Here is a 70,106-nt window from a genome sequence, read left to right as displayed (position 1 = left end):
AGCGCTCCCGGCACATAGCCACAGCGGGGAGATCATCCAGCTTTGAAGTGGCGCAGCCCATGTGGAAATCGCTCAATCCAACATAAATGAAATCTTGCTACAAAAGGAGGGATGAGAAATGGGATACGGCGGTGGAGGAGAGAAGTGGTTTGCAGCAAGGAATTTTGAGAAGAAAAAGGAATCTTCTTTGATAATTGATGGCAGGTGGGGGGGAGAGAGATGGTGATGGGAGATGTATCGTGGACCGCCGTGATCTGTTGGAGATAAGCAATGGAAACACGCACACACTGCTTTTCCAATTTACCAAATGGGAAATTCTTGGAATAATTGCTATTTGATTTAGTATCAATGATCCAGGTATTTCTACAATCGATGGTTTTGATTCTCATCTATTTGTGAGATTGATCTTACTAAATTTAACATTTGAAAAAAGCTATGATTCTACGCAAATCCAAACCTAGGGACGGATCCAGAAATTAAAGTTGAGTTGGCTTAACTTAATAAAATAAGTTAATATATATATATATCAAATATGATATATTAATATGAAAATAGTTAGCAAAATGACCTTCATATTTTTTTAAAAAAAAAAAACTTATTGTTCCTAGCGTATTGAAATAGGAAAGTTGATTTTCAAAAGAAAAAAATTTAATCAATATCATTTTTCAAAATTTATATATTATTTAAATTAATATGTAATCTGTGTAATATAAGACAAGTTTCACTTAGATTGAAAATTTACATTTTAAAACTATTTTTAATATATTTTAAATGTACTTTTAAAATTAAATTCTATTGAATAAAAGAGTTGATAAAATAAATTTATCATTTTTATGAGTTATTTGCACCAAACTCCTTTTGAAATATCGAAAATCTACATTTATTCAATGTGAAAGTTAAATAGGTATTCTAGATATTAACTTTTATGAGTTATTTGCACCGTGATATCTTTTAAAAAAATTAGAGTGTACTTAAATCTCTATATATATTTATCAAAAAAAATTTAGAATTGGCTTGAATCTCTATAACTCCTTGTAAAAAAAATTGGGTTGGGCTACAGTCCTAGGACGGGCCAAGCACAGGTTCGTCCATGTCCAAACCCAAAATCCTGAGTTTCGATACATTGGAGATGACTCTAATTTCGATTCATGACTCGGAAGAGTATCAAGTGGAATCTCACCTTTTCGTTTTGGTTATTTTAGAACTCTTAGCCACTTTATCCGAGAAAATATTGATAAGAAAAATCGAATATAATTTCGATTCATGACTCGGAAGAGTATCACGTGAAACCTCAATCTTTTTGTTTTTGTTATTTTAGAAATCTCAAAAGAAATATTATATTTTTGGATTCGGACAATGCTTCGATTGCACCTGACTCAATCAAAAGGCACATAAATGTTTTGTTGAAACTCGCAAATATTTTTTGACCATTTTATTGTAATTTGATTTTATATGTAAGCAAGTGTATATAATGCGTTGTTCACGTGATTTTTGAACTTTTTCAATGAGTGATATATCCATTGCTTCGTTTTGATTGATTGTTGAGAAAATATATTCTTTTTTTAAAATTAAAAAATAATAATAATGGTGATCAGCGTACCAAAATCACTACAAAATAATTGTTGTCACCTTTTTCGTCAAAAAATACATTCCAATAAAGAATAACTAGAGGTAGAACACACGACTCATATGCGAAAAGAACACGTCTCTTGTGAGACGATATCAAGAATCTTTATCTGTGAGATGGGTCAGCTCTATCGATATTCACAATAAAAAGTAATACTCTTAGCATAAAAAGTAATATTCTTTCATGGATGACCCAAATAAGAGATCAGTCTCACAGAATATGACTCGTGAGTGTGAAATCGAAATAGTTGTGATAGTTTAATTTGAATGAAAAATAGAAAAAGAAGTGGAAGGAGATTTGATTAAAGGCAAAAACTCGTGTGAGACGGTCTCACGGGTCGTATTTGTGAGACAGATCTTTTATTTGGGTCATCCATTAAAAAGTATTATTTTTTATGCCAAGAGTATTACTTTTTATTTTGAATATGGGTATAGTTGATCCAGTCTCACAGATTAAGATCCGTGAGACAGTCTCACATGAGACACACTTTTGATTAAATCTGATTTTTAAAATCTTTTCTTAAAAAAATTTATTTAAATTTAAAAAACAATTACCTATTTTATCTCCTTAATAATAAGTATGAAAGATTAAAAAAATATTTAAAGAAATTAACTCAAAAAATGATATAATGATGGTTATATATGTAAATTTAATTTGATATCATAAAGTCAACTTAAATTCTATTAGTAAAAAATTATCTCACTTATTAATAATAATAAAAAATTCATGTGACACATATTAATCAATTTCATGATACATATAATCTATTTGATCACTAATAAAAAAAATTACTTTTTATTCTTAAAATATTATTTTTTATTATAAATATAACCAGAATTGATCCGTCTCACCGTAATCTTATTCAATAATAATTCAATTGGAGTAACTTAAACATAAATAATTATTGAATCGATGTGAAAAAAGGAAAAATAAAAGCATTAAATAGTGCAACACTTTTAATCAATGCACGATAAGCGTATATTCCACTTTTGGGTGAAATTCGAGTATCGAGTAAACCTCCGCTCACTCCCTCTTCAAAACAATACATACACACAATCAATTACATAGTACTAGCTGCCTGTTTTATGTCGTAAATCTGACATTCTTTAATTACCTCGTTACCTCATTAATTTTTTCAACATTTTTGTTTCAAAGTTTACATGCTAAGATTTTAGCTTTCCTCCAAAATGAATAATATCATATTCTTGATTTATTTTTTTGCGAAAAACTTTCGAGCGTGCGTCGATCTTTTGTTTCGACGACTCTTGTTTACTTTCTATCATTTGAATTACTCTTGAATTAAAAATGTAACTCTTGTTATACATGTAGTATGACCCTAAAATAATATTATAGACTCCCAAAATTTAGATTCTTATCATACTTTATTAATGTGGTAGTGAAGCTTCAATTTGGTAATTCACACAATATTACACATTGGGTATGAATTCCGTTGGTGTAATACTAACACGATATCACATATCGTTGATATGTTTAACAGTGTATCAATATTTCGGGTAAATCATATTAGTTATGAGACGTGATGATATTTTTCTCTTCCAGCAATTTTATAATTTTCGGTTTCAGTCTACTAACTTTTTAGTTTTTTATTATTACATTATCTTTTAATATTAGCTATTTTGGTTTACTATATTCTCAAGTGGTCAATTTTCGTCAAAAAAACTGACTGAACATGGATGATAAATGGCATCCTAAGTGGAAATACATATGAAATAAACCAAGAATGTTCAATTTTTTTGCTGCATCATCTTCAACCACCTCATTGTCAAAAATTGACCGCTCTAAGAGAAAATGAACTAAAATAGCCAAATATAAAAAGGTAAGAGTATGTTCTTGTGAGACGGTCTCGCGAATTTTTATGTCTGAGACGGGTCAACTCTACCGATATTCACAATAAAAAGTAATGCTCTTAACATAAAAAGTAATACTTTTTCATGGATGATACAAATAAGATATATGTCTCACAAAATACGACCCGTGAGATCGTAACACACAAGTTTTTGCCAAAAAATAATGTATCAAGACCAAAAATTGAAAAATTAATTAACTAAAACCCAAAAATTAGAAATTTACAGGTCAAAAAATGTTAGTCCGCTATGAAAATAATTATCCGAGTAAAGATCAAAACTTGATTTGTTAAATATAAAAAAGTCATATGTTTAAACATTTATTATATTATATTTTATTTAAATTTATTTGCTACTATTATTTTTACTTTTACTTTAGGATCCATCCATCCATCCGTCAACTCAACATATGCACGGCATCCTCAGGGGGCGGTGGATTTGTCTGCCTCCTTTCCGGTCCACTATATAAATTATAATTTTTTAAAATATGTTAAAAATATATATATATTTTAAAAAGATAAATTTAATCTTTTTTAAAAATTTTTTTTTAAAAAAAGATAAATTTAATCTATTGAGTTTACTTTTGGTCGTTTCTTTCGAATAGTAAACGCTTTAAAACTCACGATTTCAATTTTAGATTGAATATGTTTTCTGTTTGATGAAAATTTTAGTTTCAATATTTTTATTTAGGCAAATAATTAATGAAAAATAAGTTGGGGCTTCATAGTCAAGCTCAATTACAGATGAATATTTTAAAAAATAATTAATATTTTAAAATTTTAATATAATATATGTGGATTTTGTTTCTTTTTAATTAAATTATTCAAACATTTTATTATATTTCTTTTTTGTTTTGGTGCCTCGAACGCGTTTGAGTTGTTATTTATCTCTGTGTTTTTTAAGTGGGAGAATGTCATACATATAAGCTGCAAATTTATATTGATTCGACTCGATAAAAAGCTCGTTTGAGTTCGTTTTTCAATCATATCAAGATTAGCTCAAGCTCGATTTCGAGCTCTAAAATTTAATCAAATCAAGCTCAAGTCTAAGGATATTCGGCTCGTGAGCTCGCAAACATGTTCGATAATAAACTTTTGAGCTCGAGCTCGAGCTCGGCTTGTTTAGGTGGCTAGGAAGCTCGAACTCGAGCTCGACTCGTTTAGGTGGTTCGAAGCTCGAACTTGGCTCATTTGTTGAGTTGACAAATAAAAATATTAGTATTAATGTCAATGGAAGGAATTGAACACAAAACATAGTTGGAAACAAGATGAATTTACATCACATAGTCACAATTACATTCTTAATTTTAATGGCATATCATTATACTACAATGTTCTTTAAAACACAATAAATTAACATAAATACACCAACTTATTATTTTTCCCCAAAAAATTTACATCACCTAGTCATATACACGTTGAGTAACTTCACAAATTATTATTTATATGGTGATATCAGTGTATGACGAATATTTGTTATCTGGTTGCTAGATGTATTATTTTGGGATGTTCAATAATATACTGAGTTTATATTTTTTTAGGTATTATTTTTGTCATTTTGGTTATTTATAAATGAATTTACATTTTTATGCCTGATTTAAAATTAGTTCATAGATATATTTAATTTTTAACAAGCTCAAACTCGAGTTCAATTCTATGATTTACAAGCTCGAAAACGAGTCGAGCTCAAGACAGGCTTGTTAAACATGATAAACGAGCTATTAATGAATCAAGCTCGAGCCTGACTTGATTAACATGATAAACAAACTTTTAATGAGCCGAGCTCGAGCTTAGTAATTTCAATAGAAGAAGCTCGAATCGAGATCGAGCCGAGATCGAGCCTCAAACAATCTTAAACGAGCTAAATTCAAGCATGATACTGTTTTGTTTTTCAGTTTTACTTTTTTTTTCCCGATATAACACCAATGCAATGGTGGCGCGCGGCGTCAACATTCTCGCTTTTAAAGAAAACTAAAATTGTCAAAAATCAGATGCAAGATTTAAACTAAAATGGGAATAAGCAATCCCGATTGAAATGTCTAAAATTTAAAAAAAAATCAGAATATGCTTATATGATTAAAGTAACAAAGTGACAAAATTAAATGACCAAAAATATAATTTTTCAAAAACAAAAAAAAATAAAAAAAATAAAATAACGGACAGGATGAGGAGAAGAAAACCCTCGATCTTTATCAGTTCCCCGGTCTTTAGTGGCAAAGTGAAATCGAAAGTGGAGTAGAAAAAGCAAGATCCCTCTTCCCCATCGAACAAAACAATTAAGGCGCCACATATCACATGCATAAATACGTTTATATATAATATATATATATATATATCAATTTTGACAACTTTTAATTCTGCTTTCCCAAAATTTAATGACTGCTTGACAGAACTAAGCCCCCGCTGCTCTCTACAGGCAACACGTACTGCGACTACAACAACAACTACAACTACAAATACAGTTACATCTTGTTATATATACACACATGTGATGTTTATCTACGGTGTTTACTTTCGTGCTCACCAATAAAATGATGTTCATTTATTAGATGTAACGAGACATATCAAAATTGTACGTTTAATAGACGAGTATCACCTTATATATATATATATTGTTAGATGGTATATGTGGGACTATCGATTGAAGGATATATATGTACATATATCCCTTGCAGCCTTAATAAAGGCACTAAATATGTTAAGGTCCTTCAATCCATTACTCACATATCCCATCTAGCGTGTAGACTTGTCAAATTGGGTTAGGCCCGTCGGGCTGGTCCGTCCCACTATAAAAATTGAACGGGTTGAGTTGATAAAATAGTAATCCGTTTGGAGGCGGGTCAAATAGGTTGAGCCCGTTTGGGTTGCGGGCCTAGACGGGTTGAGCCCAAAAAGGAATGGGCTGGCCCGCCAAAGTAGGATAAAATTTTATATTTTTAAGTTTAAAATTTTATATAAAAATTGGAATAAGTTTCATGTGTCTCCATGTCTTAGAACAAATATATTGATAATTTACTCTCAGAACAAATTTATTCATAACTTACTCTTACAACAAATATAAATAAAGAAAATAAAAAAAGAGAAATTTACAGATATACATAAAGAAAACAAAAGGGAAGAAATTCCTGTAAATTTTATTCATGAATCTTAAAATAATTTTTAAGCACAACAGTAATTTGTGAACCCAAGAGTGGTTTCGTTTGAAGTCCGACGAGTTGCAGTGAAATTTTGTGGACCCGACGGAGGTTTGCAAATTATGTGTATTGTTGAAGACATAATATTTTTTAAAATTTACAACCGTCTCTTTCCTCGACTTTATGTTCTCTTTCATATCTATATCTTCATGTTTGGTTTAAACACTTTACTTTTTATGGATTATGTTGTATGTTTTCTTAATTTCTTATTTCAATGTTTTTAATTATTTTATGAAACTATTTGACTAAAATATAATTAGAATTCTTTTCTTGAAAAAATAAGCGGGTCGGTCCGCCTAATCCGCGGCCCAAGGTGGGTTGGGCTGGGTTGACCATTTAGAGGCCCGCCAAAATGGCGGGCTGGTCCCCCGCCCCGTCTAATGGCGGGTTGCAGTGGGTGGCGGGCTGGTCCCCCGCCTCGTCTAATGGCGGGTTGCAGTGGGTGGCGGGCTGGCCCGCCCCGCCAACCCATTTTGACATGTCTACTAGCGTGTGTGTATATATATTTATACTATATCATTAAAGTGTAAGACTATTAGAGTAACTATCTTAGAGGACACCAAAATATTTAATTACATATATAATTACCTTTCTTATCCTATTAAAAACCTCCTCGAGTCACTCCATATTTTACATACAACAAAACTTAAACAAAACTTTCATTTTATATCGAACAACTCTTTTAAATTGAAAATAATTTCGTGTTAATTGTTTAGTATTATTTGATCAAATTCAAAATAATAATAACACATACAACGCGTGTGCATATTTTACTACTATATATTATATATGAACAAAAAAGGAGTGAAGATTGATGGATCTCAATATTATAAAAAGTGGAGTTGGAGTTTGACATATTTGTTGACATGATCCACTCACACCCCATTTTCAACTTGTTTCTCCATACTATATATACGTCTTGTGGTGTCAAATTAAAGATACATATGGGGGTAGCTTTTCACACCAAAAGTCGTAAAAAGAGAAAAGGTATGTTATACAGATGCGACACGAATTTCATTCTCAAAGTAACCACAATATAATTATGAATTCATGATCAATTAATCTCTACGTACGTAGAACAAATTAAAATTTTCCACTCATGAAATTCTCCAAGGTACGGACTATATGATTTGTGTGTCAATTAATGGAAACCGGAACCTAACGGTAAGCCCTCGGTTCCAATACTGATTTTGGAAGCTAGTCCGATCCGACTTATGGAAAAATACATTTGGTTTTGATTCTTCACAGAATATATGACATTTTAATTATTGTGAAACTTAGTATCAGTGTTATCTTGACCAATCTGAAAGAAGATGATAATTAACCTCTCCCCCACCCATTACATTTGTGAAACTTTTAATTATGATGCTTTCATAGGAACGTGGGAAACTTGATTCAAAAGGACATATATCGATCTAGATACCCTAAAATTTATGAGGTAAAAACTTGTGTAAGACGGTCTTACGGGTCGTATTTTGTGAGACGGATATCTTATTTGGAATCATCCATGAAAAAATATTACTTTTTATTGTGAATATCGATAGGGTTTACACATCTCACAAATAAAGATTCGTGAGACCGTCTCACAAGAGATCTATTCAATTTATGAATTCATTTTTATTACATACTACACACTTCTTACCAATAATATTTCATTCATTGCTTAGTTTGCTGCATTTTTTTAATGAGGAGATCCATATATATATATAGCAAAAACTTGTGTGAGACGGTCTCACAGGTCGTATTTTGTGAGACAAATATCTTATTTGGGTCATCCATGAAAAAATATTATTTTTTATGTCATTCCAACCGCAAGAGTTTGAATTACGAAGAGAAGATTATGTCATTTCAACCACAAGAATGGTTGTTGACAAATCATCGCCCTTCCTCTGCTTTCTAGCAGCATTTTCTGGACATCGGGTTAAAATTAAAATCATTCACAAATGTTGAATTTCTTGTGCATCATATGCACAATCTTCCACCTTTCTCTTTTATTTTTGAGAGAAAATTTTGCATCACGTGATCTTCTATCCAATAAATTATGGTTTCGCTATAGTAAATTATTATTATTTTATATAAAAAATATTAAACATTTAGTCTGATTTTTTAAGAAAATATTGACATGATATGAGACAAATAATCAACGTCCCACGTCGACATGTGATTTCAATATGACGAATTTTCTGGATCCGGATCGCCTACTGTGCACAGCATGATGTTGTGCACACATTGAATTTTTTTTATTTTTAATTTTTAATTTTTCTTTTTTTTTCCTCTCTTATTCTCTTTTGTTTTCCTTCTATTTTCCTCCATTTTTTTCCATCTTCCACGAACATTGGACAATTTTATATGAAATAATATAAACATTTTAATTCTTTTATGTTAAATTAATAATTTTGCAATTAAAAATTACTATATTAAATTTTTACATGTGAAAAATCGTATCATTTTTTTCGAACTTGATGAGTATTATTAATTTTTTTCCAATAAACAAAATTTTTAACAATATAAAACTATTAACATGTTAATGCTTAAATTAAAATTTAGAACATTTCCATCATGCAATATCAAAAACTAAAATTCAACACCACATTTCCATAAAAAATAAATAATTCATACATTTTGAAACTTCATTTCAACTAACAATGTTAATCGGCTATTCTTTAAATAAAAAACTACTCAAGAGCATTATTGGATATATCTCCATTGAAATCCATGGCTTCAAGAGAATGGTGAGGATGATCAAATTGTGCCTATATTAAATAAGAATAAATATTATAAAATCAATTTTACCATATAAGAATTAATATTTTTTTGGCTTAAAATTTTTACCAACTAAAAAATTTCTAAATATCATTAAAGTTCATACCATTAATAATTCAGTGAAATTGAATTGACTTCCAGTTGTTTGAAGACATGCATGAGGTACCGGAGGTGCTGAACAACATACGAATAATTCATCATGTGTTCCGATGTCCTACAATGATTGTAAAAATAAGAAATCTAGATAATTTTTATTTCAAAAAAGTATTAATATTAGTTAATTTACCTCGATTCTCAAATTTGTTTTTCTTCGTTTTGCTTGAAGTTCTACCAAACTCTTGAACCTTCTTGACTTTTTCACACCATTTCTTTTCTTGAATCCTTTTGCTTGTATCATAGAAGGTCCTATCGATGATGTCCTGACACCACTATTGTTGTCTTGGCTCACTTCAGTCAAACGCATTTCCATGACTTGCTTGGTTAGATCACATACCGAATTATGCACCAAAGAGAAAGTTGATGGGTGGATGGAGGCTTCGGTTGCCAGTCTTACGAGCATCATACAAAGTTTTCTATATCGTTCTGTACTTTCTCGTTTGGGATCTTCTTCGACTTCATTGCCCATACAATCGTGTACCACCCCACTCCTAGCTTTTCTCGTCCATCTATTCAAGATATAATGCTCTGGCAGTTTTTTTACGTCCTGCACATCATATACTTTCACAGCATGACAACACAATAATCCAGTCATCTCGAATTTTCGGCAACTAAATGAAATCATCTTTGTGCTAGGATTAAATGTCACCCTCCATTCTCCTTCTTTATCAATTCGCCCGACAACATATTCAAATAATGGTTGAGTTTCATTTTTATATTTTATGTAAGCAGCTGCGAACAAAACAAACTCTACTTGAAATAGATGAAAGATAGTGAGGGTATAAACTTCAGAAATTTGACGCAACATAGGAGAACTCTCTAGCTTTAATCTCGGTAATTGTTGACATGTCTCAAATTCACATCTTAGCTCATTGTACCACTTTTCCTCCAAGACCTGTTCGAAGTGCTTAAAAAATTGCATTATATCTAAGTCGGGTTTCATACAATTCTTGATATCAGAATTGACACTTTCACTGAGTTGTGTGCTTCTCATACCAAGTGTGAAAGCCTTGTTCATGTAACAAGCTGCCCATTTCTCCTTTATATTGTAAGTGGATTGCAGCCATGTGTTTTCTTGAATATTATATTGTACTAGTAGAACACTCCAAGCCTCCTCGAATCGGGTCTCATCATCAATGCCATACATGTTAGAGTAGGTGCACGTCGAGCCAAGTGTTGGCCGAGTGTTCACAATGAAACTCTATGTATAAGCAATCTTTATTTTAATAATATTTGAAATTATTGTTTTGGCAAATCTTTATCTGTATACCCATGCTAATTGCATAGATAAAGCCCTTGAATATACAAATAGTAGAAAGAATATGAGATGCTCATATGATGAGTATCATGAAACTCATATTTGGAATACTGTATATTCTAAACAGTTCCTAGTCAATTCAGCCACCGCTAAGAAGGATATAGGCCGCTAGAGTTCGAGACTAGTATCTGCGATGTGAGTACCATGTTTCATCTGTAGGGGACATTGTGATGTCCGAGCATGCAGATAGGTGCTCCTGGTAGAGTGCACTGAACAACCCTCCATAAAGGACTTTCCAAGTGGTTCTCACTTATCGAGTGGAAACGTCCTAGTTTATGGTTGTACACCATTAGTCCTTATGACCCGGGACAACATTGAGACTCTATGTGCTAGAATTACACTTTGACTTGTTTACCGACTCTTTAGGATCATCAGGTGGCAAGGTTGGGTGTTTTGTCGAAACATATAGGATTCAATGCATTGTAGTCGGGGATTCACCGCTTACCTTCGGGTATGGATATCCTATGTGTATGTAGTATGAAATCTCTGATCAGAGTATGGTGGTAATTATGAAAGGGGTTTCTAGATTACACCATCGATGCAACTACAACATGACACATAGTATCGATTCATTGACAACTCTCGATAAACCAATGGTTGTCGAATCGGTCGGGATATATGAGTTGAAGGAACCGTACTGTACGCTAACCATAATTGAATGGTTCTTGCAGGCACTATCATTTGATACCTAGGGAATCATGTAAACGATGCTGCTAGGCGTTTAACATGATTGGTTGGGTACTATCAGACTTGGGTTCTGACGTTCTTATTATCAAGGAGTTGATAAATAAGAATGGAGCAATTGGGGTATGCTCATATAAGGACATGTTTAGTCCGAATCACATGGAGATGTGAACCCACGGCTAGTTGTATCAATGAACCATTGAGGACCACACAAGTACTAGCTTTCTAGATCCCGTTGAGAAGTAAAATAGTTCAAAGTGTTGAACGGCTTATAAATGAGTTTATAAGCATAAGGAAAAATAGAAGTATGACTTCTATGAGAGAAATGTAACTTTTAATTTATGAATGTGTTCCTAAATTAAAAGTAGGCCAAGTGAATAATGTATTTGAAAATTGTGATTTTCATAAACATTATTATGGACTAAATTAAATTAATTCAAGTGTTGAATTAATTAAACACTAGTGGGCCTAGTAAAGTCTAAATAATTAAATTAATTCAAGTGTTGAATTAATTAAATAACATTGGACCTTGTAGTGCCCAATTTGAAATAATTATTTAACTAGTGGGCTTGAGTAAAATCAAGTAAACTATAAATGGGCTCAAATATGTTTGGGACATTTAAATAAAAGTCCATGGGCCTTGTAATTGTTACAAGCCCACTTGATATGCATGCTTGGAAGATGAAAGATTGGAGAATACTTTTGATTAAAATATTGCATGGCATGCAACTTTTTGGATCAACTTTTTGCACTACCAAGACAACTCATCCTCCCTCATTCCACATGTGTGTTTGCCGAAAATTTGAAGGGCAACTCTCTCAAATTTTCTCTCATTTTTGTGTTCTTCAATTGTTGGAAAAACAAGTCACTTCTCTTTGAAAAAGCCTTACATTTTCTAGTGCAAGTGTGAGGTGGATCTACAAAGTTGGTGGTGGGCCTAATTCTTGAAGGATAGGAGGAGAGCTTGTAGATTGCCATCCCATTCAAGAGCTTTGTTGTTTGACAACAAAGTTGTAGCCATCATCAACCTCAAGAGGTTGATAGGTAACGATTTTCTCAACACCCTATGTGTGATATTTGGTGTTTTATTGTATTTGCTACACAAAATAAGAGGTGGCCGAAATTTCTTGATGAAAAATCAAAATTTTTAACTTCCGTTGCGCTTCCGGTCACCGTAACCGATCCCCTTTCAAGTGGTATCCGAGCTATGGTTACGATTTTGTGTAGCAATTACAAGATATTATATTGAGATTGATTTCTAACCGCATGAGACTAATATTTTGCATCGAATCAAGGCCGGTTTCGGGGGGATTTTGCTGCCCATTTCAAGCAGCTTGGGCTGCCCGAGGGGCTGCCCGAAACGGGGCAGCTAGGGCAGCCCAAGGGGCTGCCCGAACAGCCCCATGTTTTTAATAAAAAAAATTTTTTTTGGTAAGTTGGCCGGAATCCGACGACGGAGCTCCGGTGACGGCGATGACGACTAGGGTTTCCAAAAGTGTTTTGGATAATCAAAGTGTCATGGGCCTTGATGTTGTTGGGCCATTAGTTGGTTAACATATTTGTGAATTTTAAATGGGCCAAAATGTTTTTGGTGAAAAATGAGTTTTTGGACCCTTAAGTTTAAAATTACAAAATTTGCAAATATTTTCACATGAAATAAATATTTTAAGTTGGACTTTAAATATTTATAGTAAATGGTGATTTACAAGAAATTCGGTTATAAATAAATTAATTTGAAAGTAGACAAAGGTGTTTGTATACTTTGTTAATTTAGTTTATAATCGTGGCGGTTAGTGATTGGATCAAGATATATAATATTGGATCAATTAATATTGTGATAATTAATTGATGGTGTATGATAAGTGATATTATGCATGAAGGATGATCAAAAGTCCAAGCCCAATTTGCTAGGTGTATGCTAGGATATTTTGTGTTGAATGATTGTAATAATTATCAATTTATAAAGTGGGCTTGGTTTATGGCCCGTTCCCACCCCCATGAGATGTATCCCTATTTGCCATGGATATTTATTTGTAAATATTAGTATAGTGGATGATCAAGATTGGAAGATGGTGGCCATGATGATTATGAAGATCGAAGACATGTAAATATTGGAAGCTAATGTAATAGTTGCATTTGCATCCCTTGCATTACCCTAGGATTGGACCTAGGCCCGTGTTTAGCTCACACGGGCCATTAGTATTGGGGCGATTGATCATCCTTGTTTTGTTTATTGTATATAATATATGCATGATATGTTATAAATAATGAGTATGTGCGTTATTATTATGATAATAACAAAGTTGCATGAATCCGGCAAACATACGATCAAACATGGCGAGCTTTTAAATAAAATTAATGATGAGACCTTTCAAAATTAAAAACCCTCATTTTGAATAAGATTCAAAATTAATATCAAGCCCGAAAAGGGGAATTATAATTTGTTTATAATTTCCATGTCTTCCATCGACAATGGGTGCATAATGAACGTTACCCGTACTCGAGGCTCCTCATATTATTGGGGGGGCCCTGGGTGCCGGAAAGCTGTGACATCCATTGACATGGTGATGTGAGCTACGTGGAACTCCCATGATTTCGGCTCATATTATTGGGGGAACTCATGGCGACCGTCCATCAAGGTTCAACATCGATGGGTAAGGCTTGACACGTGAAGATGAACGACGTCATATTATTGGGTCCTAATCAAACGTGAGACAAAAGTTTACGTAGAGGGTTGCATTGTGATGCAATTGGAAACTACCTTTTAGGAATTGTGATTGGCTGATATTATTCGGGATCATAATTCGCTAATTGGACCTTACGTACCTACTGAGGAAAGGAGTTTCCCGTTTTCACTAGAGGGTAGTGAAAGATGTCGAAACAGTGGGAGCAAATATTTATGAAGTAAAAGTCCAAACTTCATATCTTACTAAATATTTTAAAATAGTCATCAACATTTATCTGTTTTTACTTTTCAGTACAAATTGACAATGTCTTCGATTCGCAATCCGATATCCGTAATACTCGACAAACACATATTAACTGGACCTAATTACCTCACTTGGCTAAGAAACCTAAAAATCGTCTTGAATTCGGAAGGGTAGCATATACACTGACTGAGTCGCCCCCTGTTGAGGCTCCGACTGACTGCACTCCTGAGGAATTGCAGGCTTACAAGGAATGGTGTGACCATGACTTGATAGCCAGGTGTTATATGCTGACTTCTATGAATGATGAGCTGCAGAGGCGTTTTGAGGATGCAAAGAGTGCTGCTGACATTCATTTGCATCTCAAGGAGCTCTTTGGTGAGCAAACACGGCCTCTTAGGCATGCTACCGTCAAGGAGCTGATCACTTTGCGCATGCGAGATGGGGCCTCGGTCCATGAGCATGGCCTGAAGTTGATTGGGCTCGTGGACAAGCTCGTTGGCATGGATCTGATCTTGCCTTCGGAGTTGACCACCGACGTGTTGCTGTTATCATTGCCTAGCTCATTTGATCCTTTTGTGGTGAACTTCAACATGAACAAGATGGAGCCGACCCTTGAGGAGTTGGTGAATATGCTTGTTACGTTTGAATCAACCATCAAGAAAGAGAAGTTGGTTCTTTATGTGGGTTCTTCATCTGGTACGAAGATTGATCCACATGGGAATGGAAAGAAGCGTTCTTTCCAACGTCCCAAGAAAAACGTGCCCTTGATGAGGCAATCTCCGAATCCCGTTGAGGCAGCCAGACCAGTTAAGGCTGACAAGACTGATGATGTATGTCATCACTGCAAGAAGCCTGGACATTGGAGGCGTAACTGCAGGGAATATCTTGCCCAGAAGAGTTCTGGAAACGGTATGTTCTAAATTGAAGTAAACATCTTAATTAACTCTACTTCTTGGGTATTAGATACCGGTTATGGTTCACATCTCTGTAATGATTTACAGGTGATGGGAAGAAGTAGGAAGCTTAAGGAAGGTGTGACCTTCTAGAGGATGGGCAATGGAGCAAGAGTTGCTGCCAAAGCTATTGGAGATGTTTACTTGCTTATGAACAATGATTTTAAGTTAATTTTAAGAGATGTTTTGTTTGTACCGGATTTGGTGAAAAACATTGTTTCCATCTCTATGTTGATAAAGATGGATATTCTTGTTTATTTAGCAAAAGTGTTTGCAACATTTACAAGAATGAATGTTTGATTGGTACTAGAGAACTTGAAAACGATCTCTATAACTTAAAATTGAAAGATATTCCACTAAATGTCCATTTAAAGGCAGACACCATATGAGATATGGATGGGTAAGCCTCCCAAATATTCTTGTCTTAGAATATGGGGGTGCCCTGCTTATGTAAAGCAGGTAGTGGGAGATAAATTGGATTGTCGATCCATTTTATGTTACTTTGTGTGATATCCAAGGAATTCAGTTGGATATCATTTCTATCATCCCCAAGAAACAAAGGTGTTTGTTTCTAGGAATGCAACTTTTTTGGAAAAGGAATTTCTATTGGATAGAAAAAGGGAGATGATAGAACTCGAAGAGGTTCGAGAGACACCCACAATTATAGAACCCACACCCGAAGATCCAAGAGAGGAGATACAAGCTCCTAGAAGATCCGAGAAAGTCTCGAGACCACCTATGAGGTATGGTCTGCTTCTTGAAGAGGGCCATGATGAGCCTAACCAAGGATCCAAGTACCTTCAAGGAAGCGTTATCTGATGCCGATTCATCCAAGTGGCTTGAAGCAATGGAATCTGAGATGAATTCCATGCATTCGAACCAAGTGTGGAATCTCGTGAATCCACCTGAGGGAATTGTTCCCATAGGGTGTAAATGGATTTACAAGAGGAAACTTGGGGCGGATGGGAAGGTATTGACCTTCAAAGCGCGATTGGTGGCAAAAAGATATACTCAAAGACAAGGAGTTGACTTTGAGGAAACCTTTTCTCCAGTTGCAATGATCAAGTCCATAAGGATTTTGCTAGCCATAGCTGCATGGTATGACTATGAGATATGGCAGATGGATGTCAAGACAACCTTTCTTAATGGGGATATTAAGGAAGAGATTTACATGTCTCAAACCTGAAGGGTTTATATCTATCGGAAGTGAGCATATGGTATGCAAACTTCAAAGATCTATTTATGGTCTAAAGCAGGCATCTAGGAGTTGGAACCTCAGATTCGACAGTACAATCAAAGAGTTTGGTTTTGCTAAGAATCCTGAGGAACCCTGTGTGTATAAGAAGGTCAGTGGGAGTGTTGTGACATTCCTGGTGTTTTATGTTGATGACATTCTAATAATTGGGAATGATGTAGGAATGTTGCAATCAACTAAGATATGATTAGCAAGTACGTTCTCGATACAGGACTTGGGTGAAGCATCTTTTGTATTGGGAATACAGATCTATAGAGATAGATCAAGAAGATTGCTTGGTCTCACCCAATCCACATACATTGATACCATCGTGAAGCGGTTCTCGATGGATGAGTCCAAGAGAGGACATCTACCAATGTGTCATGGCGTGTCCCTATCCAAGTCTATGTCTTCCAAGACTGATGCAGAGATAGCGACGATGACAAGCATTCCTTATGCATCTGCGATTGGTAGCATCATGTATGGGATGATATCTACACGTCCTGACGTGGCTTTCGCACTAAGTGTAGTGAGTAGATATCAATCGAACCCTGGTCTTCCACAATGGAAAGCTGTGAAAGACATCCTCAAGTAGTTGAGAAGGACCAATAAATTGTTCTTGGTCTATGGGGTGGAGAACTGAAATTGAAAGGCTATACCGACTTTAGCTTCCAAAGCGATATCGATGACTCGAAGTCAACCTTTGGGTTTGTATTCATGCTCAATGGTGTTGCTGTCTCTTGGAAGAGTTCCAAGCAAGACAATACTGCAGATTCCAGCACAGAGGCCGAATACATTGTTGCATCAGATGCAGCAAGGGATGCTGTTTGGATAAGGAATTTCGTCTAAGAGTTGGACGTCATTCCTAATGGAGTTGCTCCTCTCCCGGTGTTGTGTGACAACACGGGAGCTTTAGCTCAAGCAAAGGAGCCGAGGTCTCATCAGAAGTCCAAACACGTATTGAGAAAGTACCACATCCTCCGAGAGATTGTGGAAAGAGGAGAAGTGTTGATTGACATAGTCGGCTCCGCAGATAATGTTGCTGATCCACTAGCTAAGCCTTTACCTGGACCATTATTCGAGATGCATCGCGAATCAATGGGTTTGAAGCATATGGGTAGTTGGCTCTAGTGCAAGTGGGAGATTGTTAGAGTAGGTGCCCGTCGAGCCAAGTGTTGGCCGAGTGTTCACAATGAAACTCTATGTATAAGCAATCTTTATTTTAATAATATTTGAAATTATTGTTTTGGCAAATCTTTATCTGTATACCCATGCTAGTTGCATAGATAAAGCCCTTGAATATACAAATAGTAGAAAAAATATGAGATGCTCATATGATGAGTATCATGAAACTCATATTTGGAATACTGTATATTCTAAACAGTTCCTAGTCGATTCAGCCACCGCTAAGAAGGATATAGGCCGCTAGAGTTCGAGACTAGTATCTGCGATGTGAGTACCATGTTTCATCTGTAGGGGACATTGTGATGTCCGAGCATGCAGATAGGTGCTCCTGGTAGAGTGCACTGAACAACCCTCCATAAAGGACTTTCCAAGTGGTTCTCATTTATCGAGTGAAACGTCCTAGTTTATGGTTGTACACCATTAGTCCTTATGACCCGGGACAACATTGAGACTCTATGTGCTAGAATTACACTTTGACTTGTTTACCGACTCTTTAGGGGTCATCAGGTGGCAAGGTTGGGTGTTTTGTCGAAAAATATAGGAGTCGATGCATTGTAGTCGGGGATTCACCGCTTACCTTCGGGTATGGATATCCTATGTGTATGTAGTATGAAATCTCTGATCAGAATATGGTGGTAATTATGAAAGGGGTTTCATAGATTATCAATCTCTCTCTTATCTCATGTACCAAACTATACCTTATATGATTATTATTATTCACCGTAATTTTGATCATTTTACTTTTTAATCTGTTGTATTTGTTTTTGTTGCAATTTTAACATGCCGTTTTACCGTGTTAGCCAGTGGGAATGATGGTGTAACACTAATGTATTCGGCACTATGTTGACATTCACGACTAGAATTATAAAATAAAAAAGTAAGTCTCTTATGAGACTGTCTTACAAATCTTTATATGTGAGACGTGTCAACCCTACCGATATTCACAATAAAAAGTAATACTCTTAGCATAAAAAGTAATATTTTTTCATGGATGACCCAAATAAGATATCCGTCTCATAAAATACGTCTCGTGAGACCGTCTCACATAAATTTTTGCCAAATAAAAAGACTAAATAATTTGTAGAAAAAAAACCCCAAAAAAAATCTTTGATTACGATCCAATTTGAACAATATGGAGGATAGGGACCCCCATGTAATTTCACTAGAATCATTTTTTTAAAAAAAAACAAATTCAACACAAAATCTTTTCCTCTGGCACCAATTTAATTTGCGTCAAGTCCTTGTTGTTTTTTCATCATTGCATATTGCCAATTCAATTTGTCAACTTTTGGTCGTTTCCCTGTACACTGTCAGTTTGTTAGCAACATGGGATCCAACCTATCTGTTTGATGCGATGCACTAACCGAAGTTAAACGACAGAGATATTTGATTTTTTTGTGTGTGTGTTTTTTTTTAGATTTGGACAAAAATATAATATATTTTTATTGCACACATTTTTTGTGATACAGTTCTGCGATATTTATTCGTAAGATATGTCAGTTTTGCTCATATTTATAATAATAAGTATTTTTCATATGTGATCCAAATAAATATATGTATTCACAAAATTGATTCGTGAGACCGTTCACAAAAGTTTTTGTGATTTTTTTATTGTCAATTTTGAACTTTTCCATTTTCTGAAATATTTTTTCCCCGAATATTGTAGATACAAATTTTTTTTTGGGCGTTCTATATAGAATAGACATGGATGTGGTTTTGGTTAACGAAGTTCGTCGAATTCGAATAAAAGATATTTGGTTTCTTTGTTTGTTTTCATTTCTTTGCCGATTCTGTGTGAATCAATAGGAGTTATGAACAACTTATGATTTCATTGAGCACTATTGACATGTAAAATTGTTTGCCTGGTAACAGGCTACATTGGAATGAAATGGAATGCCTTTGAGAAATTTACAAGTTTTGCCATAATTAAAACTAGCACTGTACAGTTCATCCATCGATCATCTTGCCTCAAAACTGTGCCGCTCCTTGAATCTATACATAAATTAATCGACAACCGTTAGGTTATTTTATGAGATCGAGTGTGTGCCGCCGCGTATATCTCCATTTATCTGTCAGAAAATGTATCATCCGAACCTGCATGCATGCCGCCTATGGATGCTCCCAAGAATTTAAGGGAGACCTGGAAGATTTTGCATGATTATTTAGGCCACACTGTGGATCAAAATCCACTGGAATATTCATTATAACTCGTGTCTGGTGAAACTTGCTCATCTTGTGATGGCAATTCATCTTTATCATGTCTACCGTTGTTAGCATTGTCCTTTGCTTCAGAGTACTTTTCACAGATGCAAGTCTGCGGGTTTTCGTGGAATACAGTACCCTTTCCTGGCTTCACCTCATCAGGCTCTCCCATGAAACCAACTTGGGATTTTCTCACCTGCGAGGCGAATCCATACCATCCCATTCGGTGTCGATCATGAAATAATCGATACAGCTTCCTGGCGTTGGGACGAATTGTTGGCTTGTGTCCAAAATATCTCCTGCAATAATTAAAGAAGACGATATTTATCGGAGGAGTTAATTAATGACTGACCATGCATAAAAAAAGAGCACTGACCAATAATTACCTCCTCCCAGCTAGTATTCTTGCCATATTTCCATTGTTATTCGCCACGAAAACATCACTTTCATCGCAAACAATGAAGTCCAATGCAGCCATGCGAGAGGAATACGGTGAAAACTCTGCTAGCTCTTCCTTGCTTGCAAGGCTCTCTTTAGTGTGGAAATTTGGGAAGAGAGCTTTCAGAGGTGCTAGTGTTTCATCACCTCCATATACTTCCCCTGACGCTACGTACATATGCACATCGCTCCCGAATCCTAATGCTCTCAACATCAGCCCAACTTCCTCAGGACTAAGAGGGCACTTTCCATTCTTTCGTTCCTTGTCGGGATTTTTAGTCTGCAATATTTAATTCCAATGGTAATCAATCATATATACAATGATCAAAACTTTTGATGGGGGTATATACATAGGAGGCCCGACTTACAGGTAAACTAGCCCATCTCTTTCGTATCACCCCAAGTTCTTTTATTTCTTTCTCTCCACCGCCATAATAGCATCCAGAGAATGCCAGCATATCGGATTCGTATCTGTCACATTAAAAGCTAGCCAACTCTTAGCACGAATGCGGAATACTCTGTGTATGAATGTTAATCATACATTGCAAATATTGCTCAAGTTTTATGTATACCTTACATGCAGAGCAACAAAATGTTTGCTTTTCATTCTCATTCTATCCGTCAGTTTCCTGCCCATCTCAAGAATAGGATCAGTATACTTCAAAGCATGGTAGTTAACTCTACATCTGAGTTTCTGTAAATCCACGTCCAGCCGATTGGACAGCCTGTAATCAAACTTTGTAAGCCGAACTGCCTGCACCTAAAGAGAGACACAATATATCGAGTGCTTTAGTGCTTAATTGTATCTCCATGAATCAAAGAAGGAAATGACATTGAGCATATACCCACATGCTTTTCGTTAAACTTGGGCAAGATACGAGTCCGGTAGCATTCTGGATCACATTTCCTCGGAACACGCATAGTTACGACATTTCCTGCTTCATGTGGAAGCTCTTGTACAATTTTGACATCTTTTGATAGAGATGTCTTGAACCAGGCTACGTCAAAGATCTCAGAGAAGTTACTGCAGGTAAAACAAATCTGAGAGTTAGCCATATAATGCACCTTAATTTTCACGAATGAATACGTTATGTTGAAAGAGTGAAACAATCGATCAACCTGCTATCCTTCCAGAAAGATTTTTTGTCCAACATAGGAACAACCAGGTGGGCATTCAATATATAGGCTGCGACCACAGCATCAGTTATCTGTGAACTCAAGAGGTAACATTTGAATTATCGAACATATGTAAAACCCAAGAGTTAATATGCATGATTTATGAGACTTACCCCTGTTCTTTGTTGATTTAAACCTCCACTCGCTTCGATCAACAAGTACCTATTAGGTTCTGTGTTCGTTTCAGCTGCTGCAGTAGGTAACATACAGCTGAAATCAGAATGAGCTCTAAGATCTTATTTATAATAAAGTTGTGAATAGACGTAATTCGGAGACAATGGAATCTGATCTATTCGACCGCAATCTAGCTATCCATATCATGAAGATTTAACTATTTTATGGTGTGATTCTTTAATACAGATGAATCTGTTTCGTTCAATTGCAATATGGCTGTCCAAATTTCATCACTTGGCATTGGTACACATTGTTATAATGAACCTCTTCTCTGGATGTATCAAATTAGTCCGATTGAAATCAATCGACTGATCTAATTATAACTATTTATGACTCATTATGGGTGTTGTTCATGTCTTTATGATGTATCTCGACAGATTGCAAAGTAAACTTCTTAAGCTCAATGTGACCTTCGCGATTCGCGTGAGTGCGGCTCGGTCTCTGTCTCAAGTTCTAGCTTGCTTTGATGGTGCTATGCATCATCATGACCACTTGTCAAATTGGCTACTTAATGAAACTTGACTTATTATAACCTTCAAATATCATATCATATCACATAAACCAGAGTTATTAATCTCATATTTTATATATATACTTATATATATAGTGGGATAAAAGACTTTTTCACCTACCTCCCACTTCAAATATTGGCCAAAATTGGGTTAAACCAATTTTCCTACTACTTTCTTATTGTTTAGTTCTTGCTGTACATATGCATGAGTACATATATGATCTGTGTCTCTAATATATAAACGAGTGGAGGGACTGTAACATACTGATAAAATCATGGCTGGCGTTGCTGCATCCGTAAAACAAACCGGATTCTTTTGAACTCCATAACTCACGGCCTATGCTTCCTCCATTCATCTACAATTCACAAACCACAACAACGATCATGCCAGTGTTGCCAACATATATACAATTCTAAAGAAAAAAATATCGTCTTTAGATATTCACCGGAACGCGAAAAACATTTTCGCCCTCCACGTTCATCTCAACGTCAACTATTCCATCATAAACCTTCATAAACAATAAATAAATGAATACAACATCAGATATACAGAAAGTGATCAATAATCAAAGAAACAGAAAATATTATCGTTGACGTACAGAGGTGTTAAGCAAGCTTAGATGGCGAGGACGGCGGTCGGTGAAGAGGGGCGGAGACAGAAACGAAAGGAGGGCAAAAAGAAGCAGTAAACACCCGGTGGCGGCAGATAGAAGAGGAAAAAAGCGGTGGCGGTGATGCCGGCGGCGGCGGATGACAAAAGTGTGCAGAACTTGGAGTCCAATCAATGATTCCTTATGCTTCTTGTTCATCTTCATGCAGGCTAGCTAAGCACTGTTGGCGGAGGAAATTAGAGAATACCCAAAAACAAGATGTCGAGGATTTTTGCCGACGGGCGTTGAAAGATAATCGTATTATGAATATATTGTATATGTTCTACGTGCGCCCGACGACAACATTAGCGAGTAATAATACTGTTCAAACAAGGTAGAGGACTCTGTCTTACAGTTAAATATACGTTCGTAGATATCGAGGAAGGGAGAATTTTTTTTCTTAAATATTCCGAAAAATGGCGTATATATGATAGCATGAAATCTTGGGTTTGAGATATTGAAGTCGCCTTATCCCAAAATTATTTGTAATTTTATTTATAAATCATATATATAAGTTGATTAGGTGTATATATATATATATATATATATCTTGGGTTTGAGATATTGAAGTCGTCTTATCTCAAAATTATTTGTAATTTTATTTATAAATCATATATATAAGTTGATTAGATATATATATAGTTGCCCAAGTTGATTAGGTGTATAATAACGAAGAAACTTGGGTTTTAAGGCAAAAGATTACATGCCGCACGTTACATGATAAATAAAATTATTTAAATTCTATTTCATATTATGAAAATCACAACACAAAAATTTTTGTGAAACGATCTCACAAATCAATTTTGTGAGACATATCTTCCATTCGAATCATCCATAAAAAAATATTATTTTTCTATGTCAAAAATATCACTTTTTTATTGTAAATATAGACATGAATGACATGTCTCACGAATAAAGATCCGTGAGCACGTGTTACAAAAGACATACTCAACTCATAACACTTGCATTTATAAAATATTATATTATTTGTTTCATTTTAAAAAAAAAACTTAGGAGGGTTGCAGCTGAACAAACTGCTGGTGGGTTGATCTGATCATCTGACATACGACATAGTCCAACTCCAACTTTGTTAATTTATTTAATGTTAATAAAAAATGATGAGTTTATAATTATTATGTTCATTCAAAGTACATGTTTGTTTTAGTTTATCATTCTTCATTTTTGACCAATGAATGAGACGTGCAAACCTATAAGTTGACATTACATAAACAAGACTACCAACATTCTTGTTTATCTTTAAAACAAAGAAAAAGAGAGAAACATGTTTATACAATTTGTTTTTGCTTTTGTTTTGAGTAACTATATGATTGATTCTTTTTTTTTTTTTGACAAATATGATTGATTCTTAGTGCATGAATAAATCTAACGTCGAGATAATTACTCGTTTGTCTACTATCAGTATCATATTATACGTGTTGCGTGTCTGTAAATTCATATATTATTTTTAAAAAAATTATGTAGATTTTAGTCAATTTTTCTCTATAATCATTTGATTTACATTGTAAAATAGAGATATTATTATACTTTTGAAATTTTACTTCGGTGAAGAATATAAAAATAATTTTATTTTCGTGTAATTTGGTTTATTGAAATATATAGTATAGATAACCACAGTGGCTGTGCATGTGCACATATACTCGAGTTTTAGTCTGGGTCGTTCAATTTTTTTTTTAATTTATATGTAAATTTTGTACACTTTTGAAATAATATGATATTATTTCGAGTAGATCAATTTTTAAAATATTAAAATATTCTAGAGTTTAAAATTTTAGCCAGAGTAGAGCCATAGTCCTGGCTCCGTCGCTGGATAACCAACAGTCAGATGCATGACTATAATGTACATTTGAATTTTAAAAACGTGTAATGATTAATAGAGGTGATATATAATATCGAAAAATGTATTATCATATATCCTATCGAAATGTCGAGGTGATATATAATATCGAAAAATGTATTATCATATATCCTATCGAAATGTCGAAATTTCGGGCAAAAATTTGTGTGAGACGATCTCACGGATCGTATTTTGCGAGACAGATATCTTATTTGAATAATCCATGAAAAAGTATTACTTTTTATGCTAAGAGTATTAATTTTTATTGTGAATACCGGATGTAAAGATTAGTGAGAACTACTCAAGATTTCGATATATAAAGATTAATCAAATCTTCTTATCACTCTTACCAAGAAATCCTTCATCGTGGATATTTGATGTTCTACTTTTTCCAAATTCGTTTATAATGATTGCATTTACAATATTCTACGAGTCGCGTTTCTCGTGAGTATTATTTTTTGAAATTATTTAAAAAAGAAATTATTTCATTATTTATAAATTAATAATTGAAAATAAACAAAGTCAAAGAGAGAAAAAAAAGTAAGAATAATGAAAAAAAACTGGATTACAAATGCTACTGGATGAGGTTAGCCCACGAATTGTGGCCCAAACATCCCTATTGGGCCCCATCTGAATCGGGCTTTGACCTCATTTCATATTATATTATTATTATTTCGATAATATGCTATTATATTATATTATATAAGAATGAGGTGGTGCAGCAGCAGCAGAGTGAAGGAGAGGGGAGCAGTGCTCATCTCTACGTATGTTCTTATCAAAATCATTGATTATGCTCTGAAGATTGGGAAAATGAGCAAGCTTCGAGCATCGGCTTCCGAATTGGATTTGGATCGCCCCAATATCGATGATTACCTTCCATCTGGATCCATTCAAGAGCCCCACGGGAAACTACGACTGTGATTTCCCCCCCTTTTTTGAATTTCCTTTATCATCTATCATCTGTGTGTGCATCTCACGTTGTTATATGTATTTTTTGGTTTGTTTAGGCGTGATTTGTTGGATATTTCGCCGACATTGTCTGAGGCAGCGGGTGCGATTGTTGATGTGAGTGTTTTTCTTCCCACGAATTTCGAGTTTATTTGTGGATTTCATGTTTTCCCTCTCTTTTATTATCAATATCAGTTTAGAGGTGATGTGGGTTGGATTAGGATTTAGATGATGATCGTTTTGTTTTGATTTCAATACTTGCCCTGCTACATCCGATAAAGGATGCTGGCTGCTCCACTTGTTTCCCAGTGTTCCCTTTTGGAAGTTAACGCGCTGGACTTGGTACTGCTCGCTGCTTTTCATTTAGCAGTTTGTTAAATATTGGACAAACTTGCTGCGATTATACTCGTGTGGAAGCTATTTTTCTTGCACATATGGCTTATTCTATGTTTCCTTTTTTTCCTTTCTGTTCTTTAGTTCCCTGTCTCAGTGTTGAGTCCCTTGAGAAACTGGTGTATTTATGTTTTATCTATGATTTTTACTCCTGGTTAGGATTCTTTCACAAGATGCTTCAAGTCAAATCCACCAGAGCCTTGGAATTGGAACATATATTTGTTTCCTTTGTGGTGTTTGGGAGTTGTAGTCAGATATGGGTTGCTTTTCCCAGTAAGGTGAGTTTGTTCCCCATGCTACTAATACATGTTTAATTTTAGCTTTTCTGAGCATCGATATGTAACGAAGTACCTTCCTCTTTCACTCAGGATCAATCACCTCTTTTCATTTTTAGGGCATTTAGAATTATTTCTGTTTTTTAAAAGTATTTACATTTTATCTGAAAACCCTTTCCTTTGAGTATATTATGCGGCCAATTAAGATTCTAAATTTCTAATGACTAATTTGGGGTTCAAATGAGAATTGGGCCATTTCTTTTGATGATTTTTGGGATCAAGCTTTGTTCACCCTTAAAAGTTGTACGTTGTGATATTTCAGATTATAATTGAATGTGTTGCATCTGTGTGTTGATATTTCTGTTATGTGTGTAGTAAGTCTGATTTGGTGCATACTCGGGTTTGTGGAGCTTCATATGATGAAGCATTGATTAAAATGTGAACATCTGAAACACAAAATCGTCAAGTGTTTTTATTCTTTGTTTGGTGGGTTGTGTGATTCATTTTAATAATTGCAACCAGTCACACTGCATGTAGAAGTCGCATCAAATGTTTTGTCTCAGATTATAATGGTAGGAATTTGCATCTATTATTTTCTAGTGGATCCTAATGTATCGTGATGCTTCATGAATTTCATATCAAATGCAGGGTTATTGTATTGGCAGTTGGATGGATAGTATTTCTATTATGCTATTTTCCTGTCCATTTCCTGTTGAAAGGGCATGACAAGCTAAGGAAAAAGTTAGAGGTGTGACCGATTAATTTTCCTTTTTGACTCATCTTGTTATAATAGTAATGTTATTAATATACTGGGTGTTGTTAACCTTAGACGTTCATACTTTAAAGGACCTGGATTTACAGTTTTATCAGTTTCTTGGGGAATAAACAATGACTGGGTAAAAGAAATGTTTGTTTTATCCAATTTGGGTTTTCTCAAATCATAATATCTGAACTAGGGTAATAGGTAGAAAGACTAGAATTCATATCTCAGGGAAACCAGTGAAAACAAAGAAAAAGGAGAGAGAGAGAAAGAAGGAAATAGATGGCCTTGGGAATAAAGAACGCACCCCATGGCAAACATAATTTTTCGCTATTTGTGAGTTTTGGTCATTATTTAGTTTCTTCTGTGCAGAAGATGTTGCATAGTCCTTAGATTGGACTTCTGTAACTCACTAGTTGGTTATTTTCTGGTCAGAGAGGTCTAGTGGAGCTCATTTGCAGCTTTTTTGTTGCATCATGGACTGGGGTTGTCAAGTATCACGGTCCTCGCCCCAGTATTCGGCCTAAGCAGGTAGAACTTCGAGTAGTAGTTTAAATTGTCTTTCAAGAGATTTGTGTTCAGTCAACCGTTTCAGGTGTTTGTGGCAAACCATACGTCAATGATTGATTTCATTGTTTTGGAACAAATGACCGCATTTGCAGTGATAATGCAGAAGCATCCTGGCTGGGTTGGTAAGTATTAGCATTTAGCATGTCTCTAATCTTTTGATTGTGAAACCTTCTGGATTATTTGTGCGTGAAAAGTTTGAAAAATCCAGATACTTATTTTAGGAATGCCAAATGTGCATTATCTCACTCTTCTGCCTTCTCAAATTTGACCGTTTCATTCTTTGTCAAATTTATATCATAATCATTAGCTGGTAGAAGACTATTGGATATGTGTGTGTGTGTGGTGGACTATTTCATAGTAATATCACTATGGACATTGGAGTTTTTGAATATTGGATTGGGAGTATGAAAATTGATGATGATTGCTTTTGGCAACTCGATTTTTGAACCTTAATGAATCTTAGAAAAGATAGTAATTTTTTCTTTGGAAGTGTTTGTCATCTTGTTTAGGTAACTGGTGGAGATGCATAAGAATCAAGAATTTTGATTACCAGGGTCAGATGCTGGCGATGTAGTGTGCTCTTTTACTTTATTTTCCTTGTTTACATTATAGTGGTTGCTCCTGTATAGGATTGTTGCAGAGCACTATTTTGGAAAGTTTAGGATGCATCTGGTTCAACCGCTCTGAGTCCAAGGATCGTGAAATTGTGGCAAGAAAGTATGTGTTTCATAATGGGGTCAATATGTCAAAAACATCATTTTTCTTGTTCTATTTTGTCCCAGGTTAAGAGAACATGTCAATGGGACTGACAGCAATCCTCTTCTCATATTCCCCGAAGGAACTTGTGTGAATAACCACTATACTGTGATGTTTAAGAAGGTGACAATGTTTTATCTGTCAAATTCGATTTTATTATATAAGCTTGGAACTGATAAATGTCTGCTGTCTTGCTTTCTGTACCTCGACTGACATAAGGATAAATTTTTTGCCTGTGCATGTTCTCGTTTCCCCACACTGTAGCATACTGCTCTCCCCAAACATTATTTGACTTACTGTTCAATGTGGACTTTCTTCTGGTGAAATAGATATAATCGTGTAGAATATAAGTTGGTGATATAAGCACAAGTTGCATATTGTTAAATTATAGTTCAAATGGATGTAGGAGATTTAAAAAATTGGTGTAAAAGATTTTTGTTAATGGTGTTTAGGGTGCATTTGAACTAGGCTGCACTGTCTGTCCAGTCGCAATCAAGTATAACAAGATTTTTGTTGATGCTTTCTGGAACAGTCGAAAGTAAGTGTTTCATTTCTCTTTTCCTTACGCATACAATTCTTTTATAATTGACATGCTGTTGATATTTATAGCATTTTGATTGCTTTATGTTATTTTCTGAAATATATATTATTTAGGTATGAGTTCATGTGTTGATAAACATAGTTTTAGGAGTTAATTAGGTTGCAGGAAATGAGAAAAGACAACCTATCATCTTTCAATGGCTTCTATCGTTTATTTCTACAGCTTGTTCTGTGGGAAATTTTGATAGCATGATATTTGTTAATGATAGCTAGTGATGTCTCCTTTTGATGTGGTTCTACAAAACCATTGCTTCACTAGTTAGAAGGTTTTCTAAAATGTGTTCTAATCTCTATCACAGGCAATCATTCACAACACACTTGCTGCAGCTTATGACATCATGGGCAGTTGTTTGTGATGTATGGTACCTGGAGCCTCAAAATCTGAGACCTGGGGAAACACCTATTGAATTTGCTGAGAGGTAGATATTGATATCATATGATCCATTCTTAAAACTAGTAGATAGGTACATGCTCAGTGTGTGCGTAATGAAATGCTGAATTAATACCTTTTGTTGCAAAATTATTTAAGGATTTATTTGGAAATCAATTTAGGAAATCATAAATAAATAAATTTAACTTCTAATATTTCTTGATCATAGTTGTCAAAGGCGAGGCGACTTGAGGCGAGAGGCGCCACCAGGCGCGGGCGCAACAATTTACACGCCTGGGCTCGCCTTGGAAGGGCTCTCGGGCGTAGGGCGCGCCTGAGATTGCTTTTTTTAAAAAAAAATTCAGTAACAGAGAAGTTGCATTTTGTTTTTTTTAATATTAATTTAAAATGTAAAAGGCCCAGCCCAACCCCAAACCCTAGCAGCCCAGTTAACAAATTAAATAACAGAAGGCGACAAGAGCTGTGCAGACCGCAACAGAATTACAGCCAACAACGTGACGACAGCGTGAATAAGAGAAAGGCCAAGAACCATTTATTGAAGAAGCTCAGGTATCGGTTCATGATGTTGATCAAGAAAGTGGTGAAGATTAAGAAGAATACAAGTCCGAAAGTTCTAGGGACTCTGATGATTTGATTGAAGAAGATGAACTTGATTTGGATGATTGAAGAATTTTTATCGTGATACTTATTATTTTTTTTATAAGAAACAATATTTTATTAATAATAACGTAAGAAAGATTACATCAGTGGACTTATTATTATGAACTTATTAATTATTTGTTGTTTTGTGTGACATTGTGACTTAATTATTTTATATTTTAATATATTATTCTAAGATAAATATATTTTTAAAAAAAATTAAAAACGTGCGCATTTCTTCGGTAAGGCGCGCGCCTCGCCTTGCGCCTTGCGCCTCAGGCTCCAGAGCCCTTGTGCGCCTTGTGCCCTTGACAACTATGTTCTTGATAATATTGATTTATATAATAGCAAGATTGTGACGCCCGGGGCCGAAGAGGGCGGGGGTGATTTCCGGTGCTATGAGGTTGCATGGACAATGAACGGCTCATGACAGGCTTCTAGACGAAGACAACATGAATGAACCAATCTTACACCGGAAGGAAAGGCATTCCAAAACTGTTCAGGTATGAGACTGTGCAGTTGAGAAGAGCTTAAAAGATTTGATAGGTACTATTCATATCAAGAAGGTGCATCTTCTTTTCGGTAGCTCATCACATAAGAACTCCAAATTTAAGCGTGCTTGACTTGAGACAATTCTGGGATGATTGACCTCCTGGAAAGTTTCTTAGGGTGCGTGTGATTGACGACATAAGCACGTTAGAAAGACTCGTTTTGATACAGTGAGGACAGTCGTCGAATATGGGGCATTACAGTTGGTATCAGAGCTGACCTCTCCTAGTACGGTGTGGTTCGGGGACGAATCAAGCGGAAGTTGGTGGGCATGTGAGGCCTGGGGCCGAAGAGGGCGCGAGTGATCGCCGGTGCCATGAGGTTGCACGGACAATGAGCGGCTCTTGGCAGGACTTCTAGGCGAAGGGAACACGAATGAACCGATCTTACACCGTAAGAAGAGGTATTCCAAAACTGTTCAGGTATGGAACAGTGCAGTTGAGGAGGGATTAAAAGATTTGATATGTACTACTCATATCAAGAAGGTGCATCTTCTTCTTTTCGGTAGCTCATCACATAAAAACTCTAAAGTTAAGCGTGCTTGACTTGAGACAATTCTGGGATGGGTGACCCCTGAGAAGTTTCCTAGGGTGCGTGTGAGTGATGACATAAGCACGTTGAAAAGAATCGTCTTGGTACAGTGAAAACAATTTTTGAATTGGGGTGTTACAAAGATGGTGGAAAATAAATAATTATCATTGTCACTAATGTATTACAACCATGATTTTTTATGCATTTGTTATTTTTGTAAATTAACTCCTCATTAACTCGATTAACTCGGTCAGTCTCGTAAGGCCTAACACTAGAAAAATAATTTCTGTAATTTAAATTTTTTTGCAGTTGTGGTAATAGATACTAGATGAATGTTTGAAACTTTGAATATATCGTATGCCCAAAATTACCATTATCTTTTCCTTTTTATTTGAGAGTTATTTTGGCTATATCTATTTTCAGTCCCAAATAAATCCTTATTTCCTTATAAGGCTCTCCCTATCACTATATAGGGAGACATTTTGTGAGCAAATTTAAATTCCCAAGCCATTCTGACTAAGTTGACTTTTACTGTTATTGTTTCGGTGTTTACATCAGGGTGAGGGACATCATTTCTCTTCGAGCAGGTCTTAAAAAGGTGCCATGGGATGGATATTTGAAGTACTCTCTCCCCAGTCCCAAGCATCGAGAGCGCAAGTAAGTTTTGATTAACCTGATCTTTTCTTCTGCAGCATTGGTCCATTGCACAAACGTTATTAAACGCGTTAAAAATTTTCGAACAATGTGGCCATGACTTGGAGATTTGAAATGTATTGTTAAAATTCGTGGATTGCCAATGTCTGGTGGTTGATATATGATATTTTCAAATGTACACTGTTTTTTTATGTGTATCTGTACATTTGCAGGCAGCAGAGCTTTGCAGAATCATTATTACATCGGCTTGAAGATATATAGTTCGAGATTTTTATGTTGCTGTGTTAATGTGTTGCATTTGTTACTGGATAAGTTTTGTAGCTAGTATGTAAGGTAACATAAATCGTAGCTTTTGTCAGGTTTCTTGTGGAACATGATTTTTTAAATTGGTAATAAAAAAAAAACAGAATACCAGTTAAATGGGGGTATCTAGGTGATCATCATAATTTCTAACTAGCTTATGGTATCCCCTGCATACATCTGAAAAATTGTAACTTAATATTTGTATGGCTGCCATGTACTATAAATTATACAAAATATTGCTAAAATCTTCGTTTTCATGAGTCTTGTTTTGCTCCGAAATGTCTTCCTAGTTTTTAACGTTATCTTGGAAAATATGATGCCGAGCAAAAATAATCAATTGATTTGTCGGCAACTCGACACAAAGAACAGGTCTCGTCCACAGTGAATGGAAGCCTATCCTTGCGGGCAACTTGCCGTGAGCTCCTACCCAAAGGGTGAATGCATATTTCAGGAGAATGCAACAAAAATCGTAGCATCGCCTTCGTTTCTCCAGCATTTACTCGAGTGTAAACTACTGTTGCTGGCCTTGCGGCTTGCAGGAACCAAAAATATTTTCAGCAGGTTTTTGTTGCTATCAAATCAGGGGTGTAAAAGAACCGAATTTAATTGAATATGAGAAAGTTCGAATTTGACTCAAATTAGTTCTATTCGAGATCGATTTGAAGCGCTAAAATTTAACTTCAAATTTTATTTTATTTTTTTGCTCAAATTAAGTTTGAATTAAATTTCGAGTTCGGCTCGAAAGATTAAAACATGTTCGTGAACTATTTGAGTTATTTTGAAAGTCTTGAAATCTATTCATTTAATATATAATTATATTATATTAATAAAATACTAAAGTTCGCGAGCGTTTCACAAACTATCGAACAAAATAATTTGAGCTCGAGTTTGCCTCGAAAAAAAGATAAACATATTCAAGTTCGACTCGAATCCAATATGCTTAAATATGAATCAAATATTTTTTAAACTGGCTAGAAAAGCTCGCTAACCAACTCAATTCATTACACCCTTAACCCAAATCATACTCAGACACTACCTAAGTTCATTTGAACTTCAACTAGCTCATTGCTGGGAAAGGGACTTGAGTAACATAGGATCGTGATCATATTGTTTGGCTGAAAATGATCCGTAGCCATTACCCTTCGAGGAGAAACCCTTTCTAAATTTACAACAGAGCAGCGCTACCATATATATATATATATACACATATATATATATATATGTATATATATATACACACACACACACACACAAACGTATACACATTCATCTATCTTTATATCAAATTCACAAGGCTTCTATAAATTGAACCGATCCAAACTTCTTTGGACATAAAAAATGTGGATTATCAGTCAACCCCCCAAAAACATACAATGGCTTTAAATTTTTCTTGATTCTTATTGTGATGTGTGCTTTACTGAAGAAGATTCGTTATCATTATCATTATTCTACCCTGAATATGTGGTGAATGCTTATCATCAAAATCATTACAAGACTTGCAACATGATCAAGGAAAACGGTGAGCGGAATCAAGAAGACTATATTCAGTCCAGATTTGCAATGACAGCATCCACAACTTCTTGGGTCGTACTGGCTCCGCCAAGATCTTTTGTCCGGAACTTACCTTCTGATATCACACGCTTCACCGCAGTCTCCAACCGATCAGCAAATGAAGGAAACTGGAGGTGTCTCAGCAACATAGCTGATGAAAGAAGCAGAGCCACTGGATTTGCCTTCTTTTGCTCTGCTAATTTCTCATTTCCCACATTTCCTGCAGAAGCACCTTGCTCAAAGACCGCGTGATCAGCCCCCACATTCCCTGAACGTCATCAGACCAAGATCCATGACTAAAGAAATGCACAAGATACATCATCCATGTCCAACCAAGTTAAGACATTAACTGTAGGCATAAAGATGAATGATAAGTACCACCATATTTTTTATTTCAGAAAAATGGGATTTGCTCAGTGAAGAAACCACCACCATTGAATTGTAACTCGAAAATAGGGCAACTCACAATCTTCCAGTTTTGAAGAGGGAGATAACTAACTTACCGCCTGGCATGACACCAGTACCCCCAGCTATACCGGCAGCCGTGTTTGCAACAAGATTCCCATACAGATTAGGAGTCACCTACAAAATGTATATTTGTTGGTCGATAAGCAATGAAACCAAAAAGGGGAGTCAGTGACCATGAGAAAAATATAACCAGACTAAGGGGGGGAAGTAAGCTCTACGCCATTCATCATGTCTATTATGTATTGCATCTCTTAACCCAAAAATTGACCCTTTTAGTTGAACTCAAAGGCTACAGCATATGATATCGTCAAACATGTTTTGTTCGTATTTGCATTTTCACCACAACCAGGACCTTATTCCATTTACAACTTAATAGAATAGCACAACATTTTATATTTTAAAATTTACAAATCAAGCTTGGATGATTTGAGAGTTCAACAAAAACAACCATGATATGCTTGCAATTTAAGGTCCCATTCCAGAAAGAAGACCAAAATAAGACTTTTCACATAGTGATTTATACCAACATCAATCACAAATCAATGAGCTACTCCTGAAAACTTTTTCTATGCAAGTTGATACTTTAGCATTCGCGCAGAAGTTCTACAAGGGAAATGCATATGTGTACATCCAACAAACATCTTTCTATTACCAGCCACATAATGATATTGCAAATTGGTGACAAAATGGAGAAATTAAAACTCTCATCAGTTAGTTATATACATGAAAATATAAAGAATCAGAAGAAAAGGATAAAAATGCAAGCAATGCAGAAGAAAAATAGGTATAGCCGATAGGTAAATAAGAAAGGTATGCGTGCAAACGAACACATATATTGTCACTTACCATGACATCAAATTGCTCTGGTTTGGAAACAAGCTGCATTGAGCAATTATCCACTATCATCTCATTGTATTGTATACTAGGGTAAGCGCTAGCAACTTCACGACAGGATTCTAAAAAAAGACCATCTGCAAGTTTCATTATGTTTGCTTTATGCACAGCAGTCACTTTCTTCCTGTTGTTGAGATAGGCATACTCAAATGCGTATTTTGCTATTCGTTCTGAGCAGAACTTTGTAATCACCTTGCAATTTGACTAAATGAGGAACAGGGGGAAAACAGAGAATCTCCAGAGAAAATCTAAGAAAAAATGTACGTGAAACATGCACACCGGTAGCTGTTATTGTGCTGGATTAGGATCAAATGTTGACTTCCATTCCTTCAGATTTTAGAATCAATTTAAAGGTTTCCTTCTAATTCCATTCTGATTGGATTGCTTTAAAAAAATAGTCAGGCCAAGATTAATAGACTACGAGAAATCTCCACGGAACAAGAAACTCATTGTACATACTTGCCGGGTACTTGTATTTCTTAGTTCATGGCCTTTTCACACGTAAATGGCAGACAAAAACTGTAAAGCATGAGACAATCCATATTCAAAACAGAAAAGACCAATGCGTGACCGGACAATTCGTAATTACATGATGCATTGAAACAAACAACACACGGGATAGCACTCAACGCCACCATTCAACAGCATCACAGATGCACAAACACGAACATAAACATGAACCCAAGATTACCTTAAGGCTTTCTACAACTCCAGGAACAACCTCATGCTCGAGGCCAGAATACTCTCCCTCCGTATTCTCCCGGATCACGACAATGTCTACATTATCATGACGCGTAGGCAATCCCTTGAGATTAAAGCAGTGGACGAGTGAAGCGTAGAGATCGAGTTCCTTCCTCAAGATGACATTGAGAGAATTAACACCTCCGCCAACAGGAGTTTTCAACCCTCCCTTGAGACACACCTTGTTCTTCTTGATGGAATCGATCACCTCGGAAGGGACGGTCTTCATGTCCCCGTGTATGTCATATTTCTCAAAGTAGACAGGGGCGTGCATGGCCTCCATAACCTGCTCCACTGCGCCGGTGACGAGGGGCCCAACGCCGTCGCCGGGAATGAGGGTGACGCCGCGTGGCGACCCATCACCGGGTCGGGGCATATATGTAACGGATCGCGTGTGGGTCCTGAATCTAGCGGAAAGGTGGTGCTTCAGAATGGGGAGGAATCTCCGGGACATATTCGACGCTTCGGGTAACTGGGTATTACAATGAAAATCGAGCTAATTGGCTATGGCGATGCTGATGTTTCTCTGTCTCGGGACGAAGGGAAATGGAGACAACGACATTGTCGTATTTGGGCCAAACTTGGACTTATATTGGGCTAACTGTATATGGGCTCACTTGAAAAAGAGAGAACAAGAGAGCAAATGAGTGGGCCTCGACTTTTGAACCCGATGCAATTGGCTAGGTGATTTTTATTTTTAATTTTTTAAAAAAAATTTGGCTTTTGATGTCAATTATTGGTTGTGCATGTGGCATTATCGACAGATTAATATTTTTATATCATTGGATGCTTTTTCCAATTTTCTTTTGAATAATCAACAAATAAGTGTTCATGTGGCATCTTGGGATTTCTTTTATATTGGGTGAGTGGAAACGTGTAAAATGGTGGGAGAGTGGTGGAAAAGTGGGGGAAATTTGTATTTGTTAGTGCATAGAAGAAGGAACCAAGCAAATACCACAACCAATAACTAAATTCCTTCAAGGAAAAGGTTTTAAAAAAACAAATAAATCCCACGTTTATACATAATGCAACATGTTTCATCACATGTTTTGAGGTCTATTTTGTAAGAAACTATTCTGTATAAATCTGTTCTTGCAAATCATCCTGATAAGTACGAAAATCTTCCTTCACACTTGTTAAAATTGAAGATGCCTGGATAGATACATTTATTGTGTTTGTGCTTCTCTTGCTCTGGTCATTTGGCATTAGTCTGTGTGTAGCAGCTAAGATATGGGTCCTTTTCTCCATTTTCCTGACTTTACGGTCCAAATCATTGACAGCCATTGATATTGGCACAACTTTAAGTCTAGCGGTTAAAAATGCAGAAAGAAAAAGGGGTCCACCCATAGATTTGTTGTCCAAGAAAATCTCAAGAAATGAGGATAAAGAAAGCAAAAGATGGGGCCAAGAAACGAGAAAAATGAATTAATAGTCAGCCCTGGTCCGCTGCCCGTGCATGCATGTGAAGACGCGTCGAACATGTCCATACCGAAACCGCGTGGCCCAGCCGCTTTCAATTCACCACCTCATGTACATTAGCCCACCAAAAATGGAAGTACACTCTGCCCTGAATTCTTATCCTTAAATTCCACAAACACCGAGCGAAAACATAGGAAAAAACCTACTGTTGAAAGTGAGCAGATTAAAGCATCATCGTGGATTTTTAGAATGTAGAACTTGAGTGAAAATTTGAGGTGGCATTCCCTTAGCTTGGCTACAGCCATTACAAATATCGAAGTTTGTTTGCAGTGATCTGCCAGACTTCGATGGAATTCGAAGGGAGTGGGATTGAAGATAAGAACAGCGGAGTATTGGGTTGCTCGATGGGGGAGGGGAATCTGGTGAAGCAAATGGTACAGATGGTTGAGAATGTGGGATCTTATGGGGGGTTCAGAAAAACACAGAGGAAGGAGTGTTTAAACTTGGTGAGGAGGCTGAGGCTTCTGATCCCTCTTCTGGAAGAGCTCGAATCTGATGAGGCATTATGTTATTTGAATAGTTTGAATCAATCATTGTTGGCTGCTAAGAAATTGCTCAAGACTTGTATCTCTGGAAGCAAGATTTTTCTTGTTAGAATCCTCTTGACTCTACTCCTGATCATAATCTTTGGATTACTCTGCATGCCCTTGTGATAACAAATTTTATTTTCTTGATTTGAATCAATATTAGGCCATGGAGAGTGAGGCAGTCTCGAGCAGATTTCAAGCTGTTTACGATAAGATAAACCATGCACTGAATGATATGCCTTATGAGAAGCTTGGGATCTCCGAAGAAGTCAGAGAACAAGTAATTTAATTCTACATTTCCTTTTCTTCTTTGTTTTACATACGGCGTGGTCTGTGATTTAGTACTGTTGGGCCGAATGAAGTTATTTATAGCTTGTTTATCTTGAAGTATTTGCAGAAATCTGAGGATCATATGTGTAATCATTATTTGATTTGTCGGATTTGTCAGGTTGAGCTGATGCATATGCAACTGAAACGAGCCAAAAGGAGGTCAGAAACTCAAGATATTGAACTTGCAATGGACTTGATGATTGTATTTTCAGGGAACGACGACCGGAATGTAGATGGCGCGGTAATAGAGAGGCTGGCCAAGAAGTTGGAGTTGCATACCGTAGAAGATCTCAAGGCAGAAACCACGGCTGTGAGAAAACTTGTTAAGGCCAAAGGGTCACTTAATTCAGAGAACATCCAACAGGTTGTGGATTTGCTACAAAAATTTAAGCAAACAATTGGAATTGATGAAAATAATTGTGCTCTTGATGGACCTCTGTCGATGAGACGCTTAGAGAAGTGTAAATCTTTGATGATCCCTCATGAATTCCTCTGCCCAGTCAGTCTCGAGATTATGGCAGATCCTGTTATCATTGCGACTGGCCAGGTGATTCCTACGCTATTCACCACCATGAAATGTGGAGTGTAGTTTATATGCTTATGTATTTAATAATTTGCTTCATTATTTTCTCAGACTTATGAGCGGGAAAGCATACGGAAGTGGTTGAGTTCAGGTCACAGGACATGCCCAAAAACGGGCCAAAAGTTGAATTACTTGACACTGGCTCCAAATTTGGCCCTCCGCAATCTTATTCTCCAATGGTGCGAAAAGAACAGCTACGACCTCCCCAAGAAGGAGGTATGCGACGAACCCGACATTGCGTCTTCACCACTTGCCGAGGAAATCTCTTCATTAGTCCAAAACTTGTATTTGCCGCCAGCTAACGTGCAGAGGGACGCTATTTTCAGGATTCGCATCCTATCCAAAGAAAGTGCCGACAGTAGAATTTTGTTCGCAAACAGTGGAGGCATCCCCCCCTTGATCTCTCTCCTATCATCGTTATCATACGCAGATGATTCCGAGACCCAACAACACATTGTTACTGCTCTATTGAACTTGTCGCTTGATGAGTCAAACAAGAGACTCATAGCTAGAGGAGGAGCCATTCCTGCTATAGTTAGAGTTCTGATGTGTGGAACACAAGAGGCCAAAGAAAATTCCGCCGCAGCATTGTTCAGTTTATCTGTTCTTGATGAGAACAAAGTTATTGTGGGATGCTCTAATGGGATTCCACCTCTTGTGGATCTCTTGAGAAGTGGGACTAACAGAGGGAAAAAGGATGCAGCCACCGCACTTTTTAGCCTGGTACTCGACCAATCTAACCGAACAAGAGCCATAGAGGCAGGTATAATACCACCATTGCTTCATATACTTGAAGATAAGAGTTTGGACATGGTTGACGAATCGCTCTCCATTTTGTTGCTCATCGCATCTCATCAAGAAGGACTGAACGAGATTGGAAAACTACCGTTTATCCGAACTCTGGTCGAATTAGTCAGATATGGGACGCCTAAGAACAAAGAATGTGCTGCAGCTGTTATACTAGAGCTGGGTTCGAATAGCTCGTCGTGTTTACTAGGAGCATTGCAGTATGGGGTGTACGAGCATTTGATAGAGATGACTAGATGTGGCACAAACCGAGCTCGACGAAAAGCGCATTCTCTGTTGCACCTGATAAGCAAGAATGAGCACATACCCTTTGTTCCAATACCAAAATCAAGATTTCTTGTATGATTTTTTCAAATTCCTTTGGGCACAATCCATGGATCCCTCCTGAATTCACCCAGTTCAATTCACTGCCTGGGGATTGTTTTATGAATATATGATACCATGTATTGATATGGTGGTTGGAAATGATGACTCTTACTTTTGTACCATGTTAATATCACTGTGAGCATTATCTAATATTTTTGTATGTCATGATCTTGGCTGGAAAAGTTTATTATGCCTAATATCAAGTTCTATAATCGAGCTCGTGAGGGTCTCACATGTCGATTTTGTGATACATATATTGTATTTGGGTCACCAATGAAAAAATATTATTTTTTATTGTAAATATGAGTATGATTGACCGTCTCACGAATAAAAATATGTAATATCATGTTACAAAAGACATACTTATATTATAAATATAATAAATTTGAAAATTCAAGAAAGCAGGTGATACTGAACTGACATAAAAGATGATTTTATTTTTATAAATCGCAATTAGTAAATGACTGTATATTATTGGAGATAAATTTGAGATGAATTTAAAAAAGTGAAAATTTAAAATATTAATAAAATCAAATATTTATCATTTTACCAAAATTTACTACTACAAATATACTTTTTAAATTTCATATATCTAATTACATAAAAAAAACAGACAGATAATAGCTTGGACGGAATGTGTATCACAAATTCTTGGAGCAAACAATAATAATAATAAGTAAACAAAATATGTGAATTCTTTTCTTTCTTGCATTCATACATTACCCTCCTAACTCCTCCTCCAAACTATTGGAGACCATTGGCTAAATTTTTTTTTTAAAAAAAGAAAAAATAAAAGAAAAATTCTAGAATTTGACCATAATAAAATAAAAAGTAGGTCTCTTGTGAAACGATCTCACGAATCTTTATCTGTGAGACATGTCAATCCTACCGATATTCACAATAAAAAGTAATATTCTTAACATAAAAATAATATTTTTTCATGGATAACTCAAATAAGATATCTGTCTCATAAAATACGACCAATCTCACAAAATTTTTTTATCTAAAATAAAAACCAAAATTCTCCTTAAATAAAATACAAACCAAAAATAAAATATAATAACAGATTTAAAATATGCACTTGTCGACATATAGGTGGTATGAAATGACGTTTTTATCCTCCACACGCAAGAGCTTCAAGGAATATTCCGACCAAAAGGTCAACCAAACTAACCTCCTCCTCTCTCTAGTCTACCCTGATCAAAAAAAAGAAAAAAAAAGAAAATCACCTCTTCGGTATGCGTCTCCCACCTCTCTCTCTGTATATATGTGTGTATATATATGTGTATAGATTATATGATTCTGATGGATTAATTTGATCTTCAATCACAATCTGATTTGCTAAACTGGAAGTTGTTGCAATCAATTTAACAATTGCGATCCTTCTCATTTGTTAGGGTTTTCAATTAGGGATCGAGCTTGTCGAGAAAAAATCCAATGAGTACAGAGGGAGAGACAGGCGCCGGCGTTGTGGGAGGGGAGGAGGTGAATATCAATATCCGATGCTCTAACGGCTCTAAATTTTCGGTGCGGACGTCTCTCCAATCCACGGTGGCGGAGTTCAAAGGTCTATTGGCGCAGAATTGCGATATCCCTGCTGAACAACAACGGTTGATTTACAAAGGTCGGATCTTGAAGGACGACCAAACCCTCATGAGCTTTGGTATGCTATTCTAAACTGCTACCTTGTTGTTGTTTTTTTTTTATAAATCTCCCTGTTTTTAGCTATAAATGAATTTTGATGTTGTGTTATCATGTAGTTATCTCGCGTTTCGCGAAGTATTGAAATTATTGGTTTTTGAAAATTTGCGTTTGTTAAATGTTTAGATTAAGATTTGGTGTTTTGAGGATTTAGGTTGGGGTTTACATGGATAAATTATACTTTGTCCGTGGTCCCTATGTTGATACGCCTGCATGCTTTGTGTTTGATGACTAGATTGTGACATTATTTTTTTGTGATTGTTTGCATTTTCAGCTAAATAAATAGATGCGCCAATATGATTTGGAATTCAAATTAGTCGTTCCTGTAATCCCGGAAGTGTAGGTTGGAATTAGTTATGAACTTGCCTAAATACAAACTGGGCGTCAAGTGAATGAAAGACAATAGACGAATGAGGGGAATATTTAGCAAAATGTCCTTTGTTTGACCAGGAATTTGAAATCTAAACTTCTCGATTTTTAATCTTTGTTAGGTCTTTGTACAAACGAGATTAAGATATGCTTGATGAATTCATAATGCATGCTAAGAGAGGTGTTCCATTACTGGAATCACGTTGTGGTTGTCAAATTAGGGCATTTTTAGTTGGTAATTGGTATAGCATTGCCTGAAAATGAGAATTTAGTTTGTGTCACCTTTCCCATGATGGTTGAACCATTTGATTTTCTATTTCGTGTATTGTTCGTTAAAGCCTTTCGAGAAGGACATAAATATTCACTTGTAATAGCTACCGATAGAGATCCTCGTTAAAAAAGTATAAGAGCGTTGTTAGCTGAAAGAAAAAGGAGATGTCCCTTGTGTTGAAATTTGAAAGCAGTGTGCTTGTCTGGTGCCTGTCCTCACTTTTTCCCTTTTCAACAACAAAGAACAAAAGCTAAAAACATTTTTCTTCCTTGAATATTTCCATCTAAAATCTTTAAGCCACATATCTTTTGCTTGTCAAATATTGATTTCAAACACCATATTGCTCAATCCTTTTTCTTCACTGTTTGTCATGCAAAATCAATTGTATTTAACTTGTTGACTTGTGTAATGTATTTCTGAATCTCAAGGAAAGTATATCTTTTCCAATCACCTCTTTTATCTCTTGTTGCCCAAAAAAATCTGAGTTGAACGCATCTGTCAAAGTATTTCCCCCTCATATTTCCATATTTTTTTTAATATTGATGCTTCTAATACTTGTCCTTATATGTATCATAAAGGATTCATTATTTTCTTAAATAGGTTTGCAGGCAGATCACACTGTCCATATGGTCCGTGGTTCTGCACCTGCTGCATCACCGCCCTCTGCTGCTCCTCCAAGTGCTGCCCCCAATAATGGGGGCGCTGGGCTTACTGATGGCGGTGCTTCATTGTTTCCTGGGCTTGGTTTAGGGACAATTGGTGGGACAGGGGCATCTGGATTGTTTGGAACTGGGCTTCCTGAGTTTGAACAGTTGCAGGAACAGCTAACTCAGAACCCTAACATGATGAGGGAGATAATGAACACCCCTGCGATCCAAAGCCTAATGAACAACCCTGATGTTATGCGCAACTTAATTATGAGTAACCCTCAAATGCGTGAGATCATGGACCGGAATCCTGAACTTTCTCATATTCTTAATGATCCCAGTATCCTTAGGCAAACACTTGAAGCTGCACGGAATCCAGAATTGATGCGTGAGATGATGCGGAACACTGACAGGGCCATGAGTAATATTGAATCTTCTCCCGAGGGATTTAATATGCTCAGGCGCATGTATGAAAATGTCCAAGAACCCCTTTTAAACGCAACAACAATGGGTGGTGGCACTGGAACTGATGTGGCATCAAATCCATTTGCAGCTCTATTGAGGAATCAAGGTACTGCTCAAAATCCAGAGGGGTCTGATTCTTCAGCCACTTGTCCTGACACGACCACAGGAACCACAATTCCAAACAGCAACCCACTTCCCAACCCATGGGGTAATTCTGGTGAGATACGAATTGATTAAATCTTAAAAGCTTATGCTTGCAATTTTTTTATTTTGCTTTGTAAAATTCTCGGCTTTAATATCTTTGGTGGAATAGTTATATATAGGCAATAGCAACATTTGTTTCCAATTTTTCACTCTTACTGTTTTTATTTAACTGCTGTGCTCTTTAGCTATTTCTCAAGTTTTAGTTTACTTTTCATGTCCATTTTCTTGATTTTCCAGTTACTGATCTGGAAAATTTGAAGTGAAAATGATTTTCCATGTATCTCCTTTCCCCATTTGATGTGATTGTCTGTTTTCTGCTCTTTGGTTCCCCTTTTATGTCTTGCCAACCCTAGTTATCCTACAATTTTCGGATCTAGTTGAAGCAGCGTTCATCCTGCACCTCATGCCGTATCCTCAGCTGGTGGTTTATGTATTTATTTAGGTTTGGTAATGTTTTGTCTGTGTTATTATATTTTCCATGCTTTACTTGCTCAACCAGATGAAGAAATAAAACTTATAGAGCCTTCCTACTTGGTTGTGTAGGAACTGTTCAATAAACACAGTAGATTCGTATTTTGGTCAATAGATTTTTTCCCTTCTCTAGTTCGTGTAATACTGTTGTTTCTTTCTGTCTTTTAAGAAGCTTTCTAACTGAGCTTTTAATGGGATATTTTAGGCGGTTCCCAATCAAATAATGCTAATCCAACTGGTGATGCGAGACTACCCCCTACTGCTGGGGTAAGGGGGCTTGGCATACCTGGATTGGAGCAAATGGGCATGCCAGATCCCTCTTTATTCAATCAATTATTGCAGAATCCGTCCGTGACGCAGATGATGCAAAATTTGCTTTCTAATCCCCGGTACATGGATCAAGTACAACCATTTATACTTTAATAAATTGATTTAGTAACTTTACTTGGCGCTACTTTTCCGTGAGCTACAACTTGATTGCAGATCCTAGGTTTAAATCCTCAACTTCGCAGCATGCTTGATTTGAACCCTCAGTTGAGAGAAATGATGCAAAACCCTGAGCTTGTTCGTGAGTTGACCTCTCCTGAAATGATGCAGGTGTGCCTCATAAGCACTTTTATTCTTTCTCAGCAAGCAGATATTTTTATTTTTAATTTAATTGAGATATAACCGAAGTTATTAAGGGCAGAACATGTGCCAAGGGATCTTGGAGCCCGAGACTCAAGGTGTATGCCGACAAAAGATTTTGTACCCAAACGATTGGTTAATTTGTTAGTTATTAAACTGACAGTTTATTCAGTTAATGAAATGAATGTAAGTTAGGAAGTCGTTTATGCATGCAAACAACTCAGGTGTAATACTGATTGTTGAAGATAAAGGTTTTCTTCCTCTCATTATTTTATACTATTATGTTTGTTAATAAAATATGTGGCGCATAAGCATTACAAGATAAAAGAGTATACGTGCATTCAAACATAAGGCATAAACAACAAACTTTAGCCTTAAACTAATATTTGGTTATAAACTTTGAGGTATAACACAAATTAGGAATTTAAGCAACCGAATTAAGATTTTTAGATGTAGTGATAAATATTCGATTCAAAATAAGAACTTCAACCAATAAAACCCAAATTATTTGCAAACAATTAGAGTAGCAAGAATTTTTTCTAAATATTTACAAATAAATAGGAAAAGAAATTAAAGAAGATAGCAAATACCACTCAAAGAAGCCTAAAAATGCTATATAAAATTGCCGGAGTTGTCGCAGGATAGGTTCTGATTGGAGGCTTGTAATGATTGTGGGCTACCATGCATTGAAGTTAATTATCCAAAACCAATATAACAAAAAAATTTAAAAAATTAGGCAAGTGGTCTTTGAGCCTGAACTAAGGGGCATCTGACATGATGAGGCGAGTGCCTCTTCAATATTAGTGTGTCAGAGGTGTTTTCAGGCCCACTGGCTTGGGCCTGATGAGTCTCACACTCTAGGCGCCCCTTTAGCAACACTAGGGATAACACTTTTTTCTGGTTTGGGCTGTTGTAGTTCAACATCGGCACACTGAAAATCGAACTAGGTTTAATTAGTTTAGTCTGAGTGATAACTGACAAGTGACAACAATGAACTGTTCTTGATTCATTTTATAATTGATAAATTATACAAGATCAGATATTAGCTTATTATGCACCTCGGGATGTGTTAATCTGACATGTAAACTGACATATAAATTTTTTCTGTGTAATAAGGCCATATAAAAATTGAAGAATTACGTGGTTGGACAATATTTTTAGTCAATACTCCCAAATTATTGTGATGTTTTTGCATTATACTAATTGTGACTGTTATGCTATATACAACTAAATCATATCAGTGTTTCATTATTTACAGTCGCGGTGTATTTGTAGAAAATTTACAGAAAATGTTAAAACTTTTGGATGGAGATTCCTAGCCCACTCTCTATCTACAGTTAAGTGTATAAATATAGTATCTACCATATTTTCAGTTATTTATTAATACTATAGTCTATATTTGTCACATTGTTAAAACTAACTTTAGCATTGTTGCATACTTTAATGTTGATAATTTCCTTGAAAAGCATCAATTCATCTCTATAAGATGCTAGGTCAATCAGGATTAAAACTCATACTTGACCAGTTGGTTCTTCATGTCAAAAGATCTGTTGTGAATGGTGCAGTTTTACAGCTGGTGGAGAATAAATATATAGTGTGTATGAGTTTCAATGTAGGTTATTAGACTGTTTGCTCTCCTTTTTTCAGTGTCTTTGTTTTTGTCTCAGCAAATGATGGCTTTGCAGCAACAACTCTCTCAACTTAGTCGGCAGCAATCCACCCCGTGAGTGTGAAACTCCTGTTTTCAATTATTTGTTTCTGTTTTATGTTATTTCATTTTCAGATATTGATGACTTGGATCTAGTTGTCTGCATAAAACGTTTATCAACGCAGCTATCCTTGCATATGAGTAATTATTTAATGTTTTCTGCTGTTTATGACTATTGCCTTCATTTAGTCGAATAGTAAATTTTTTCTCTTTAATCCTGCTCAGTCATGCAGTACTTACAGATAATGCAGTACTTTGTTGTTGCTTACTTATTTCCATTAAGCCTTGCAATTAGTAGTAGATTGTGTTTTTTCATTGGGTGTTGGAAATTAATTTCAAGTATCTGTGTTTGAGTTCTTTTAAATTATGTCAGGAAGTTAATTCTTCATTGGATCGCCATTAAATTTGATACAAATGCAGTTAAACCAATCTGAGATGATCTTCCCTTGTATGTTATGCTTTGGCAGTTTTAGCGCATATTAAACTCACATCTAAATGTTAACAAGAGATCATCTATCAAGTCCCATTAGCATTAAATACAGAATTCTTGTTACTTATGCTTTTGCCCTACCTAGTATTTACTTTTTTGGGATGCTTCTGTTGCGGAGGTGTAAACCAAGATTTTCAAGATCAACTTAGAAATTAGTTGTAACATTACCCGTCTGTCTATATTTCAGGGAAGGAGCTCAAACCAATCAGGGTACAGGTATGAACCAAATTTAGAATATCGTGTAGATATTCTTACACAAATGCTTAGTTGGTCTGTAAAATGCAGGAAACCAAAACAATATGGGTTTTGATGCTCTGATGAACTTGTTTGGTGGATTCGGAGGTGGTGGTTTGAATGTTCCAAGCACAAACAATCCTAATGGTTAAACTCTCTTTCCGACTTTGGTTGGTTATTATTTGAAGAGTTTTGGTCAAAATCACAAGTTTTTCTTGGTTGTTACTGTAGTCCCCCCAGAGGAGCTGTATACGACGCAACTATCACAACTTCAAGATATGGGTTTCTACGACAGGGAGGAAAACATCAGAGCTCTCCGCGCTACATCAGGAAATGTTCACGCTGCTGTGGAACGACTTTTGGGGAATGCAGCTCGATAGTGTGTTCACTTTGTTTGCTTACATAGCTTGTTTGAGACCTGGGGATTGTTATGCGTATAGTACTTGTTATGCACCATCTTCTTTTTCCACAGCTATTATTTCACACCAGGCCACTTCCGGAACATTTTATCATTAATGGTTATATTAAATTTCAAAATCTTTTTTTTTCCACATTTTAATCTTATGTCTAATAGTAGATTATTTGATAAGATTATCAGTGTATAAATTGCGTTTTACAGTTGTAATAAAAAAAACTGGTGTCTTTAAACTTAGCCAGCTAAATGCTACACTTAATTTCACAACGATTTTACTATTTATATGCTTTTAATTTGCACATATTAATTTAAATTGACAGTAAGTGACATATTAATTATGTCTAATAGAAATTGAGAGACAACATTTTTGAAAATATTCAATGAGTTTGATGTTGTCTTGTTGAGTTTACAAGTTTCTTTTTTCTTTCTTTTTTCCCCATTTCTGATGGTTACGTTCGTAATTGTTCAACAGAGTTTTTCTAACAGTATGTTTGGCAATCAGGATTTAGCACTGACAATCAGGATTTAGGAGAATTTCATAAGATTTGGATTCAAAATCCTATTTTTACTGTTTGGCAAGGTGATTCAAAAAAATAATTCGGATCTATTTAGAATTTTATGGGAATTAATGGGATTTCAATGACTATATCTAAATCACATCAAATTTGATAAAATTTGGTGGGATTTGGATTTTAAAAATATACAATTAATTTTTTATCCAATTCTCATCAAATTTTATTTATATTTAGATGATTTCTAAGGATATCTTAGTAAAATTTTAAAATTTCAAATTCGAATCCTTTTTTGTCCAAACAAGAAATGGATTTGTAAATGTCATTTTTAAATTTTAAACCAAGCATCAAATGAAACTTCAAATACTTGAATTTTCAAATCCAAATCCAAATTCATATTTCGAAAGAACCAAACACTGTATAAAGAACTTATAAAAATAATAAAATTTTATTTTTATATTTAAAAGATTAAAATATCTTAATAAATTTAACAGAACTTTGGAAAAATAAATATTTTGCAGTATCATATATTTTTTCAACCATAATAATATTTTTCTAAAATGCCATATATATATGTTTATCAATTTATTTTATTTGGATATATTTGAGGGAAAATTATTATTATTTTTTATGTTTGGTTCTTTGTATTATAAAATTTAAGTTTTTAATCAAACATATTTTAATATTGACAATTTTATTATTATTTTTTCATCTTTAAGTGCTCATATCAATTTTAAATCAATGTTACGTCAAAAAATAATTAAAATTGTAAAAAAATTACATACTAAAACTGAAATTTGATAATATAAAAAATAAAAAATAAAAAAAATATAATATAAAAACAATTTTTCCTGTGACTTGATGTTGTGAACATTTTTATATCGACTTGTGGGCATGTGATTCTAAAAATGATGTAATAAAAAAGAGTGAAATTAGATAGCTGAAGATGATAAAAATGTACTCAAATTTATAAATACTTATGCGTGATCTAAAAGGAAAATGAATACGGCGGAGGGGAAGACGAAGGTAAGCATGGGGAACCGGTGCTGCGATTACCGGTACCTCCTCCTATTCGCGGCCGTCCCGTTCATCTACATCCAGGTCGAACATAGGTTTACTTTTATTTTGATTTCTCATCAGAAATAGCTTGATTGTTCATTCCCATGCTTTTCTGATCTGTATCTGTCATTAGGAAAATTATACTTACTCATTTGCTACCTCCAACTGATGTATGAAGTTATATGTTGCTTCGGATACTCGTATAGTCGTATTGATATTTTTTCTGTCCAAACAAGGATGATTATACCTTTTTCATGTTTGCTGGTTGCTTGATTTCTATAGCAAAGGCTGGTGTTGCGAGTTTAAGTAATTTTGCTAACGTGATTGACTCGGTTTTCTTCCCCCGCAGATGCGTCTTTTCACCGCTCAATCAGAGTATGCTGATCGTCTTGCTGATGCTGTACGTTTTGCTCTGTGTTGATTCAACACCAATGCTCAATTTTAGTATAAGACAAGCTTATGAGTTGGGGCGATTTGAGAAACTGTATTTTGGGGTGCGAGAGAAATAACTAAATGCATTTGGGGCTGAAAGACATTCAAATTTCTAGCAAAATTACAAATGTAATTTCCATAGCTTCATTTGATGGCATTAGTGGTCCATCGTCTCCACACCTGTTTTTGGGTTTTGATATTCTGATGTAGATGCTCAATATTGAATGCCTAGTTCTCTCAGACTGAAACACGTTCTTTGCTTACCTTCTATTCTTGATTGGGGAGCCACTGTCGCTATATGGAAAAAAAAATTGAATTGAAGATTTGGCTGATCTTTGAAAGATGTATTTTATTGTAATTTTCTTTTACAACCTCCCCCATGTGTAGTCATAAAAAAAATTGTTCTCAGGATGGGTTAGAATTATAATGAACTACTTGTCATTAAGAAAAAATTATTTTTGGGATCCGAATAAAGAAAACTTGTTCTTTTACCGCAATAACTTTAGGTATATTGCCATAATAAATGCTTGGGTGGCCTTTTTGATATGATGTACAGAGAGGGAAAGATACTGTGTTGGTTCAAAATTATAGGACTTGTAATGTAAAATTCATTTATGGATGATTTAATTTGAAGAGATTAGAAAGTTTTAGCCTTTTTAGATGACTTTCATATCTCCAGCAATAATTAGGTACTAGCTTTTGAACTATGCCTATTTCTTTCATAATGTCTATACCTTAGATTTGACATGCTTTATTGATTAAAGAATTGATATAGGATAATTTAATCAATATAAGAACTATTTGGCAGCTCTTCTGATAAAACTTCCTGGTAGTAACAAATTAGTTGGTCCAAAGAGTATACTATAGGGAGGGTTTTCTTTATAATGAATAAAAAAATAATCAAAGTATGTTTAGAAATAATAATACATAAAAGTATATTGTTTTGCTCAGGTATTCTTTTATATTTTCTTTTTAAACCAAACAATGAAACATGTTTTACTCCGTCTCCCTGAATGGAATTCTTGATTAATATAGCCTTATTATTTGACTCATGTGTCATTGAGTCACCCGCTTTAAAAATGCTTTACACTTTCTGTAGTATGCCATCATACAAAAGGTCTCATGTATATCATAGGATATACTACACCTAACATGCACAGTATTGATGACAGATTGAATCAGAAAATCAGTGTACGAGACAGACACGACTGTTCATTGATCAGATCAGTCATCAACAAGGACAAATTCTTGCTCTTGAAGGTGCTTGATCATTTATGCTTCTTTCCCTGATGACTGGATTTAAAAAAATGTGTTGCAATATCCTGCTGTGAAATCCATAGATTTTAATGGCCTTCCTGTCATTAACTGGAAATTTAAGAAAGGATATTCTCGGTCCTGGAACATCATAAAGATCCATTAGTAAGCTTTTCCGGTTTGGGATCACTACAATACATACTGCCTATACGTAACGATGTAGGACATATTTGGCTCGTGATATGAAATAAATTGTTTATGTAATAGGGAAGAGATAAATCACTTAGCAGTTTTCATGTATAATCTTTTATGCTTATGCTCAGTCAAGGATGATGAAGCAGCTCGTCTGTTTCACTGCTATTTTTCGCATGTTTTTCTCTATTCTCATTTCTGGATAAGGAAGTTCATTTTTTTTATTATTGGATGATGTGGTGTTATTGTTGAGAAAAAATTAGTGATTATCTTTGACATGGTACTATTTCAGAGGAAAGGAAGCGTCAAGATAAGGAATGTGGACAGTTGAGAGCACTTGTTCAAGATCTTGAAAGTATGTTTACACGGTTCCTTTATTTTTCTCTGTCACCTAGTTAATTGCTTTCTTGCTGTTCATGTAAAGAGCTATTATGAGTCCTTTTTATTGGCTTTTTTCCATTTTGTACTTCTGCTTGGTTCGAAGGCAAATTAAGTAGGATAATAATACAAACTGTGACTTTGGTACTTCAACTTGATTGGCTCGATAATTAGGTTATTGCTATCTTTCACCTTTATTTTTATTTTTATTTTTATTTTTATTTTATATTGCATGTTGGGCCTCTATTTCCTTTTGTTGCCCATGATCAATGCCTGTGTTTGTTATTAGTGTGATCGTTTCTCTATCCAAATTCAGGGAAGGGTATCAAGAAAACGGTTGGTGATTTACAGGTTTGTAGAAAATATTTATTTCTTTGTGTTGCTATTTGCTATTTTCTTGAACTCTTATATATCGAACTAGTTACTTGTTTGTCAGGTTCCAGCAGCAGCTGTTGTGGTTATGGCTTGTAACCGTGCCGATTACCTTGAAAGAACTATTAAATCTATTCTAAAGTATGATGTGTCTCCATGCATCTTTTTGGTGCTTTGCAACACTTCTAGCTGTCAGCTGACATTTTCTTTAAATCCTTTTTTTTTCTTTCTTCTTACTAGGTATCAAATTCCTGTGGCATCGAGATATCCCCTCTTCATATCACAGGTAGCTAAAAATGAAACATCTGTTTGACATGAATTTGGAATTTTTTCATTGAGAACAAGGGGCACTTGGCAGATGCAAATTATACTTGCATTCTTTTTTGGCAGGATGGATCAGATCCTCTTGTTAAGAAGAAGGCGTTGAGTTATGATCAGCTAACGTACATGCAGGCACTTGTTTTCTTTCTATCTATCTTTTTACATTCTAAAATTATTTCTTACTCAGTTCGAGTACCTGCTTATTCATTGGACTGGATTACTTTTAAGGTCTTAAAATTTTATTCCTGGTTCTTGTTCAACTACAACAGTTTTAATATACTTTCATTTGCCCCAGCATTTGGATTATAAACCAGTGCATACTGAAAGGCCTGGGGAGTTGATTGCTTACTACCAGATTGCACGTTAAGTTACTTGTTACTTTGTATCTTGTTATTAGCCGTCCTTTCTGTTTGAGGAGAGATTCTCTTGCTGACACTGTCTTATTGTTTGCCGATCAGGCCATTATAAATGGGCACTGGATAAGTTGTTCTATGAACACAAGTTTGACAAAGTAATCATTCTTGAAGGTTCCTGTTTTCTTTATTCTTTTTAACTTCCTTTTCTTTAGTTTTTCTTTTTGTCTATGGTTCTTTCTTTCACTGAACATGCCGTCATCTGCAGATGATATGGAAATTGCTCCTGATTTCTTTGATTATTTTGAGGCTGGAGCTGCTCTCCTTGACCGTGACAAGTGAGTTGTTCTCTACAAGATATGATGAATTATAGATCCATTGACAATTTGACATCCTATATCGATTTTTGATTGTTAGTATTTGATTGTAATGCACCAACGATAGATCTATCATGGCGATTTCGTCATGGAACGATAATGGACAAAAGCAGTTTGTACATGATCCTTGTAAGTTCCTCCGTTTTCCTATTGATCTGATAAACTTTTACAAAAATGTTCCTACGTTAATATTAGTATGTTCCTTTCACTAATAGAAATTGTTCTACATAACGTTATTGTTACTGTGTTTCTGGGCTTTGATTATGTTTGTCATTATTGTTCCTTGAGAAAACTTGGTTGGGTAGATTAGTTCTTCTTATCACTTCCCACACCACGGGTCATATTGAGTATTATTCATAATGAATGATAATTCATTTGTGTATAACATGACTAGTACTTCTGTTGTTTCCCCTTTAACTCCCTCAGTCCCTGTTTGTTTTTCTGGTCATGTAATCAAAATAAGCTATTCGATTTTGATTGCTTTTAGTCATTTAGTGAATCTATTGGATTACAATCATTATTGTATGAAATATGTGCAAATGATGTGCCATATATTCGTTCAAGCTATTTTTTATTTTTCAAAAACTATTGTATTGATTATAAGCCTGTGATTTTTCAGTGTCAATGTTAAATTGTGGATGACTGGTTGAAGGATCATTAAATTTTTGTGAAGAGGCCCTCTGAGTTCCTGTATGCTATACCATTTAGCTTTGAACATATCACCAGATTTGTTCCATCACAGATCCATTAATATATCTTTGTTCATGGTTCTGTCTTTGAATTTCTTGAATCCATGAGGTTCCCCTCTATCCTCATTTTGCTACTCACCAATCATGCTATAAATTTATTTCTCATATTTTTTGTGCTGAGATGGGATATACTATCACTTTTTCTTTCGTCTGCTAGATTGACATTCTTCTTTATTGACTGTGTGAAATGAGATTTCATTATGTGTGTACAGTTCAAATTTGGGAATTTTTACAATCTGTGGATTATTGAAGCAGATGCAAGCTTCCACTAGTTTTGGTCTACATTATTAAACAACCTATTTGGTCAAACGTGGGTGACCTTTCTGTATCTGTTTTCCTATCTCTTGCAGATACTCTTTATCGCTCAGATTTTTTCCCTGGTCTTGGATGGATGATCTCTAGATCCATGTGGGATGAATTGTCTCCTAAATGGCCAAAGGCATATCCTTAAGCCATCTTAATAGTTGTGATATTTGACATCAGAATCTTAAATTGTTTTATCTGTGCTCGTTCTTTCTCTGTGGTATCTTTCACTTCAGTCTTGTGCATTTTCTTGACCAAACAATCACTTACTGGGATGACTGGTTGCGGCTGAAAGAGAATCATAGAGGGCGTCAATTCATTCGCCCAGAAGTGTGCAGAACATATAACTTCGGGGAGCATGTAAGAATTTCACATCCATGTTCTGTTTCTTCAAGAGGAGAGTGTTTACTATGATATGTTCAATCCTGGTAGATAGTTTGACTGTAATTGTAAATGATGACTGATTTTTTTTAGGAGATCTCCATCAGGGAAAACAATTATTACCTTTTTTGGGTTGTTAAAGAAGGGTCGGCCAAACATATGTTTAATGTTTGACATGAATTTTTCTGTGATTTTTGGGTTTATCTCAAGTTCACTTGTTAAATTCTTGTCTGTTACGTGTTTGGAAGCTGTGTGTAAGTAGTGCTTGTCACATTTTTTTAGTCGAACTTGTTTTTACCAGTCTTCCTATTTTTTTCTTCATAGGGTTCCAGTATGGGACAGTTTTTCAAACAATATCTTGAACCAATCAGACTGAATGATGTCCAGGTATTTAACTTGTATGGTCCATGTTACCCTGCTCACCTTGTTCTAGCGTTCGTTTGAAACGTGTTTTACTGGTCTCGAAGGTTGATTGGAAGTCAATGGACCTGAGCTTCTTGGAGGAGGTAAAGTCTTGCATTCACAAGTGAAGTATATGCCATGCAACAATGATATGACTAGGAGGAACGTAGTCTATCGAGATACTGAGATTAGATCTACTTTTATAGGACAAGTATGCGAAATACTTCGCTGAACTGCTTAAAAAAGCGACTCCAATGCATGGAGCTGATGCTGCTCTTAAGGCACATAACATTGAAGGTGATGTACGAGTCTTTTACCGAGACCAATCAGATTTTGAGTACATTGCTAGACAGTTCGGGATCTTTGAAGAATGGAAGGTAAGTTCTCTTCCATTCTTAGTTGTGATTTTCTTCTACATCCCCAATGTAGAACTGTAGCTGACTTATTTATCTCCTCGCTAATTTTAAACGATCAGTTTACCTTAACGTGGTTATATATATAATTAGGATGGTGTCCCAAGAACGGCATATAAAGGAGTAGTAGTTTTCCGTTATCATCCCCCGAGGCGCGTATTCCTAGTCGGCCCGGATTCTCTCCAACAGTTGGGAATCAGATAAGACTTGGAAGGCAAAGTGGTGTCTGTAAGATTATTAGGAGCTTTGACGGACTGAATTCCTCAATGCCGGTGACAACTTGTATTCACCAGTATCGTATTTGTTTTGAGTTCTTGCTAAAACACAAATCCACAAATTTTCCCTATTTTTCATGATTATATTTTACAATAGAATTGTGGTCCGATGTGTAACTTTAAGCCTAGTGGGATGATGGCCAGAAAAAAAAAGAAAAGAAGAAAAGCCTAGTGGTGGTTCAGTAGACTTTTGTTGACGGACTATTTGGACAGGGATGACTTTGACCCTTTAATAATAATAATAAAAATCAATAATAATTTATCTATTTTATTAAAGTTGAAAATATAATAATAATTATTTAGAAATTATATCAATTTTTTTCTAACTTTATTCTTATACGATATAATGATATTAATATTATATTTTTGTTTTGTTTTTAAATTTCAACGTACATTTTTATTTTTATTTATTTTATTTCAATAATTCAAATATCAATTTAATCTCTCCATAATTTGTCAAATTTTAATTTAGTCCATCGGTAATGATAAAAAAAATTATATATACGCGTATCACGTGTGCAAAGTAACTAGTAATCTATTAATGTCGAATGTAAAATGACCAAATAATTTTGACGGTTTAGAATAATTCTTTGTCGCTTTAATTTAAAATTTAATGACACATTAAGCTTCTCTTATTAATACTTAATTAATATTTAATGAGACGCTGTTTCAACGGGTTTTTTTATTAGATTATAATATTTTTGAAATACTTTTATCAAAGTATAGTGTTTTCTCACGATTTATCAAAATATTGTGAAAATAAAATAAAAATTTTTAAAAAAATTTGTTATCATGATTTATCTATTTAGACGTCATCTTTTTGTTTATGTTTTTTGACAAAAACTTGTGTGAGACGGTCTCACGGGTCGTATTTTGTGAGACGAGTATCTTATTTGTGTCATCCATAAAAAATTATTAATTTTTATGCTAAGAGTATTACTTTTTATTGTGAATATCGGTAAAGTTGACATGTCTCACATATAAAGATTCGTGAGATCGTCTTACAAGAGGTCTACTCATGTTTTTTTCCTCCAATGAGAATCAAGACAGAAAATCGAAAGCAATTGAATAATAATAAAATAGAAACTCCTTTTGTTATGTCTTTTTCCTCCAATGAGAATCAAGACAGAAAATCGAAAGCAATTGAATAATAACAAAATAGAAACCGAAGTTGAAACAAGCGTTTTTTTTATTAGATAATAATAATTTCTTAAAATATTTTTATCAAAATATTGTCTTTTCTCATAATTTAAATTATTGTGAAAATAAACTCAATTCATTTACATCAGTGATCATCTTTTGAACTCGTAAAGTTCGATTAAATCAAACTCCATACTTTAATAATTAAACTCGATTTGTTTACATTAATGAAAAATTTAATCAGACCTTATAAGTTATAAACACCTAGTGTACCGACGCATGCGTTGCGTGTTTGTATAATATTTTTTATAATTTATTTGATTTATATTTAAATGAGGATCAAAATATAATTATAAGAAATAATGAAGACCTAAACTCAAAGAATCAATGACTCTATCCACTAAACCATATATAACTTGCATTAAATTTTTAAAATTTTATTAATATATATAATTATTAAAATAGACCATGACACCAAAGTTAGTTACTTTCAGTGTCTCAAATTTAATAAAGTAATATAGATTTAGATAGTGTGATATATAATAATTATAATTATAATTATAATAGTAATATATATAATTTATATAACGAAAAGAAAAGGCTGTATTCTTTCTGTATGTGTTGTACAGAAGCAACAGCAATTCATGTATTGTCCACCACTTCCTACGGACATGTATAGATTCAGAAGGACGATTTGACTCCGACTACTCCGGCTACTTTTCCCTGGTACAGATTCGCTTTCATCTGATGATGATTAAGGTTCCATTATGTATTTTCTTGCTTATCTTCGTCTTTTTCCCCCTTTAATTAACTTTGATTAGATGAAATAAAGGCACTCCCTTTTGTTGAATCTTTTTCAACTGTTTGTTTCATGCGTACATGTGTAGGTATTTTATGCCCTTTTTCCCAATCATTTTACGTTATTGGTTTGCTTGATCTGTAGCTGAAAGTCAGATTGTTCGTTTCTTGAATTGTGTATGATTTTGCTGCTGACATATTGTTTGCTCTTTCGTCATCGATCTGATCTGATCCATGATGGGTTTTTTTGTAACCCCCTTTTTGGAATTTTTTTTTCATTTTTAGTTTGCCTCTCTTTCTCCTTTTAATTTTCTTCGACTTTTGGTTCTCGAGCACGGGGTAGAGGGCTCTAGAGCTGGTGTTGGTGCCATTTTTAGTTTTATCCCTCTGTTTCAACGCTTTTTAAGTTCTGTTCATTAATTAGGCTGACAGGTCGGTTCTGATGCTGCAAACCTTTCGTTTCTTTGTCTGGCAGTGTTAAATTTTCAGAATTTGGGCAGTTTGATTTAATGTGAAAGATAATCGGATGCGGGAAGGGCTGCTAAGGCACTATTTGAGGTAACATAAGGGAAGGGAATTCTGTTGTTTCATGGGCAATACATGCCGTGGGTCTTTCAGAAGCACACCATTACAGGGGTACAACCAGCCCGAAGATCAGTCAAACTCTGAACAGAACACCGCTTCTAACTCTTCTGATAGTTACTCTCCCACCGTGAACTCGCAGCACATTGTTGACACACAACAAAACCACAAAAAGGACCCCAATTTGCCAGCCCTCACCAGTCCCAGGAAAGAGAGTGTCATGAACCGTGGTGCTAATAATCAAGCTTACTTTGTGTTAGGTCACAAGACTGCTAATATCCGAGATCTCTACACACTTGGGCGTAAATTAGGACAAGGCCAGTTTGGCACTACCTTTTTGTGCACTGAGTTGTCGACAGGCATTGAATATGCTTGTAAATCTATATCAAAAAGGAAGCTTATTTCCAGAGAAGATGTTGAAGATGTGAGAAGGGAGATTCAGATCATGCACCATCTGGCTGGTCACAAGAACATAGTCACCATCATAGGGGCATACGAAGACCCCTTTTATGTTCACATTGTGATGGAGCTTTGTGCTGGTGGTGAATTGTTCGACCGTATAATACAAAGGGGGCACTACAGCGAAAGAAAGGCGGCTGAATTGACTAAGATAGTTGTAGGAGTCGTGGAGGCTTGCCATTCACTTGGGGTTATGCATAGAGATCTTAAACCGGAGAACTTTTTGTTGGTCAATAAAGATGATGATTTCTCTCTTAAAGCAATTGATTTTGGTCTATCTGTTTTCTTCAAGCCAGGTATACTCTAGAATACTTATTTGATAGTTTTATGACTTTATCCTTGTGTTGTTTGCCTATATGTATATGTGGTGTGATGCTTCAGGTCAGATTTTCACCGATGTGGTTGGGAGCCCATACTATGTTGCACCGGAGGTTCTTTTGAAGAATTATGGTCCAGAAGCAGATGTATGGACAGCAGGGGTGATACTATACATATTACTGAGCGGGGTGCCACCATTTTGGGCTGGTAAGTTGTAATTATTCAAATAACAAATCCATGTTCATGTGCAATGTATTGATGGTTATCCCGATTGTTCAGAAAATCAACAGGGTATATTTGATGCGGTTTTAAAGGGACACATAGATTTCAATTCTGACCCTTGGCCATTGATATCTGAAAGTGCTAAGGATCTTATCCGAAAGATGTTATGCATGAGACCTTCAGACCGGTTGACTGCCCATGAAGTATTGTGTATGTTTTCTTCCCCTAGATGGTCGGAGCTACTGTTATTTGTTTAAAGTTGAGTTCCTCATCTGTCTTTCGTTTCTTCTTAATGTTTTTTCTTTGTGTGATGTTATCTAGAGCATGTGAACATTGTCATTGATCAATTGGGAGACCTTTTACTGACCTTATTCTAGAGCAGCTTGAATTTCTGTAAACCGAGATTTCCACTGTTGAAATATCTAATCACTCAAGTAATTGCTGTATTTTTTAGATCATTTCTACTTTTAGTGTCATAAAAAATAACGACAACTTTGTGATTATTTGGATGTTTCCTATCAATTGATGTTTCCTGCTATAGTGAAACGGTGATGTTAGAAACTTCCTTTCATGACATTGACTATGGTTTTTGTGGGATCATGATCCTATAATCCTTGTCTTATCACATATCTAATATGTAGGCCACCCTTGGATATGTGAAAATGGTGTTGCACCTGACAAATCCCTGGATCCAGCCGTACTTTCCCGCCTTAAACAGTTTTCTGCTATGAATAAATTGAAGAAAATGGCTTTGCGGGTATGCTATTTACCTGATATGAAATCTATAATATTGATCTTTCAATGACTTTGTCAACTGAAAATTTGGTCATGTGAAGACATCTTAAGCATATGTTCATCTTCTTTTTCAATCTGTGGAACCATATCAATGTAAATATTACTCACACGTGTACTGAAACATGATGATTAAAGCATTTATTTATGAAATGAAAACAAATTTTCAGGTGATAGCTGAAAGCTTGTCAGAAGAGGAGATTGCTGGCTTGACAGAGATGTTTAGAGCCATGGACACTGATAATAGTGGTGCAATCACATTTGATGAGCTCAAAGCTGGTTTAAGAAAATATGGATCAACATTAAAAGATACAGAAATTCGTGATCTTATGGATGCAGTATGGTTACTTCTTCTCAACAATATATGTTCTTTGCTTAATTTCTTTTTTCATGCAGTCATGGCATTTGCAGTTTTTCCAGATTTATATCTCAGTATGTCATTTTTCTTCATGTATTATTTGGTTGAGATCATGATTAAAACGGTCAAAGATAAAAGATTCAGCAGGATATGCCTAGAACTTTTTTAAAGGAATTTTTTTAAAGAAGGTTGTGCCTGGATTTTCTTCGATCTTGTTGCTAAGACTTCATGCTAACTGAATCCAGTAGTTAAGGTCCTCCAAAAGCTAGAAATCTTAGTGGTGGTTACATTCCTTACCAAAAATGAAATTCATTATACGCTGGATATTTATGTTGTCTTATTCGTAGTTTCATCTTGCTCCTTGATAAATTGATGCATGCCAACCATCAGTCCGGTATTGGATTTGTGGCCATTATTGTTTCTGAATTATTTTCACGGTTGCAGGCTGATGTAGACAATAGTGGAACGATTGACTATGGTGAATTTATAGCAGCAACAATTCATTTGAATAAACTAGAGCGCGAGGAACATCTTTTGGCAGCATTCCAATATTTTGACAAGGATGGGAGTGGTTATATTACAGTTGATGAACTTCAACAAGCTTGTGTTGAGCATGGTATGACAGATGTTTTCCTTGAAGATATTATCAAAGAAGTCGATCAAGACAACGTAAGCCCCCTTAGCATCATGGCCTGTCTTGTTTCCTTTGTTCAGAATGTGGAACACTGCAAGTCAGAAATGTTGCCTGTACAGTATGTACAACTTATCTGTATATGTATTCAGCCCTTATCTCTTACTCTGGCTTAAAGGTTTTTCAAAAGGAATTCAATTGAACTGTAATATCAATTACCATTTCATTGATGTAGTCTAGTTTGTGTACTTACACAGACTCGGAAGATTTTACTTCATGAAATGGTGTCCAAACATATTATTAATTTTATTTTTACAAGAAACGTGATATTTTTATTGAGTTTACCATTATTCTTTTATACCATTATTCTTTTAAACAAGTTATTATTGTTTACTATATGCAATTTATCATATTTTAACAGTTAGTAGGTACTATGTTGATGTAGACTAGTTGTAAGCAGTTCTCCCATGATTTGGAAATGAGCTAGAGATGCTTAAGGGCTGGAGCCGTTGTGCCTCTTAGTTCGTATTTGTTCTATTCAGGAGGTTTTGACCTTCCTATTACTTTATTCGATGGGTTATATATAGTTTACTTTTGAATACATGTTCGTACAGGATGGAAGGATTGATTATGGGGAGTTTGTTGCTATGATGACTAAAGGAAATGGCGTTGGGAGGCGAACTATGCGGAACAGCTTAAATATTAGCATGAGAGATGCCCTGGGAGCTCTTTAACTTCATAATTCAAAGCCTCTTTTACAGGTAGTTGCCTGTTTTTCTGCCATGTTACTTTCTTACTTTATGAGGACATCATATGTAATTAATGATATTGCAAGAAAACGCACATAGCAACTGAAGTAATATGGAAATTCTTTTCACTAATATGATCAGTTTACAATGAAACTTGTATTGTTTTTAATATATGCATGTCCGTTGATTTTTGTGAATAAGTAATTAAAGAATGTAACACACGTGGCTTGTTTTATATGTTGAAGAGATTAATATGCCACTAGTTAAAATGTCAGCTTGAAAACTTTAACTTTCCATTAACCCTTTTGTTTATTTTCTTCACTTTCATTTCTGGAGATTCATATAATTATAGTCATATCCGAGCTGCTATAGCTACATTGTGTATACACGCCTATCGTCATGTTATGATAAATCTAATGTTGTATTATACCTAGTTTCCAATCTATCTAAGGGATATATTATACTGTACCAAACAGGTGGTCGAGGAGGTATCAACAATCAGCAGTATCTCTGGGGAATTCCGTGTTGTGCAGTTTATTTTTTTGTATCAGATTGAGTTACAAATTACTGAAGTTGTTTTGCTGTTAAAGAGCAGGGAATACTCCTATGTATTGATGTAAAGATTTTTTATTTGTGTTGTTGATTTGTTGCATTATTGAGTAGATGCTGGGTAACTATCCCATGTATGTACAAAATTTTCCAGACCTCTTGTTGCGATGGAGATAGACTGAGAACTTTAGAAACAACTCCATGAATTGGTACTGTATGAAATGGTCATGAAATGTGCCGTAAAACATGCCACATGGCAAGATCTTCTGACCTATGTGAGAGTCAAATGTCAGGGAAATAACCTGTGCAAGAAGGGAAATCCACAGTCCACAACAATAAGGTAGGGGTAGTGCTACTTCCGAGCTTTGATTTTTCCCCTCCAATTGAATAAGTTTTGAACAAGTGACGCATTTTAATTGGTTTTTTTTTTTTTTTTTTTGGTGTGTATTGTAGAAGAAATTAAATGCTATGCCTTTTTATAAGGCTAGAGATTTAATGATAATAATGACACCACATACTTCAATGCTGCAACTTACTAATATCCCAAGTCAAGATAACTTCTAGTGAGGGCAAGTTTAAAGGTTTCATCTCCTATTCTCATAAATTATGTCTCTTGTGAGACGGTTTCACGAATCTTTATCTGTCAGTCGGGTGAATTCTACCGATATTTACAATAAAAAGTAATAATCTTAACATAAAAAGTAATATTTTTTCATGAATGACTCAAATAGAGATCCGTCTCACAAAATGTGATTCGTGAGATCGTTTTACACAAATTTTTGTCATTTTTATACTGGTGAGATGAGGTTGTAGATATCATGTTGAAATGTAAATTTTTTATTTTATTAAATAATTTTGCATTTAAAAAATAGAGTAATTAAAATAAAATTAAAAATTATACATAATTTTAAAAATACAATAACACTTATTTAAATTTAGAGAATAACTCAACAATACAGATAATTAAAAAATAAAAATACACATAACTAAAAATTTTACGTGATTAAAAAGTAGATGAATATCATCCTCATTTAAAATCTAATATATTCGATCAAGTTTTTTGAAAGCATATAATAATTAAAAATAACATAACTAACATAATTATAATTAGGATTTTTTAATATAAGCGTATTATTATTTATTTTTTTTGATTTTTTACAAGTTTTTAATATTTTTTAAAATTTTAAATATTTTAAAAATTTATTAAAAATTAATTATAATAATATTTTTCTAGTCGTTGATCTTCACACGGCCTGAAAAATCTGGCCGTTAACACAGAAGATCTCTGCGCGGAATCCACAATCATTCTCACAAATAAAAACATCTGCGTATGAGGTCCTCGACCCTTGGAGGCCGAGGATCTTCATCGGCCCTCGTACATGCTCTAAGTAGGCATGCAAATGCACCACATTTTCTCAAGTGCATGTGCTGCTGGTGCTGGGCTCATTCTGTGTTACAACTGCAGTGCTACTTCTGGATTGCACGACTTCATCGGCCCTTGTACATGCTTTTAAGAAGGCATGCAAATGCACCACATTTTAAATAAACGAGGAATAGCCACATCATCCTTAATTATGAAAAAGTATACATTAAGTGGATTTGAATCACATAATAGACATCAATTGTAATTAATTATATAAACATAATAAATTTTACACCACATGGATTTTTATTATATTTATATAACTAATTAGGTTAAAATATCAAATTATATTTTTCTTAATTTACTCACGAGAGTTAAGGAAAATATATTTTGATAGTTTTATCATAAAGTTACAGAAAAATCTTATTGAATTAAAATTTTAGTCCACATGCAAGTTTTATGTCACTAGATTTTTAGAAAACATGAATTACATTGGTAAAACATGATATTGTCTCAAAATTTTAAGCATATGATATTTTGTGCGGTTATGCAACCAGCGAGTTTTTCTGATATGAAATATGACATTCCCGAACTAAAGGGCGATAACTATAAAATATGGAAAGAAAGAATTCTTCTTCAATTATGGTGGATGGATATTGATTATGCTATATGGAAATACGAACCATCTGCTATTACTGAAAACAGCATTCCGGATGATGTTGATCTTTATGAAAAATGAGAGCGATCTAATCGACTCTGTGTAATGTTCATAAAGACCAAAATCTCTGCTGATATGTGTGGTTCTGTCGATCAGCATAATAATATCAAAGAATTACTGAAGGCTATTTATGAACAGTTTCAGTCTTCAGATAAAGCACTTGTCAGCACCCTAATTATGGAATTCTATTCATTAAGGCTCACCAGTGTGAGAGGTGTGCGAGAGCACATAATGAAAATGTGGGATATAGCGGCTCGACTAAAGACACTTGAAGTGGAAATGTCTGAAACTTTTCTTGTGCACTACATTTTATGCACTCTTCCACAACAATATGGACCCTTCAAAATTTCCTACAACACACATAAGGACAAATGGTCAATTAGTGAATTAATGACCATGTGTGTTCAAGAGGAAGTAAGGTTGTTAATGAAAACGAGTGATAATGTATTTATGACTACACAAGGAAAGTATAAGAAGCAATCCAAAGTCAAGGGAAAAGGGAAATTAATAATTCCACCCCAACCTGACATCAAGAAAGAATCCAAGTGTTTCTTCTATAAAAAAAAGGACACGTGAAGAGGGATTGCAATAAGTTTAAGGATTGACTTGAAAAGAAAGTTATTCTTATTTCATTTGTCTGTTTTGAATCTAATATGGTTGATATGATTTATAACACATGGTGAATTGATTTTGGTTCTACAATCCATGTTACAAATACCTTGCAGGGTATGCAAAGCCTAAGGAAACCTCAAGGAAATGAGCGGAACATCTATTCAGGAAACAAGATTTCTTCGAATGTGGATGCTATTGGGACTTGCTGCCTTATATTAGATAGTGATTTTATTTTAAAATTGAAAAAGACCTTTTATGTTCCTAGTTTTTCTAGGAATTTAATTTCAGTTTCAAAACTTGTACCTCTTGATTATTCCTTTCAGTTTTTGAATAAATCAATAAATTTATTTTATAAATTAAACCTTATTGGAAATGGTACAATGGTTGATGATCTTTTCTCTATTTCTTTACAAAATAATAACACCACTATGCATGTTCAAGGAGATATTAAAAGATGTGTTATAAATGAATATTCCTCTATACTATGGCATCGGATATTGGGACACATCTCCATAGAGAGAATTAAAAGATTAGTAAATGATGGAGTACTAAGTACTTTAGATTTTACTGATTTTGAGACTTGTGTGGATTACATTAAGGGAAAGCAGACCAATAAGTCTAAAAAGGGTGCCAAGAGGAGCACATAAATATTAAAAATCATACATTCAGATATTCGTTGTCCAGATATGGACATGCAAAATCCGAAATACTTCATCTCCTTCATTGATGATTATTCACGATACATGTATATCTACATGCTTCATAATAAAAACGAAACACTTGAAGCATTTAAGGTTTTTAAGGCTGAAGTGGAGAAGCAATGTGATAAACAAATTAAGATCGTGAGAAGTGATAGAGGTGGAGAATATTACGATAGATACACTGAGGATGGACAAGCACCTGGTCCGTTTGCGAAGTTTCTCCAAGAACATGGGATTGTTGCTCAATATACTATGCCTGGTTCTCCAGACCAAAATGACGTAGCTGAAAGGATAAATAGAACATTATTGGACATGGTGCGGAGCATGTTAAGTAGCTCAAAACTTCCTAAATCCTTGTGGACTGTAGCTCTTAAGACAGCTGTGTATATATTAAACCGAGTTCCAACTAAGGATGTCCCAAAGACGCCATTTGAATTATTTAAGGGCTGGAAACCGAGTTTACAACATATACGCGTTTGGGGTTGTCCTTCATAAATAAGAGTTTACAACCCACATGAAAAGAAACTGGACCCAAGAACTATAAGTGGATATTTCATTGGGTATGCCGAAAAATCCAAAGGGTACAGATTCTATTGTCCATCTCACAACACTAGAATTGTGGAATCAAGAAATGAAATTTTTTTGAAAATGATTTGATTAGTGGGAGTGATCATGACATAGTTTTTGAGAATGATCACATTAATGCACAACCCCCTTATTCAAATGACAGATTGGTCGTTATTCAAACCCCTCAAGATTAAATGGGTGTTAGGCAACCGATTACTCAAGTTCCACAAATCGCTAATGAAAATCCAGTAGATCAAGTTGTTAATGAAGAACAACAAGAAATTGTTGATCAACCAAACAACCTCAGGAGATCTACTAGAATAAGAAGATCAGCAATATCTAGTGATTATGTTGTGTATTTACAAGAATCAAATTTTAACATTGGAGCCGAAAATGATCCTGAAACGTTTTCACAAGCCATGAGTTGTAATGAGTCAAAACTATGGTTTAATGCTATGAAAGAAGAGATGAATTATATGACAGTTAATGGAGTCTGGGATCTTGTTCAGTTGCATGATGGTGTAAAATTCATTGGATGTAAATGGGTCTTCAAAACAAAGAAAAACTCATTAGGCAACATTGAAATGTATAAAGCAAGACTCGTTGCTAAAGGATTCACTCAACATGAAGGAATCGATTAAAGGAGACTTTTTCTCCTTTATCTAAGAAAGATTCTCTCCGTATCATTCTAGCATTAGTTGCACATTTTAACTTAGATTTACAACAAATGGATGTGAAAACATCTTTTCTCAATGGAGAACTAGATGAAGAGGTTTATATGAAATAACCTGAAGGATTCTTCTCTAGTAATGGTGAGCAATTGGTCTGTAAGCTTAAAAAATCTATATATAGATTGAAACAAGCTTCCCGTCAATGGTATTTGAAAACATGATGTTATCTCTTCATTCGGATTCGTTGAGAACCTCATGGATCAATGTATGTACCAGAAGGTCAGTGGGAGCATGATTTGTTTCCTTATTCTATATGTGGATGATATATTACTTGCAATCAATGATAATGGTTTTTTTTATATGAGGTGAAACAATTTCTCTCTAAAAACTTTGATATGAAGGATATGAGTGATGCATCTTATGTCATTGGCATTAAGATAAATAGAGACAGAATTCGAGGTATTCTAGGTTTGTCTCAAGAAACCTATATCAACAAAGTTTTAGAAAGATATCGGATAAAAGATTGTTCACCAAGTATAGCTCTCGTTGTGAAAGGAGATAAATTCAATTTGAGCCAATGCCCAAAGAATGATCTAGAGCGGGAACAAATGAAAAACATTCCTTATCCTTCTGCTGTCGGAAGCTTAATGTATGCTCAGGTTTGCACTAGACCTGACATTGCATTTGTTGTTGGGTTGTTGGGAAGATATCAAAGTAATCTAGGTTTAGATCACTGGAAAGCTGCAAAGAAAGTGACGAGGTATCTTCAAGGGACCAAATATTATATGCTTATGTTTAGACGAACTGAGAATTTGGAAGTAATTGGCTACTCTGATTCAGACTACGCTGGCTGCATTGATTCACGAAAATCCACTCCAGGATATATTTTTATGCTAGCTAGTGGAGCTGTATCTTGGAGAAGTGCAAAGCTGACATTGATTGCTACTTCCACTATGGAAGCTGAGTTCATATCTTGTTTTGAGGCAACCTCACATGGTGTATGGTTAAAAAGTTTCATTTCGAGGCTTAGAATCATGGATTCTATATCTAGGCCATTAAGAATATATTGTAACAATTCAGCTGTTGTTTTTATGGCTAAAAATAACAAAAGTGGTAGTCGAAGCAAGTACATCGACATTAAGTATTTAGCCATACGAGAACGTGTTAAAGATAAGAAGTTAATTATCGAACACATTAGCACTGAATTGATGATTGCAGATCCTTTGACTAAAGGCATGCCACCATTGAAATTTAAGGATCATACAGAAAGAATGAGACTTGGTTCTTTTATGTAATTTTATTGTAACAACAAAGTTAATGAAACTATGTGATATTTTCTCATATTTGTTGTGTACACATTCATTGATTTGAAAAATATCAATAAAGTTGGATCTCGAATAAACATATGGTTTATTTATTAAGTTATTTGAGAGATATAATACATTGTAATACATGGAAGATAATAATCATTTTTAGATGACCTATCGTCATGATTCATGTATTTTATTTTCTCCTATGGTAAATGAGATATATGTGTCAAGTGAGAGAATGTAAGAAAAATGACACATATCAGAAGAAGAACAGACGTGTAAGAAATGACGATGACCATTGCCTACAACTTTTGACAAACATGCTCAACTTTAGAAATTTGAGATGCGTACACGATTCTTCTTTTGACAATCAAGTTCTCACAATAAACCCGTTGATAGTATGAGATACCTATAAATAGCAGCGATTGAGGTCCTTAAGCACACACTTCATAAGAAATATACACGATCTACAGAGAGCGTGAAGTGCTTAGAAGACATCAAACAGAGGAAAATCAGAAGAATTTCAAAATTTTCAATAGCTAGAGGTATCAAATGATTTATTTTCGCATATTGTTTATCATGTTCATATATACGTAGAAACATGATTTTTAAGAAATATTCTGACATGAAAAACTGAATTCAAAACAAACAATGTGGAGACATTCTTATATAAGATAACCGTGTGAACATCTGAATTCAAAACGAAAAATACTAACAGATTTAAATTCAGATGTTCCCTAGAATATCTTGTATTAAATGCAATATACATAGTACCAAACCGTTGTAGGAGATCATTTGTTTGTCCCAATGCGCTGCCCTGGTAAACTAAAAGTTGCGGCAGCCATCGAAGACTTGATTTCCATTTGAGAAAATAAGCTCCCAAAAGTCCCCTAAATCAAAGTAGTGGTTGCTAATTGACTTATTTGGTACATCATAACACCAAATCTATATTAAGTCAATCAATTAAATTAAATTAAATGATACAAGCCAATCGATGAGCATTTACATTTCAATTGTCTACGTACATTGATGACTTAATTAGCTATAATTTTGTCAATTTGGTAGAAACTTTAGATCATGCATCAAGGACCCTTCATATTGATCTTGTGGTTTTCGTTTCGAGTCCGCGATACGATACATTTCTTTTTTTTTAAAAAAAAATCTTACATTCGTGAAGTTGATTGTTCGTTCGTTATATGAAATAAGATATTTATGAAAAATCGATTTGACTTTTTTCGTGTTGGGGGAATTTTTTGTAATTTCCTCATGTAGTGTTATGGTCTAAGAATAGAAACAAAATCGAGTATTGCTGAAAATAGATACCAAATTGACTAATACGTCCATTTCATCACATGCATATTTTTTTGGTCACATACTATTTCTAAGGGGAGAGAGGACTCGAACTCGAGTTTATAAGACTAACCGAATAAATCTATTCTTTACATTTTAATATATACATATGTGTGTGTGTGTGTGGATTTTCGTATGATGTATGCATAAAAATCATTTTAGCACTTCAGTTTTTGGTTTAAATTAGTGAACATGATGTACTCAATTAGTACATATTCGACATATATACGAAAAGTCATACGTAAAATCATATGGTAAAGACTTGTGTGAGACGGTCTCATGGATTCTATTTGTGGGATGGATCTATTATTTGTATCATCCATGAAAAAAATATTACTTTTTATACTAAGAGTATTACTTTTTATTGTAAATATCAGTAGTGTTGACCCGTCTCATAGATAAAGATCCGTGAGACCGTCTCACAAGAGACCACCTACTCAAATCATATTAGTATGTATTCGACTAATTTTGTACATATGCGAGATCTAATGGTAACAAATCTCCTCCGACGGGCGACGAACAAAAGAAATTGGTTAAATTGCACATGAAATATAATTTTCGCCTTCACGAGACATTTTAAAAAATTGATAGATATTTAATATCTATTTAATAAATTGATCGTCCATCCAAATTGTATTTTTGCTCAAATTCACCTTAATTCTCACACATAACCATCAGCTATATCCCTTTTACACTTGCTATCTTTATTTGTTCAACACAGCCAATAAATTTATAATTATTGGCTTTAATATATAATTAAAAATATTAATTAATTTGAAAAATAAAGTTGTGAAAATTTATAAATAAATTAT

General features: G+C 34.9%; 8 protein-coding genes across 12 annotated transcripts in view; 5 read left to right on the top strand and 3 right to left on the bottom strand.

The window, feature by feature from the left end:
- LOC142518256 (uncharacterized) overlaps nt 1–295 on the bottom strand; it is a 4,897-nt gene extending 4,602 nt beyond the window's left edge. The window contains exon 1 of the mRNA XM_075621003.1: nt 1–295. This exon is cut by the window's left edge and continues 1,275 nt beyond it. Within this exon, the coding sequence (XP_075477118.1) occupies nt 1–61 (61 nt within the window). The 5' untranslated portion in view covers nt 62–295.
- A 19,454-nt stretch (nt 296–19,749) lies between these two features.
- Nucleotides 19,750–23,498, bottom strand: LOC142518546 (protein ROOT HAIR SPECIFIC 17-like). The gene is made up of 10 exons (XM_075621335.1): nt 23,009–23,498; nt 22,856–22,918; nt 22,675–22,765; nt 21,838–21,914; nt 21,668–21,756; nt 21,398–21,572; nt 21,121–21,308; nt 20,917–21,019; nt 20,497–20,828; nt 19,750–20,409 (listed from the first exon to the last, which is right to left on the bottom strand). The coding sequence occupies exons 1-10, from the start codon at nt 23,222–23,224 to the stop codon at nt 20,088–20,090; spliced, it is 1,656 nt and encodes a 551-aa protein (XP_075477450.1). The 5' UTR covers nt 23,225–23,498; the 3' UTR covers nt 19,750–20,087.
- Nucleotides 23,499–25,619: 2,121 nt separating this feature from the next.
- Nucleotides 25,620–32,408, top strand: LOC142518161 (glycerol-3-phosphate acyltransferase 9-like). 2 transcript variants are annotated; one of them, XM_075620867.1, is made up of 12 exons: nt 25,620–25,831; nt 25,922–25,979; nt 26,415–26,533; nt 27,179–27,278; nt 27,726–27,821; nt 27,886–27,982; nt 28,490–28,577; nt 28,643–28,739; nt 29,069–29,154; nt 29,516–29,635; nt 31,885–31,983; nt 32,193–32,408. In XM_075620867.1, the coding sequence occupies exons 1-12, from the start codon at nt 25,623–25,625 to the stop codon at nt 32,239–32,241; spliced, it is 1,218 nt and encodes a 405-aa protein (XP_075476982.1). In that variant the 5' UTR covers nt 25,620–25,622; the 3' UTR covers nt 32,242–32,408. The 2 variants fall into 2 exon arrangements, with proteins under 2 accessions (XP_075476982.1, XP_075476983.1); XM_075620868.1 differs by lacking the exons at nt 25,620–25,831; nt 25,922–25,979 and adding an exon at nt 26,010–26,204.
- A 1,155-nt stretch (nt 32,409–33,563) lies between these two features.
- Nucleotides 33,564–36,496, bottom strand: LOC142518976 (isocitrate dehydrogenase [NAD] regulatory subunit 1, mitochondrial-like). 3 transcript variants are annotated; one of them, XM_075621843.1, is made up of 4 exons: nt 35,888–36,496; nt 35,149–35,400; nt 34,338–34,416; nt 33,564–34,102 (listed from the first exon to the last, which is right to left on the bottom strand). In XM_075621843.1, the coding sequence occupies exons 1-4, from the start codon at nt 36,389–36,391 to the stop codon at nt 33,828–33,830; spliced, it is 1,110 nt and encodes a 369-aa protein (XP_075477958.1). In that variant the 5' UTR covers nt 36,392–36,496; the 3' UTR covers nt 33,564–33,827. The 3 variants fall into 3 exon arrangements, with proteins under 3 accessions (XP_075477958.1, XP_075477960.1, XP_075477959.1); XM_075621845.1 differs by having other exon boundaries at nt 35,149–35,376; nt 35,888–36,495; XM_075621844.1 differs by having other exon boundaries at nt 33,566–34,102; nt 35,149–35,388; nt 35,888–36,495.
- A 991-nt stretch (nt 36,497–37,487) lies between these two features.
- On the top strand, nt 37,488–40,226 carry LOC142518053 (U-box domain-containing protein 15-like). The gene is made up of 4 exons (XM_075620665.1): nt 37,488–38,006; nt 38,107–38,223; nt 38,392–38,820; nt 38,908–40,226. Exons 1-4 carry the CDS (start codon nt 37,704–37,706, stop codon nt 40,006–40,008), a joined length of 1,950 nt encoding a protein of 649 aa, XP_075476780.1. The 5' UTR covers nt 37,488–37,703; the 3' UTR covers nt 40,009–40,226.
- Nucleotides 40,227–41,160: 934 nt separating this feature from the next.
- On the top strand, nt 41,161–47,767 carry LOC142517779 (ubiquitin domain-containing protein DSK2b-like). 2 transcript variants are annotated; one of them, XM_075620228.1, is made up of 9 exons: nt 41,161–41,265; nt 41,427–41,692; nt 42,971–43,699; nt 44,363–44,559; nt 44,641–44,754; nt 46,452–46,507; nt 47,170–47,198; nt 47,268–47,363; nt 47,448–47,767. In XM_075620228.1, exons 2-9 carry the CDS (start codon nt 41,467–41,469, stop codon nt 47,594–47,596), a joined length of 1,596 nt encoding a protein of 531 aa, XP_075476343.1. In that variant the 5' UTR covers nt 41,161–41,265; nt 41,427–41,466; the 3' UTR covers nt 47,597–47,767. The 2 variants fall into 2 exon arrangements, with proteins under 2 accessions (XP_075476343.1, XP_075476344.1); XM_075620229.1 differs by lacking the exon at nt 41,161–41,265 and having other exon boundaries at nt 41,290–41,692.
- Nucleotides 47,768–49,088: 1,321 nt separating this feature from the next.
- Nucleotides 49,089–55,570, top strand: LOC142518702 (alpha-1,3-mannosyl-glycoprotein 2-beta-N-acetylglucosaminyltransferase-like). The gene is made up of 18 exons (XM_075621507.1): nt 49,089–49,244; nt 49,552–49,602; nt 50,807–50,894; nt 51,373–51,435; nt 51,775–51,809; nt 51,895–51,971; nt 52,071–52,116; nt 52,221–52,283; nt 52,447–52,513; nt 52,610–52,678; nt 52,773–52,842; nt 52,949–53,010; nt 53,981–54,071; nt 54,200–54,293; nt 54,639–54,701; nt 54,782–54,820; nt 54,923–55,093; nt 55,223–55,570. Exons 1-18 carry the CDS (start codon nt 49,143–49,145, stop codon nt 55,331–55,333), a joined length of 1,362 nt encoding a protein of 453 aa, XP_075477622.1. The 5' UTR covers nt 49,089–49,142; the 3' UTR covers nt 55,334–55,570.
- A 1,545-nt stretch (nt 55,571–57,115) lies between these two features.
- LOC142517680 (calcium-dependent protein kinase 26-like) lies at nt 57,116–62,199 on the top strand. The gene is made up of 9 exons (XM_075620059.1): nt 57,116–57,270; nt 57,818–58,679; nt 58,765–58,908; nt 58,981–59,133; nt 59,565–59,680; nt 59,886–60,053; nt 60,518–60,742; nt 61,319–61,465; nt 61,930–62,199. Exons 2-8 carry the CDS (start codon nt 57,932–57,934, stop codon nt 61,436–61,438), a joined length of 1,674 nt encoding a protein of 557 aa, XP_075476174.1. The 5' UTR covers nt 57,116–57,270; nt 57,818–57,931; the 3' UTR covers nt 61,439–61,465; nt 61,930–62,199.
- Nucleotides 62,200–70,106: the final 7,907 nt, after the last annotated feature.

This window comes from Primulina tabacum, chromosome 11, assembly GCF_025594145.1.
Source record: "Primulina tabacum isolate GXHZ01 chromosome 11, ASM2559414v2, whole genome shotgun sequence".
NCBI classification, from domain to species: Eukaryota; Viridiplantae; Streptophyta; class Magnoliopsida; order Lamiales; family Gesneriaceae; genus Primulina; species Primulina tabacum.
This window is presented reverse-complemented; position numbering and strand designations above follow the sequence as displayed.

What these genes read in the sequence shown, in the direction of transcription:
- LOC142518546 (XM_075621335.1), bottom strand. Translation starts at nt 23,224, where the DNA reads ATGAAGATGAACAAGAAGCATAAGGAATCATTGATTGGACTCCAAGTT. An exon ending in AAAATGTTTTTCGCGTTCCG is followed by an intron (nt 22,766 to 22,855) that starts GTGAATATCTAA and finishes TGTGAATTGTAG; the next exon opens with ATGAATGGAGGAAGCATAGG. An exon ending in TCTTTCTGGAAGGATAGCAG is followed by an intron (nt 21,573 to 21,667) that starts GTTGATCGATTG and finishes TTTTACCTGCAG; the next exon opens with TAACTTCTCTGAGATCTTTG.
- LOC142518161 (XM_075620867.1), top strand. Translation starts at nt 25,623, where the DNA reads ATGAGGTGGTGCAGCAGCAGCAGAGTGAAGGAGAGGGGAGCAGTGCTC. An exon ending in CCAGTATTCGGCCTAAGCAG is followed by an intron (nt 27,822 to 27,885) that starts GTAGAACTTCGA and finishes CAACCGTTTCAG; the next exon opens with GTGTTTGTGGCAAACCATAC. An exon ending in ATACTGTGATGTTTAAGAAG is followed by an intron (nt 28,740 to 29,068) that starts GTGACAATGTTT and finishes AATGGTGTTTAG; the next exon opens with GGTGCATTTGAACTAGGCTG.
- LOC142518976 (XM_075621843.1), bottom strand. Translation starts at nt 36,391, where the DNA reads ATGTCCCGGAGATTCCTCCCCATTCTGAAGCACCACCTTTCCGCTAGA. An exon ending in GAGTTGTAGAAAGCCTTAAG is followed by an intron (nt 35,401 to 35,887) that starts GTAATCTTGGGT and finishes TTCCTCATTTAG; the next exon opens with TCAAATTGCAAGGTGATTAC. An exon ending in CAGAGCAATTTGATGTCATG is followed by an intron (nt 34,417 to 35,148) that starts GTAAGTGACAAT and finishes TACATTTTGTAG; the next exon opens with GTGACTCCTAATCTGTATGG.
- LOC142518053 (XM_075620665.1), top strand. Translation starts at nt 37,704, where the DNA reads ATGGAATTCGAAGGGAGTGGGATTGAAGATAAGAACAGCGGAGTATTG. An exon ending in CCGAAGAAGTCAGAGAACAA is followed by an intron (nt 38,224 to 38,391) that starts GTAATTTAATTC and finishes CGGATTTGTCAG; the next exon opens with GTTGAGCTGATGCATATGCA. An exon ending in TTATCATTGCGACTGGCCAG is followed by an intron (nt 38,821 to 38,907) that starts GTGATTCCTACG and finishes TTATTTTCTCAG; the next exon opens with ACTTATGAGCGGGAAAGCAT.
- LOC142517779 (XM_075620228.1), top strand. Translation starts at nt 41,467, where the DNA reads ATGAGTACAGAGGGAGAGACAGGCGCCGGCGTTGTGGGAGGGGAGGAG. An exon ending in TCAAACCAATCAGGGTACAG is followed by an intron (nt 47,199 to 47,267) that starts GTATGAACCAAA and finishes TGTAAAATGCAG; the next exon opens with GAAACCAAAACAATATGGGT. An exon ending in AAGCACAAACAATCCTAATG is followed by an intron (nt 47,364 to 47,447) that starts GTTAAACTCTCT and finishes TTGTTACTGTAG; the next exon opens with TCCCCCCAGAGGAGCTGTAT.
- LOC142518702 (XM_075621507.1), top strand. Translation starts at nt 49,143, where the DNA reads ATGAATACGGCGGAGGGGAAGACGAAGGTAAGCATGGGGAACCGGTGC. An exon ending in CTGATCGTCTTGCTGATGCT is followed by an intron (nt 49,603 to 50,806) that starts GTACGTTTTGCT and finishes TATTGATGACAG; the next exon opens with ATTGAATCAGAAAATCAGTG. An exon ending in TCTCCTAAATGGCCAAAGGC is followed by an intron (nt 54,072 to 54,199) that starts ATATCCTTAAGC and finishes CCAAACAATCAC; the next exon opens with TTACTGGGATGACTGGTTGC.
- LOC142517680 (XM_075620059.1), top strand. Translation starts at nt 57,932, where the DNA reads ATGGGCAATACATGCCGTGGGTCTTTCAGAAGCACACCATTACAGGGG. An exon ending in GGTGCCACCATTTTGGGCTG is followed by an intron (nt 58,909 to 58,980) that starts GTAAGTTGTAAT and finishes CCGATTGTTCAG; the next exon opens with AAAATCAACAGGGTATATTT. An exon ending in TTCGTGATCTTATGGATGCA is followed by an intron (nt 60,054 to 60,517) that starts GTATGGTTACTT and finishes TCACGGTTGCAG; the next exon opens with GCTGATGTAGACAATAGTGG.